Below are 72,089 nucleotides of genomic sequence, written 5' to 3'. Positions count from 1 at the left end.
AGGGGTAAATAAACCTTGAGTACACAATGTACTCGCAAGACTTACCCGACTAGTGGGAATAATTTCCTGACTCCAAAGGATATGCTAAGCTTTATGGTTTGTTGGGTTTCCCTTTTGCGAAAAGCATTACTAGTAGTGAATCCTTATGTATGTTTCTTATTAGCAGTCATGATTAGCTCATTATCTAACCATTCTATGTAAGCACCTGTTCTACTTTCAAGCAAGAGTTGAGCAATCAAATCTATTTCACCATCTTTCATCTTTTAATTCTTACTACGGTGCTAGATCATAGACAAGTCGTACTGTATCACATGGTGATTCACAAACTAATGTATCCTAGCTTGGTACCTCGAAACACATGCCCCGCTTGTACCCCAGACACAAGCAAGACCAACTCACCACTCTCCTATCAAGGGGTCCAAGTCCCCGCCCAAACTTGGACTCCAAGCCCCCACTCCTGAGTCCCAGACTCGGTGTGGTGCTTAGACCTCCATCATCTTCGCCTCCAATCAGTCAGTCTAGAAAGAGCTGGAACCCACGATAAGAGAGCAACAAGCCTTCTCGCTCCCATAAGCAAGTATGTGCTCAGGATAATAAGTCTGTGACCTGACTACCATCCACAGCAACGGACGACCCTTAACCGACACGGACAGGGAAAACAGTGTAACCAAGCTATGCCTCATTGGCCGCGGGACAACCTATTACACCCACCAATACCCGTACCATATCCTTTCACCATTTTATCATGAGAGTAATAATAATAATCATCTATTGTAACGGCAGGTTACTCATGCTACCAATAGCCTAAGCATAGCAGCTTCTCGACCTATGCTAGTAGGACTCATAGGTAGGTTTATCTATGCATGTAGTTTCAATATTAATCCTGTAACATAAATGCACATCACATATATATTTAGTGATTATTCAAAATAAAGGGTTATGTATCGGGGTTTGCCTTGGGCAGACGGATTGTCAGCTAAGTCAGTCAATGATGGCTCTAGGACCTCCTCCTCGTACTCCTCGATCACCTTCTCGTACTCCTACTCTCCGGCGGTCATGAACTCCACCAACTCGTTCTCTACATGCATGCAACGATGATGCAACACTTAGTATTTTGGCAACCGCAACTCTAAAAATAAGAATACACATGCTAAGCTACTAAGCTAGCTCTAATGACTAAGATACTAAGCAAATCATTACCTCTACCAAATAGATTCCAAGCTCACCCTACAAGTGCTTAATTTTTATAAACCAATATCATGCCATTATTCCTTTAGCCTTAATGGGTATTTAGCTACCAAATTAAGTAGTCTATTCTAGGGCCACAAAAATTACAGTGAGCACATAATAATACAATGAACCTACTGTAAAAATTTCATCAACAAAACTATTACCAAGTTGCCACAAAAATTCCTACAAATATTAACCTAATAATGTTAAACACTCTCAAATGATTTAATAAGCCTTAGCATCAACTCAGACCTACATAATCTAGTCATACCATCAGATAGACAACATTTTAGGAACTCAACAAAATTTATTTCACAATTTTTGGACACATATGCGAATTGATATTCATTTTCAAAGTTCAGCTCAAAAATTAAAACATAAAGCTATTTCTAATTCCTTAAGAAAAGGAAAAACAAATTCACCAGTGCGGTCCACAACCATGCGGACTCGGCCCACTTGTGCGCACCGCGCGCGCAGGCGTGGCCCACGCACACACGCTAGCCCGCGGCGGGAGACAACCCACACGCTGTTGCTTTTGCAGAGACGCCCCTGCACTACCTAGTATTCGCACGACGCTGTTTGCACTATTCCTATATACAACAACTTTGCAAGAACACCCTCGCAATCTCCCTCCTTTACAACGATATGGTCCTCGACCATCCCCGCGCGTGCCAGCATGATGAGCGGTGGCACTAGCGCTTGCGCCGGCCTCACGAGACCCACGTTGACCTATCTACGAGGGCGACGCTCACCTAGGGTTTGACGTGAAGCGATGGGTGGCGGCTGCACAAACTAAGACACAGTAGAAGGGCCTCTCCACGACGGCGGGCACCCTGCGACAATGACGACGGCATCCCGATGAGCCATAGTATTAACAAGGTAGTAGGGATAGCATGTGAGCAACATGGACTCACCACTGACCTAGCGGAGGTGATGGTTCGGCCAGAGATGCCCCGAGCAAGCCTGACCGTGTGCACGCGGCGAGCTCGATGATGAACCGCATCGACACGGATGTGCCAACAATGAGGAGGCAATGGTAGAGGTGTGGCTTAGGTACGCACGACGAGGAGGGGTTCTAGGCTGGGCTAGTGGTGCAGCTAATTTGGCTCGAGACGTTGAGGAGGGGGCTAGCCACGGTAAGGGCGGTGATGGGTCTTAACAGTGCGATGGCGGGGCAAAGCTCCAAGTTGGAGCTTGGCCTTACACAGTTCAAGTCTGGGTGGGGGCGGACAGCGAGAAGACGTGAGAGCGCAGGCGCAGGCACGTGGAGTTGATGGGGGATGGCTTCTCGCATGTAGGCGGACTGGCACGGCTCGGCGGCGGCAACAAAGAAGAGGACAGGGGAGGGGCGGGAGACGGTGGGGATGTAGTCAGGGCTCGGCCTGTGCTTGCATGGTAGGATGCGGTTGACATGACCAAAGCAACCATGGCCGACACTAGCCGATGACACGCGCTCGAGGTTAGCATGGCCCGCACACCGCAGTGCCATAAACGGCATGGCGACGTCGGTTTGGCCTCGTGCGTGCAGCGTCTAGGCGGGCCAGTGGCGCAGCACAGTGCAATGATGTGACGGCAGTGGTAGCGGCATTGTTGTGGCATGGCATGGAGGGCAGCAGCAATGCGCGGCAATGGCAACAGGCAGGGGCAATGTGACATGGCGAGTCGAACAGCCACGGCTCCTCGCGGCGGTAGCCTGAGGCGGCCAGTGATGTGGCCAGAGCGTGGGTAGCTCCAGCCGGCCAGCACATGGCCACACGTGTGCTTGCGCGCACTGAGCGCCATGATGTCAAGGCCGCTCGGCATGGTGATCGCGTCCAGCCAGGAAAAACAGCCCAAGAACATGCTGTGCATGGATTTTAAAGCGTTCAAAACAACTACACAATTGATCCAATCCCCAAACCACCTTCACTACTCTAAAGAGGGCACCTTAGGCTATCACCAAGAGCTAAAGAACAACACCACTCCTAAACTTAATTAAGGGCAATAATATATCGATGATGATTGGTTTATACTGAGCCAATGATTACAATTGACAAGGAGAGAAAGTTCATCAGTAATTAAGGATGAAACTTGCCGGTGTTGCCAGATAGTTCCAAAAGTATGGCTATGAGAGCCGATATGGAAGGAAATCGACTAAATAGCCGATCCCAGTATACTCATGAGAATAAGTCAGTTAGAGCTCATGGGGTCGTGTGAAGAAGAATCGGTTATCATTCAGAATAAATATCATTTAAGCAAACATTAATCAATGGCAATAAGATATCGATGATGATTGGTTTATACTGAGCCAATGATTACAAGTAACCGAACTCCTATTTATGTAAAGAAACAATTCAACACCACTCAACCATCTAATAAAGATAAATCTAATGAACATGTCAGATCTCATCTATCGCCACGACCAATGGGGCATGAGGCAGAATCATGCAGGCCGTAGAAACAACAATAGACTCGACGACCCTAACTCATTACTAATATCAGTGGGGCATGAGGTAGAATCATGCAGGCCATAATACAATAACAAGATCATGGGGCTAACACATCTTTCAACTTATCTCTACTTCAACGATCTCATGATGTAAACTATTTGTGAAAGCATTCGATATCGGCTAAACAGCTAATTCAGGCATAGCGCACAGTTAAGGTCATGCCTTCTCAGGAACGAATCTACCAACTAACGATCCCCACTCCACAGTGCCAATAGTGGGCTGAGAGGCAGAATCCCATAGGCCGTGATGACGGGCCATGGAACGGTTCTCGCTAACCAATAGATCTATTCAAGATCGAACATGCCTTAACCGCACACTATGCACGATTAAGATTGATATAAAACAGCCAATAAAAATATAACTCATCATTTAAGATGTAGATTAGATTAGTTTAAGATTAGCAAACGATGGGTTAAATAAGATATAAGGCTGATCCAGATCAATCTCAATAGGGTAGAGTGATATTGCTGTAATTAGATAAACAATGAAAGCAATAAGCAATATCGGTAACTTAATGAATCTACCAAACACTACCATTCAAAGATAGAGCCGATAACTTGACCTTAATCTAATTCAAGCAGTGGGGTGTGAGGCAGAATCACACATGCCATACTTGAATTAGGCAAGAGTCGATAACTAGCTTATACTAGAGCCGCAGTGGGGATCGACCGGATCGATGCAGCCATACAAATAGAGGTATAAACCATGACAGTACTTACAACAAGTAGTGGAGGTCAACTGGATCGATACAGCCATACTTGCTGAAGAACTCGCCAAGATCTACTCTACTCCTACTCCTAAGGGGTGGCCAGAGCCGAAAAAAGTAATTGACTTGTATTTGATTGATTGGTTGTTTCTTCCAATAGCCAGGGTTTGGTATTTATACCCGGAGCCTAAACATGAATCCTATTTGAGCACGATTTGTTATAGACTTTGGCATAAAAAATGAAAATATTCCTAATTTAAGATAACTTAGACTCTAATCTTTCCCTTTTTGTAGAGTCCAACATGTTTTCGTCCTGGCGTTGATCGTAGCCTTGTCGTTATCTGCTGGCGCTGTCCGAAGAAAGCCGATTCCAAGATTTCGCGTCTGAATCAGCTGTTTCTAATCCGCCCGCAACTGATCCCTTGATGATATGATCCCAGGAGCTTCTGGGTCTCTATGACTCTCCTTTCAAATTTTGGTGTAACCACATGCCCCCCAATTTTGGGACAAAAGAAATTTTGTTCCAAAATTACCATGTCCGTGCTCCTGATAGGCTCGTAGTCATGGGTAAGGAATTTTGGGGTCTACTATTCATCGTCATCCATATCAAACCATGAGCCCATGCTTCAAAACTTTTTTAGAGCATTATTGCTCCATGGGCGTTTGGACTCATCCTTCTAACCGGCTATAAAATGGCTATCCGACCCTGGTCAGAGCAAATTCAACAATTTAGCCATGTTTTGCTTTTATCTGCTTCCTCAGGTGTCTCCTATTCCACTGGATCCTCCATGGTTTATCCCTTTACTATGCGGATCTTGAGCGGTTAGAAGAATTCTTGTGCATGGGGTAATTGTGTCACTTATTCTAGCGTTTCGTTGAGCAAGAAGACCAGCCATCGCGGTTAGAAGAATTCTTGTGATATCACCTGAGTCTTCTCTCCACGCTCACAAAGCTGTTTTAGTGTTTTGTGAAGGCTAGAATATGTGGACATCTTCCCCTTGTTTGTTCCATCAAATGCCTATCGGGAAAGCCACAAGCTTCTTTCCAGTGGTTTCCTAGTCACCGAGGAATTAGCTGGGTATCTGTTAGGTAGGCGGCTCTTCCCTTTCTCTTACACAATCTTATCAATGGGCCAATGTGACTTGGTTCACGATGACCCTTGGCCTTATGGGGATCCGGACTCCCTTCAATCCAAAGAGGCCTTGGTGGGTAGATCTCTAGTCAATGTAGATTCTTTGTATCCGTCCCACGATGCTTCGTAGTTTGGGGAAACGATAAGTTCGAATTTGTTACCCTTCCATCATCCGTCTCCTGAACTTCCAGAGTGCCGTTCCACTTCCATTTCTGATTCCAAACTCACACCCCTGGCGAAATCTATCTTTTCGCCTTCCTGGGCTATATAAACGGGTCTCGGCAGTTGATCTAAGGATAACTCACTTTCCCCAAACCTTCTACACCCTTAGCATAGTTCCTGCTTTCCCGTAGGTCAGAGATCATGGAGAATAGCAAGAGGTTTCCTGAGAAGGTCTTCATCGGATCTGCATCATCGCATCAGCGCCTTCATCGTCAGGAGGGTATATCCCGCGATGCCTCCGCTGCCTCGGGGAATAGGACCAACTCCGTTCGGCCTTCAAGGCCTTCCTTGTCAATGACTTGCTGCCAGCCCCCTTGCCATCACATGAGGCGGATTGATAATGATGATCTGCTTGCCTCCATTGATCGACATGGCTAGAGTCTCGCTGAGTGTCTATCCCTCGCAGAATCGGCCTTGGCCATGGTTCGATGTCGATCACCACCTGTGGTCGATTCAGTGGAGGATAGGTTGGCTAAGGCTGAGGCCAGAATTGTGGGTGAGATACCTATCGTAACCTCTGTTTCTTTTCAATTTTGTCTCTGAGACTCTAATCACCTCCCCTTTGAATCTTTTAGATCTATCTGCTCAACTGGAGAGCCTTCGATCAGCTGCGGATCATGCGGTGGGATTTGTCAATGCCAGGGGTGCCGTTTTGGTGGTTTGTTTGCATGACATTCTGAATCGTGTCAGGGAGGTTGCTCTCCATGGCGTCCGTCATGGCACTGCCACGGCGTTGGCTGCCGCCTAAGTCCATTCGGGCCAAAATCTTTAGCTTCTTCCCCATGGTTTTCCAGACGCAGCATACCCTGGGGAGCAGGAGCGCTTGGTCAAGGATTTCATGAGTGCTGCCAATTCTGTAGCTTCCAATACCTTGGCCGATGACATAGTAGGCAGGGTTTTCCTCGGCCCGTAGTTTGTAATAGGTGACATTTAGCAGATAATTTTCCTGTCTTGGCACTATGCGCATTACTTTTGCTGATGCTTGCTTTTTCAGCTAAAGAGCCAATTTGATATAGCCGATCCAGGCCCTTCGGTTTAACCAAGTCTAAAAACACGACTTTTATTAAGAGAACCCTTCGATTTCCTGCCTTTTAGTTGCTCAGTGCTATATTTCCATCGACACTAGTGAAGTGGTGCTTCGCCTTCCATTAATTGTTGTTGCCTTTTACACGTCCCGAGGCGTCCGCCTCTTCGCTTCATGTCTTCAAATACCAACCGAGGGCTTCGGCTTCAAATGCCTCTCTATCTGCAACCGTTCCTTCGCTTCCTTCCATCTGCCAAAACCTTGCAGTGGTTCCACTCCTCTTTTCTATAGATTCACTCATTCCTCATGGCCAGTGAAGGTAATCAAGGCAAGCGTGCGGCAGAGGAAATCCTAGCGGAAGACATGCCGATGAACCAACATTCCTGGCGCATAAGGTAAGATTAGCAACCCTTGTTCACGATGATGGTCTGCTCTGACTTGCCTATAAGCTCATTGTGAATGACAGCCTTCACTCCTTTTCCAGGACTGACAATCCCACTGACGCTGCATCTTCTGTGTTGGCTTCATCATTGGGTTCTTCCAACTCATATGACGGTGATGATGCCCGGCGCTTCTTCCGAGAATGGAGGGCGGCCGAGGACTGCTATTCCAAGGCGATTTTGAACAATGGTCAGCTAGAGATTCGTTTGGGAGTCCTCCAGGCTGCTCTTAATGCAGCGGAGGAGACCAATGCCGTTCGAGCGTGGCTGGCTGAGTCTGACACCGTGGTAGTAGGTAAGATGAGCTTCATGAATGTTTTCAGCCTGGTTTCCGTTGCCTTTGCCTTGATATTCTTCTACAATTGCCAGCTCAAACGGTGCAACTAGAATCTCTTCAATCGGCGACGAATGCGGCCGTGGACGTCATCAATGCAAGGGGGTCCCCCATTGACGTTCGTCTCCAAGACATTCCAGCCCGCATCTAAGAGATTGCTCTCCATGGCGTTCATCATGGCACGGTGGTGGCACTAACTACGGCACAGGTCCAAACCGGGCATGATCTCCATACCATGGAGGTTGGCTTCCCGGCCGACGATGGCCCTGAGGGACATGAAGATCTGATAGAAGATTTCACCACAGCGGCAGAGGCCATCATGGACATTACACCCGCTCAAGATGTGGTGAACAAGGTCTTCGATTAGTTTGCATTTAGGATAAACCAATGAATGTAGACTCCTGTCCCTTTATGATTATGTTTCAATGCAATGCCTTCGTGTATGACTGTGAATGTTTCTATCTTTTGTTTTTTGCTCTATAGGCGATACATATCGTATTGGCTTTTATTGCCTTTGAAGATTTTCATTTTTGAACTAGAGGCGATACCCTTACGGTACCGGCTATTAGAGCCGAGAATGAATCAGCTATCGAATGTTGCTCAGACGCCAGGATAACATCCAGTAGAATTTTCAATATAAAAGGTCAGACGAGTAATCAACCCAGGTCAAGCGTCCTATTAAGTGAAATAGAACTTCTCTTAAGAAATCCATTAACTCTGAATCGCACTTACACTTTAACTCAGCCTTCACATACGTCGGCCTAAACCCATCTCCAAGACTTAATACTCATTTTCCTTTGATCCAACGACCGACGTGAAGTTGTGACTTATCTACTAAAACAAACTCTCAGAGCCGATCGCTTGCATCAATTGTTGGCTTTCATTGCTGATTTTAATGAAGCCTCCTTCCCATGTCTTGCAAGAAAAACACTCGAAATCTCCTAGTTCCCAAAAGACTGGATCGGCTGTCATGATGCTTATGGACTCATCAGCACGAACTAGTTTGACATCATCTCCATGCCATTGAATCAAACACTGATGCATGGTCGATGGTATGCAGCAATTCGCATGAATCCAATCATGATCGAGGAGTAAACTGTATGATCCTTTTCCATCGATAACGAAGAATGTGGTGAGCAGAGTTTTACTCCCGATTGTCAGTTTGATGGTTATTGCCCCCCCTGGGTCTTAGACGTGTTACCTCCGAAGTCTCTGAGCATCATGTCGGTTTCCAATAGATCTTCTGGTCCTTTGCCAAGCTTATGAAAAGTAGTATAAGGCATAAGATTGACAGATGCACCTCCATCCACCAACATCTTGTTCATTGGCTTCCCATCAACAAAACCTTTCATATACAATGCCTTCAAGTGCCGATGTTTGACTGGTCTGTCAAATATCGCTTGCTGCATGACTGTCAACTTGGCAACCATCTCTTCATACTCCGATTCATCGAAATCCGAATAAACTTCTTGATTTGCCAGAGCTCTGAACTCTGATGGCAATAGAAAAGCCATTTGGATATTAGCCGATGGTTGCCTCTTATCAGCTATCTGCTTGGTACGCCAGACTTGAGTTTTACCGGATACTCGAACCTGTTCCAACTCTTTATTCCTTAGGCGCTGCACCCTTCTCTTTTGGCTTCTCGTCAAATCTCCTGGGCACCACTGGCCTTCCTGCCACGTGTATATTCTTTCAGCGCCTTCCTCTTCATGATCAGCCCAGTTCTGTCCAATGACTCTTTTTCCCAATCGATCATGAACACTTTTGTTTTTTAAGTGTCGATCCATGTTGTTATAATGATATGCATCTTGAGCATGGATAGACCGGCGGTTGGTTCGAGATTGCCTATACTCCCGATATTGATTGCTATATTCTGAATAGTCGTGTCTGGTAGGCAACTTCAAACCTTCATTCCAGCAATGTCTAAAGAAGGGACAATTCCAATGTAATTCAGCTTGTTCCCTTTCATACTTCTCTTCTTCTAATTGATGCTAGTATGCTTGATCTTTTAACCAATGCTGATAATCCTTTTCCTTCTGCCGCTGCCGTTTATTCAACAGAATCCAAGATGTGACCCGTGGCTTTAATGTCGCTGCTTTCGACGTCTTCCCCTGCTCGTATCGGCTCTTTTGTTTGGCATGGCGTTTTCTAATCTCTCTGTACTCATCAGCTGATATTTGCATCTTTGGATCAACTGTTCTAGCTTCTTTTGATTTGGTCGATGTTAGAACCATAGTTTTTTCTTTGAACAGCCCAGCATCAACCATGTTCTGATCTCTTAGGAAAGGATTATCATCGACTTTCGTCTTCTGATGTGTATCGAATTTGAGCCTCCCTTGCTGAATACCTCTCTGTATATGCTGCCTGAAGATCCTGCATTCATTAGTGGAATGAGAAGTAGCGTTATGGAATTTGCAGAACTTCTTGTTCTTCAATTGATCAGGGGGCAACATGACATGACCATCGGGCAACTTGATCTGCCCCTTCTCAAGCAAGAAATCGAAGAGCTTGTCTGATTTGGTAACATCAAAGTCATAACTCTCCTCAACTCCTCTTCCCCAAGGATTTGGCACCATCACTGTCTTCTTGCCCCAATTCCATTCAGCTACAGCAACCTCTTCTTCTTCATCTTCATAGCCATCATTGACTGAATATGGATCGTAAGCTTCGGCCATTGAGGTACTCTTCTAGAATCGGGTATCTCTGCGTATGCTCTGGAATTGGCTATTAAGTGCTACCACTCATTGAGCCAATTGACCCAAGTTGTCAAATTCCTGTCCCAGCAGTTTCTCTTTCCACATCAGCAGCATTCCTTGGATGGCTAAAGTAGCTAACTGATCATCGGCCAAGCTCAACGAGAAACATAGATTCTTAGTCTCTCAGAATCTCTGAAGAAACTTAGTGCCCGATTCATTAGTCCTCTGTCTCATGGTTGTCAAATCGGTTATTTTCTTCTCTCTAGTCCTAGTGTAGAAATATGTATAAAACTTCTTCTCTAGGTCAGCCCAATTGGCAATGGAGTTGACTGGTAGTGATGAGAACCAAGTGAAGGTCGGCCCTGACAGGGACAAGGAGAAGAAATGAACTTGATGGGCATCCTCAACTGACGCTTTGCCCAATTATGTAAGATACCGACTAACATGTTCTATTGTGCTTGTACCGTCTTGACCAGTGAACTTGGTGAATTCCGGAAGCCTATAATTTGTAGGAAGAGCGACCAAATCATACCACTCTGGATTTGGCGTTTGTACGAAAAGGTCAGCCCTTTTGGCTTTAGGCCAAACTGATTCTTCATCATCTCGGTCACCTTCAGCAGCAACTCGTCAGCTTGCACATTTGGATTTCTCGATACTTGCTGACCCATTGTGGATTGAAATCCCGCATGCCTTGATATCCTGGATTTGGTATCATGTGGAGGGTGTTATAATCTGTGCCATAATGATAGCCTTGTGGAATCTCAATCTGTTGGGTCCTTTGCTGGTTTGCTGCTTGAAGTCTCTGATTATTGATATAAGGATCTATATCTCTACGGATCTTCTAAATGGATGGTGCTATCTTCTGAGCCGACGATGGTATATGGCCTGATGTGCCAAAATTGATCATCTGGTTCTGACTTTTCCCCACCGGCTGTTGCACATGCTGTATTGACGGTCCAGAATTGTATTGTATCTGATTCGTAGTATCATCTGGAGTTTGTTCAGACGAACCTTGAAGTGCATGGACTTCACCATTACCAGCTGATGCTGCTTCTTGATGGCTGGTGCCGACTTGATTAGTCCCTTGGGTCAATGGATCTGGAATGTTGTAACAAGTCGATCCAACCTGACTAACTAGAATTCCATGAATCGCCTTTTTCATGGCGTTGTGAAATGCGTCAACGAAAGCTTCATTACGGCTTGATAGGGCATCATGAACAGATTTGTCTATGGCTTCCGTAAAGAAATGCCTTTCTTCAGCTTCGACTATATCTGTCTGTCCGTGTAGTAGAACTCTTGGTAGTGGATTTTTTTGAATAATTGTGCTATCATGTGTTTTGGTGTAGGACAGCAAACACTTCTTCCAAAATTCTTCCATAGCTTTGTTGATGGTATCCCTATCTTCATCAGGTAGGTCTTCATAATGTACCATAAGGATGTTGTCATTGTTGTGAACCGCCATGATGATTGTGGTGTCCCACTGGGCGTGCCAGAAATGTGTGTCGACATAGAATTTCGTCCCGTGCCGAGGACACACGCAGCAAGCCAGAAGGGTCCGCTCAATGGAGCAGATCTACCTAGCTTCAACGTAGGGGTGGTCGATCCTGCGTAATCCTCCCGAGGCGTGATAGTCAATTTGACCCTACAATTAACAAGGAGAGAAAGTTCATTAGTAATTAAGGGCGGAACTTGCCGGTGTTGCCAGACAGTTCCGAAAGTACGGCTATGAGAGCTGATATGGAAGGAAATCGGCTAAATAGCCGATCCCAGTATATTCATGAGAATAAGTCAGTTAGATCTCATGGGGTCGTGTGAAGAAGAATCGGTTATCATTCAGAATAAATATCATTTAAGCAAACATTAATCAATGGCAATAAGATATCGATGATGATTGGTTTATACTGAGCCAATGATTACAAGTAACCGAACTTCTATTTATGTAAAGAAATAATTCAACACCGCTCAACCATCTAATAAAGATAAATCTAATGAACATGTTAGATCTCATCTATCGCCATGACCAGTGGGGCATGAGGCAGAATCATGCAGGCCGTAGAAACAACAATAGACTCGACGACCCTAACTCATTACTAATATCAGTGGGGCATGAGGCAGAATCATGCAGGCCGTAATACAATAACAAGATCATGGGGCTAACACATCTTTCAACTTATCTCTACTTCAATGATCTTGTGATGTGAACTGTTCATGAAAGCATTCGATATCGGCTAAACAGCTGATTCAAGAATAGCGCATAGTTAAGGTCATGCCTTCTCAGGAATGGATCTATCAACTAATGATCCCCACTCCACGGTGCCAACAGTGGGGTGAGAGGCAAAATCCCACAGGCCGTGATGACGGGCCATGGAACGGTTCTCGCTAACCAATAGATCTACTCAAGATCGAACATGCCTTAACCGCACGCTATGCATGATTAAGATTGATATAAAACAACCAATAAAAACATAACTCATCGTTTAAGATGTAGATTAGATCAGTTTAAGATTAGCAAACGATGGGTTAAATAAGATATAAGGCTGATCCAGATCAATCTCAATTGGGCAGAGTGATATTGCTGTAATTAGATAAACAATGAAAGCAATAAGCAATATCGGTAACTTAATGAATCTACCAAAGACTGCCATTCAAAGGTAGAGACGATAACTTGACCTTGATCTAATTCAAGCAGTGGGGTGTGAGGCAGAATCACACAGACCATACTTGAATTAGGCAAGAGTCGATAACTAGCTTATACCAGAGCCGCAGTGGGGGTCGACCGGATCGATGCAGCCATACGAACAGAGGTATAAACCATGATGGTACTTATAACAAGCAGTGGAGGTCGATCGGATCGATGCAGCCATACTTGCTGAAGAACTCGCCGAGATCTACTCCTACTCCTAAGGGGTGGCCGGAGCCAAAAAAAGTAATTGACTTGTATTTGATTGATTGGTTGTTTCTTACAATAGCCGGAGTTTGGTATTTATACCCGGAGCCTAAACATGAATCCTATTTAAGCACGATTTATTACAGACTTTGGCATAAAAATGAAAATATTCCTAATTTAAGATAACTTAGACTCTGATCTTTCCCTTTTTGTAGAGTCCAACATGTTTTCGTCCTGGCGTTGATCGTAGCCTTGTCATTATCTGCTGGCGCTGTCTGAAGAAAGCCGATTCCTAGATTTCACGTCTGAATCAGCTATTTCTAATCCGCCCGCAACTGATCCCTTGATGATACGATCCTAGGAGCTTCTGGGTCTCTGTGACTCTCCTTCCAAATTTTGGTGTAAACATGCACACTTGTCAAATCTAGCACTAGGTAGCTCCTAAGTAGCCCTAAGATCAATTGGAGAAAACTTCATTCACATATAATTTCGAGTTGGAAGTGAATGGAGGGTCAAATGTTGACCGGACACTGGTTTCGGTGTGACCGGACGCTGGTAGTAGAGTCTGGTCAATTCACTTGATCAAGGTGAAGTCGTCTGGTTGCGACCGGACGCTAAGTGACATGTGACCGGACGCTGGGTGCTAGAGTCCGGTCAACTCCAGAGAGGGAGAATCCTGATCGGACGCGTCCGGTCAATGCTAACCGGACGCTTGTCAGGTTCCATCTACTGACCGGACGCTGAGCAGCGAAGTGACCGGACTCTAGGTTCTAGAGTCCGGTCAACATCAGTAAGGTTTTAGAGAGCAGTTTTCGTGACTGGACGCGTCCGGTCAGTGATGACCGGACGCTGGTCAGAGTCCGATCACAACTTAATGGCTCTATGGCTGGAAGAACTGTCTGGAGCATCCGGTCACCTTGACCGGAGCGTCCGGTCACCTCGTAGAGTGGTGTTTCCACCTCCTAATGGTTTGTTTTGAATGAGGGGTATAAATACTTCCTCTATTCATCCAAGGGAGGTCTGTTTCCCATTTCAATAGATAAGAAACACCCTTGAGAGTGCTTAGGAGAGCAAGAGCCTAGTGAGGTGATTGAGATTTGAGAATCTAAGATTAAGGCCTCATTAGTGCAAGGAGAGTAGCAAGTGTGCATCCACCATTCTCATTAGGCTTGTTGTGGTCAAGTGAGAGTTCTTACTTGTTACTCTTGGTGATCGCCATCACCTAGATGGCTTGGTGGTGATTGGGAGTTTGGTGATCATCCGGCGGAGCTTGTGGATGACCCAACTCAAGTTGTGAGCGGTTGTGGGTGATTCACCATGATGGAGTGTCGAAGAATCAATATGTAGAGAGCACTTGATCCTTGCGTGGATCAAGGGGGAGCTACACCCTTGCATGGGTGCTCTAACGAGGACTAGTGGGGAGTGGCGACTCTCCGATAACTCAGCAAAATATCACCGTGTTCCTTCTCCTCTCTTTACTTTAAGCATTTACATTTGAGCAATTCAATTCTTGTCTTTATATTCCTAGAATTGCCATGCTAGAGTAGGATTGTAACTTAGGGTGCTAAACTTTTGAGTGGTAGATCAATAGCTTCACATTCTAGGCACAAGGGGTGAAGTGGGCTAAGTGTAGGGTTTAATTATTGCAAAAAATTTTAGAATTAGCTCAATTCACCCCCCTCTTAGGCATCTTGATCCTTTCAGGTACTATCTATAATTTGTCGGCTTATGTGTGTGACTGATCTCTGGGCACACATAAAATTATGCATCACATTTTATCCTTAAAATCGGGTGTGACAAAGCAAAAGCTAGAACACAGGGCTTCCCAATCTCCCTGTCTACTCCATATGGTGAGATTGTACCAACGTTTAGCTTTTCCCATCAAAGAGAAAGAAAAAATCTTCCATCGTAAGGTTTCGTCTGACATGCCCGCAATGAGTAGGCATGCATAGGTCTGCTCAAACTTATTTAGGTGGGAATAGGGGTTTTCATCATCTTTGCCTAAAAAGGGTTGATCCTGAACCATATTGATTAAACACAGGTGCAGCTCATAGCCAGATGTTAGGATAGGCTTTCATGACTCTTTGGGCTGTAGACTTGCGCTCGTGGGTGCACCATATTGGTAGATAGGGGTGGATTCTAGATCTATGGTAAAAAGGAAAAGAAAAGATAAAAGAATAATGATACAAGGATAAGCTAGGTTCGAAGTTCACTTAGCAACCGTTTCCTCGACAACGGCGCTAGAAATGCTTATTGGTATAAATTAATGCACACAGAATAATCCACAAGCGCACGGATAATATACCGATGTAGCACTTCACCGGTAGTACCCAGTTTTATATCGAACTCGAGAAAACGTATGTGAGAATAACCAAATCTAACTTAACCCAACTTCATAATCAATGCTAGATAATAGGATCTTAGAGGAGATTGCTAAGGTCTTCTAGTTCTAACTTCGGTAAGCTTTGTCTTCTATTGTTCAATTCTAGAGATATTACTAGAGAAAACACATGCAAAGTATGTTTCCTATAGCAACAAAGTCCTATTAGGCCTACTAACGAAAGGTGGACTACAAAGGATTCAACGAGACTATAAGAGTCACCCTCGCGAGCTACCACCGATCCGAAAAATAGGGCACATCCACGAGTAACCGAATCTAAGCACCACGCTTAACTATGAATACTACTTTAACCTAGGAGCTATAGGGATTAAAGTACTCAAAGGAGAGTCGCAAACCTAAAGAATAATATGAACAAGATGCTTACTTGAATTAGAAGTCGATTACCAGAGAAATCTCAGAAGCAAGATCAAGAAGAACTTGATTCCACCAGGGTACAAGACATAGAGAGAGCATCGATAGGCCGAGACTCCTCCCTCTCACTCTCACTATCTCTAATATAAGACTAGATCCTATTGAGGACTAATCTTCGCTTGATTGTTAGCCCTGATCTTGGTGGACATATGAATTAGGGTTTCTGGCTTCTCAGCTCTCAGGATCAAATGCCAATATATATGCCCTGGAGGGGGGTGTAGGCTGGTATATATAGGCCAGAGCATCAATCTTGAGCCCTCGAATCAATCCGACGTGAATAAACGGTGGAGATGCAATCCTTAAGGCGGTGGAGAATCGACGTAACAATGGAGAGGCTGATAGGGGGCCCACAGGCCGGCCGGCCCCACATGTTAGGGGCAGGGCTACGCTTCGGTGATTCGCCTTCTGGGGTCTTCTAGAGTCTTCCCACGTTGATTACATGACAGAATTCCATGATTTCTTTTTACGAATAGGTCCTCCTTGATGTTTTTTGATTAAATCCTGCTGAAAGCACATATTCACCAAAACTCGTGGAATTTGTCAATTTAAATCCCTAAGTCTACATTAGTGATCCTTTTTAGCCATTTATACAAGTTATATTGATGGTTTATGATGAGTGTTAACTACCGTCAGCACCCCTGCAAACCATTTTTTTTGTTGAGGGCAGCCATAGGCTCGATGTAGTTGGAGGTTGAGAAGCCCCTGATCGAATCATGGATGAACACTTAATCGTTGTCATGCTATACAGTAGTTGGGAGGGAAAAACAGAAAGAAAAAACACATAACCTTAAACCATTCTCCAGTCGGGCCGCGCCGCTATGGTCTGGTCGTGCCGGGGCTCCCGTGTTGGATCGACACAACCTCGGGCCGCTAGAGCCAAGAAGAGGAAGGGGCTGAGAGCATCGTGAATCCTAGGCGGCAAGGGTGGGGCGCAGGTGGTGGCGCTAAGGTTTGGCGATGCTAGGGCTCCCGTGCTGGCGTGGGACAGGGTTGGGACGCCGGAGCCTGGAAGAGGGAGTTGTAGAGGTTACGGCGTGCGGACCACGGTGCGAGTCGAAACCGGCGATGGCGAAGCAACAGCTTGGTGGCGCCGGCGGCGTCACGACCACCAGCGGCGGCGTCACGACCACAGAGAGGAGGGGGCCGACGGCCCCCAAAAGTGTAGCCTCGTCAGGAGCAGTGCTGGAGGCGGGAGGAGGCGGCTAACGACGGCTGAAGTTGCGGCGCCGAAGGGGACCGGGGTGGCGTGGCTGTGCGTGCTCTGCTGCGATGCGGTTTCTGGGAGGGGTCATTCTTTTTTTCGTGGGGGAGGGCGTGCGCGATGTGAGTGGAAGCCTAGAAGGTTCGAGTGGAGGGTGGCGGTGAGCATAACGGACGGGCACGATGAAGCGCTGATTTGATTGGACGGACACAGTTAAGAGGTGACGTGGAAGAAGTAGCTGTTAGATTTGGTATATAGCGTTAAGGAAATATGGTAGATTGGTATTTACCTAGAAAATCACATATTTTTATATAATTTGTATTTGATATATATAGGGCCTGTTTTGCACAGCTCACAACAGCTTCATGAGTGTTGTGAGCTGTTTTATTTGTTAAACACTCATTTTAAAAACAACTTTACCCATGAAACTGTTTTTTCTCCCTCTCTCATAAAGACATGAGTTGAGATAAAACTGAAAAAAGTAGCTTCTCCCAGCTCTCTCCCTCATTTCTCTCTCTCATCTATACATGAAGCTGTTTTGCTAAACAATTTTTCCAAAACAGCTCAGCTTCACATGTAAAGTTATTCGTGAAGCTGTTTAAAAAAAAACAGCCTTACTGATAGGGATGAAAACGGATCGGATACGGACAGATCTCAACCCCTCTAAACAAATTCAGTTTCAAATACGGTCGAAAAATATCCGTACCGTTTTCATCCCTACCTACTGACGAAGCTCAGACGTGCCGAACACTCTCGTAATTTGTTTCCTCTCAACTTCGTTAACGAGCCAGGACAGCCGCTAGGGGAGTCGGGGTGGCCGGGCGGTGCCTCCTGCCTTAGGATGAAAATGGATCGGATACGGCGGATTCGGATTCGAATACGGATAGTGTTAATTATGTCGGATATGATACGATTGGATATCGACATCGTAAATATGCGATTTGAGTATTCGGATACGGATACGGTATCGAATGTTGGATATCCGGACTCGAATACGGACAGATCTCAACCCCTCTAAACGAATTTGGTTTCGAATACGGTCCGAAAATACCCGTACCGTTTTCATCCCGGACTCCGGCCTCTGCCCCTGATTTTTTTTTTGAAAACCTCCTCCGCCCCTGATTTCCTCCAGGACCCCTTGCCCTTGGCCCTTGATGATTTGACGGCTGATTAGCCTGAATCTGAGAAGTACGTACGCCTTTCAGGCTCAGTGCTGGCGTGCTGCTAGTCAGAACCCTCCGCCTCCCCGTACCTCCAACAGCTCCAGGGTCCCAGTGCTCTCGGCCCCCCATGGCGGCGCCGGAACCGGAGGCCAAGCTGGAAGACGTAACCCCATCTCTCTCCCGCGAGCCGCTACCGGAGTCTGAATCCGACACCCCTGCCTCCACTGGCCGCGAGCCGCTACCGGAGTCTGAATCCGACGCCCCTGCCTCAACTGGCAGCCAGGAGCTAAAGCCGTGGGAGCAGCACGCCGCGGTGATCAACCTCCCGCGCTACGACTACCGCGCATCAGGGTCCCTCCTCCTCCGCTCGCACTCCGGCTTCCTCATCACCTGCCCCATCAGTGCGTTCCCTCTCCAATTATAGAGATTATTTACTCATTGAAGCTTCTGTTGTTGGATTTATTCGTGGATTAATGTCTTGTGAGGTCTTTTTTATTTTTTTGGCTACAACTGCAATTAGTAGAATTTAGTTGTGGACAATGGATGCCCCAAACTAGCTTCTGTCTTTATTTTAGCGATTGTGTTCGAGTTCCTATGATCGGGGATACATATTGTAAAGACTTAAGCTTTGGTCTATCATACAAAAGCGTTGAACTACGATATTAGACGAATTTTGACATGCTCGCAGTGAAATTTCCATTCTGCACTAGTAAGATCCATACTGGTGGGAGTGGTGGGCATAATCAATAAGCATAATAACATACATTGGCCAGTGAGCATTCCCATGATTTCAGGTATATCAATTTATTACCCCAAGAGTTGATACTGTTAAGTAATCGAATTCACAAGTGTCGTCAAAATAATTTTAGTTGGTGGGTCACCTATAACTTCTGTTCAGTGAACTTAGCTCTGTGCTCTTGGTTATTGCATGCTTGCAGCACAATCTCAAATAAAAAGTGCAATGCGAGTAGATGAGAATTCTACAGGGAAAATTTTAATGTATCATTCACTTGCAGTACCATTTATGAAATTTTGACTACTAAAGAAGAGTTTGATTCAGTATTGATGGCATGTAGGCATTGTTACGAACTTGATGTGCTTTTCATTTTCTTACAGAGCGTGAGAAAAGTGCAACCAGGGAAGCCATTTCCATTCTTGAGGAGGTCATCGCTCATCATGTTGCTCCATAGTATTTAATTGTCTTTCCCAGTAGATTATTCTAGTGCATGAATTCTATCTTAGAGAATGTCGCTATTTCAGTCTGTGTTTTTATTTTGCAATATACCAAAATTATGTTGCATTTCATTCACTATTTGATAAACGCTCTCAAACCTACATGTAGAGGAAGTTTTATATTTTCCCACCTAATAGTACTTAACTGTTCCATCCTCTGTTCATATGACTTTCTCATGCTATGCTTGAGTGTGTAGGCTTTTTTTTTTGAGTTGCACTGTTTGCAACTTCATTCTGTAGTCTTTTCTCCAACGACTGAATAGCTTAGCTATGACTATTAGCACCAGCAGTTTAAGGGACATTTGCAAATTCAGTTTTACATCTTTTGTTTGAAACTCTTTTCAACTCTAGCTTCCACACAGTCCATGTTAAAATATACTGATGTGAAAGCTTCATTTTGTTTTTTGTTCAGTACATTGGTCATGCAAATTGCTGTGTTTCCGAACACACAGAACCATGTGATGTGGAAAATGCAGTGAAGAAAAGAAAACTGTGCTCGGAGGCATCAGGAAGTTTAGAAGAGGCAGTAATGAATGGGAATAGTAATAGTGTTTCAGAATCAATTGGTTAGTATAGGTTATCTGATTGTATCCTTATACTTAGTTACTTATAGCTATTATAGATCCAGAAAGGCTTTCCATATGTTATTTTCTGATCTTGTGCACTTCTTGGCGCCATGGTAGGAGGCACTGTAAACTCAAGCTCACCCCAGTCCAAGATGAATGACAACGTTGACAGGGCTTCAAATCTCTCACTGGTTAAGCTACCAAGAAGTGGCTTGCTCTTCTTTAAATTTCCTAGTGGAGGCCTTCATGTTGTTGAGATGCTTACAGAAATACTTCATTCACTCAGATCTGGGAAACTCAAATCTCCACAGTAAGGTTCCAACTTCATTGTAAGAACTCATCTTCTGAAGTGCTGACATTAGAAGTTGAGATGCTGCTGCTGCCATTTAGAAATGTCTAAATGACCAGTACTATGCATTATCTAAGTTTTCTGGAACTGAAAAAATAGCCCATGACACTTCGTCTACAGTACTTTAATGAAAAAGTTGCCAGCCTTGGTTCAGTATTCATTCTGCATTTTTTTTCTTTTCTTAGTGATTCTACACAGCATGCTGTTCTTGCCTATCTTTTTCTGCTTATTGGCTGAATGAGACTAGTGTTGAATGGTGTCCTAGAAACGCCCTGGCTAAATAAGATGTCGATTTGGGGCTAAACATGCCATTATTTATGTTGCTAGATTTTCATTCTAGCAGTTTGATTTGTGCAACCTGTGTTACGACTCTTCTTTTCAATAAAGTCGAACAGCAATATGATTTTCTTTCTTCCGACCAAGTTGCATATGTAAAATACAGGGACACCGCTGATTATAAGCTACTCCTACTTCATACAGTTAAAGGCTTAAAGATTTGGTGTTTAGAGTCAGTTTCAGAATCAATCTAAGGTTCTCCTTGGATTGTTAGGTTGTTACATCGTCTAAATTAAACTCTGAATTGACAGATGGTGCCACCGCATATTTCCTATTCAAGAAACTTGCATTCTATCAGAAGAAGACCTGCATGCCACTGTGTCAAAGTTATTCCTTGACTTCTCGAGGAGCAAGACTAACAAGGACAAGCCTATAAAGGTAGAAATTGCGTCATTTATCTTTGTTTAACCATTTTGTTAATGTGTAATGGAGTCAAATTCATACTATTTTCTACTGCAATGTATTATGCAGCATTTGTATAGATATCCTTGCTATCGGGTCTCATACAATGATTCATGTATTGTTCAAGTTGTCTCCTACATTTTAATGCCAGGCTCTACTAGCACTTGCTCTATTACCTTCATTATTATGCATCAAAATTACTGCATTCTTTTGTTAATGATCGAAATTTCACTTTTGCACTTAAAGAGCATCACTAGCTGTAGTACACTCTGCACTGTCTCATGAAAACATTTTATACTGAATAAGTTTGGACATATTTTACAGTTTGCGGTTGCCTATAATAGAAGGGGCATCGATGAGACAGAGAAGAACAGTAATGAAGTTTCAAATCAGCAGGCTTTGATGGACAGGGAGCAATGTTTCAAAGTGGTAGCTGCTGCTGTCAAATCCGTTGCTGAGAACTCAGTGGTTGATCTTAGATCTCCTGAGGTAACCTTGACCGACAATTGTAACGGCTTGCATAGTTACTCGATGCTGGTTGGATGACAAACAACATCATACTTGTTAAGATCCAAATTGGAAAACAACAAAGTTTTGAATGCTGACTAGTGAATCTAAGGTCTTATTTTCCATGCCATCATGATGAAAACTGCTATAAGTTTGGTCAGGTGTTGACATCTGACATACTGCAGCTGCAGCATGTTTACTTTCTGTTTCTGGGCATATGTCAGAGAGTCAGAAGACCCTTTCAGATTTCTCTAGCAGCTACTAATCTAACTGTTTGTTCATTGAAGTTACCAAACTTAAGACTAACCCGCAAATTTTATTATATCTACTTGAAAATATGTACTTGTATTCCTCCGGTTTGCTTATAGTAGTTTGAAATATTTCACCTACTGTTCTTTCCAATCTGCAATATACATTAGACGATAACTAGACTTTAAGATTTATGTTCCTTCCGTATTGATAGGAATAGAGACTTTAATGAAAAAAAATGTCCTCCAACATCTTCTTTAATTAGATCTCCAAATATTGCTGTCCTCTATTCCTGATTTGTTGCTAGTCAAAGATGGCGGAGCTGGCTATCTAGAATGTGCACAAGATATAGAGAAACCATTGCAGGGTTGAAAGAGAGCAATTTTTATTCAAGTCGTTCTCCAAATAAGGATAAAGAGTGAGTTTAAGAAGGATTCTTGGAGATGCTCTTACCTTAACTTATATGGGGTGACTAGGACTTTGGGATAATTTATGGGCTATGTCAAGTTTGCTTTTGCATTAATTCTCATTAATTTTTTCTAGCTTTATGGTTTGGTAAAGTGAATGACATGTTCCTAATGTCCAGGTTGCGGTACTCATTGAGATGCTCCCGGTTTCCGGGGTACCTCTTGGATCTTCGTTGGCTGGGGTGTCCGTTCTCCCAGCCGAAGTCATCTCAACCAAACCTCGCCTTTGTGTCAGGTCTTTGGTGCTTGATGCAAAAGCAACAAAAAAGAAGTGAAATCCTGTGGCTGTGGCGCCTCTCGCCAACCAGAGTAGCTGTAATGGGAAACTGTGGATGCAGTTTTTCACCTGCCTATTTGTACTAGAGTGCTATCACCTTAAGGTTTGTTTTTTATCAGGACGTGAAACCATGATCAAGGCGAGCTTTTAACAAGCATAGAAGACACTGGCATGCCTTCGACAAATGTATAATCCTTTGCGCCCCCCCCCCCCCCCCCCCCCCCCCACAAGTAGTCGTCTGTCTGCCTTTGGGGAGGTCAATTTGTGTTTCGTAGCAGTATAGCAGGGAGTTCATCCAGTTCTTGCCTTCTTGGAGGCTAGCTTCTCGTCCTTTTTACCAGCGTGCCGAAATGTCAAAACTGGCCGGCCATGATGGTTTCGCCACTGTTTGTTTCAGAACTTTGTCCATCGTGTCCAGCCACAAAGCATGATGCATGTTGCTGAAGAAACCAGCCTCTGCGACGGCATTTGTTCCGGCCACCGTGCTTTTCCCCTGTAATCTACTGTGCCGCTCATCATGGTAATAATTTGTACTTGAGGCGAGATGCCGTCAGTTTTCAGGCTTTTGGGGAAGTGGTAAATGGCCGTGTGATTTTGACAAAAGGATTGATGCCGTTTCCTTTTACCCAGCATCAAAGGCGAACACGGAAACTGACGAGTGTATTTTTGGACGAGACGCAGGATGGGATTTGTCAATCCTTGAGGCAGCAGATCAGTGGTCTGCATCAAACTAGCTTTGCTCCTGGCGCTTAGGCTTTTGACAAACACCAGCTCAAATGGAGTAGACATGGACAACACACGCACGCATATGAGATGACTGATGTTTTAATCATTCTGTTTCTTTCGTTTCAGCGGGGAGGGTGAGAAGGACATCATGCATACTTGCGTAGTCACGGCTCATGAGTACATTGCTTGTATAGTTGTACATACGCAGGCCTGAATTAGTCATCTCTTCTGTTGAATCTATGCTGAGACATATATCTGATACGAAAATTACAAAGAGGCATGCAACATGACCAGACATTGTGCATTAGGTAACCTCAATTTACCCCTAAATTCTTGGTGTACTTTCTGAAAGAACATTGACACATAATCCTTGATTTGAATGCTTGCAAGAAAGTAGAAACATTTTAAGGACATGGAGAATCTCCTTTGTTCAGGAAATCCCTGCAGGTACAGGAGCTGCCAGCCAAAGTAAGGGGCAGAATGGGAGGAAGAGTAAGGACAGGCTGACAGCCGCACTGTATTCCTAATAGGGCACCTACATTTCACCTACATGGATCACTGAAAGTGTCCTAAGACCCTGTTTGGATCGGGGCCGTTAATTATTAGCTGCTAGCATGAGCAAGCCAGCTAATAGCTTTTTATTAGCGGTGTTATTAACTCAAAGCGTCGTTTGGGTCCTTCGGCTAATAGTCAGTAGTATTTAGCCTATGAAAGTCAATTGCTAGCTTTTTATTAGCTAGGTAGTTCATTTTAAGCTATTAGTTGGGCTATTAACTAGGACATCTTGGATCTACTTATGCTAATTTTAGTTGCGAGCACCTTCAAGAGTATTTCTAAAATTTACTCTCTAAATCATTATGGAGAGAGTCGTTTGTGTAAAAATTGTTTTCTATATCTTTGTACCTTCTATAGCTTTTCTATATATTGTGTGCACTCTAGAGAGTCATTCTTGCTCTCTATCTTTGGCTAGCGAGAAATACAAAATATAAGATGTCTATGTTTGGCGATCCAATTATATTTGAGGGTCTTTTTTTCACCAAAATCTCTATTCCTATAGATTAGGAAGGATATAGAGTCTCTTAGAGTTGCTCTAACCATTAGCAGCTAGGATACAAACACCTCCCAAGTTTGTGGGAGGATCTGTCTTAAACAAGGTCCACTTTGGTGGTCATTTCCAGCTGACAGTTTTTCCTTTACCACTAACATAAAACGGAACATGTGGACTGTCATTCCTCAGATCTTCATCAACACACTTAGTTCTAGACAACCAGTTATGTTAAATAAAAGCGGGGCCAAAAGACTGACAACTAATCACCGCAAACCTGTGGCATGCACGCTACCATTGATATCCAAACGGAACTACATCGGCATGCAATGCATCATGGAACATTGATGTACAAAATTCAGCACGGTGATTAAGCTATGATCCACATATGGACAGGGAAAGGTCCAAGTTAACTCTCTGCCTGGCGAATATGCAGCTGCCTGACGGCCCTGAGCATGCACTCAAGCTGGTCGACGACACCGGCGGGAGAACGCAGCCGCCTTCTTCCCTGGACCAGGAGACAGCGGCCACAGCTTTTGGGTCAATGGAGGAGGCTGGCGGTCGCGACGGTGAACGTCTCCTGGCCGCTTCGTCTCTAGTCGCAGCAGTGCCACACAAGAAGCGTCCGTTTTCGCACATGATCTCCTTGGAATATAGCTGCCTCACCACAGGGCTGAGACGATTCGCTATGGGCCTGCCACTCTGTAGAATAAAACACAGCAGCAGTCAGAAGGACCAAGTCGTTCAATTTGTTAAGTAAATAGAAAACAAAATGTACTGTCTTTTTTTTGTTTCTTATTTATTTACTGCAATTGAATGCAACTAGTTCGTATTTGAATTTGGTCCTGCTTGATTGAGACCGTTTCTTTGCAGTGAAGCACTGAAGCTGCAAGGATCAACAGTTATCGACAAGGAACTATAGTGTGCTCGTGTGCTTCATGATAATTCAGAAGCAAACGGCCGGTACGCTGGCCTTTGCATCTCCCCTTTTCTCGTCGGCCGGAGCAAAGCACCAGAGAAGCTTTAATGGGCTTGTTCTTTCTGAATCTGCATCTGCATCTGTACTGCACGTCTGCAACATCGCCCGTCATCATGGCAACGCTGCTTGTGCATGCAGCTGCAAGGGGTTGGAGTGGAACGGGAACAGATCGAGTGCTGCAAAAGCCCCTTCTTTTGGCATATCATTGTCGACGTGTTCGAAGCAAATGCCTGAGGGCTCAGGTTCTCAAGAGCCATTTCTGGCACTCCTCTGCTACTACTAGCAACAGGCAACAGCACCCACTCATGCATTGCTGCATCACCGGCTTTATTTACCTCCATTTTCTGGCTCGCCTATTTCAAGCCAAGAATTCTTCTCAAGAGCAACAGCTGAGGCTAATGAAAACTACTAGCTTAGGGATGTACGTATGCTGTATGCATAATGCATTTCAGCTAACGTGAGTCCTGATACTGAACACGATGACCATGTTGCAGAAGCACGTACGTACTCCATTATAATTATAAAGCAAGGCATGCAGATGAGACGATTTGAGAGACATGTGAAGAGAAAGATCAGCGTGCAAAAGCAGTTAAGACAAGAGAGAGATATCTTCTTTTGATAACCCTCTTTTCCCCCCAATGCTTCTTTTCAGTAGCTTTTCTTTTTTATTTCTTTTTACCTGCCGTACCTTGAAGGGCTCCTCGGTTCCTCGCACCCAAAATCCCAGCTCTCGCAGGGTGGAAGCGGCTGTGGCAGCACGAGCGGCATCCCTCTGCCACTGCCATCCGCCGAGGCCCTCGGTTATCCTCCTGCTGCTGCCCATGGGAATCGCTCGCGTGTAATCATCGCCGCAGCGCCGGGTGATGCCAGGAGCCCCCATGTCACTGTTCCCCTGCATGCTTTCGTGCGTGGCCGTGGCTGCAGCTTCTGACCCTGCCTCTGCCCTGTTCATCCAAGCAGGCAAAAGATGGCATGGCAAAGGTGTTTGCGTGTGCCAAAGGTTAGGGATTTTTATCATTCTGTTGGAATGGTAGAGATGAATAAAAGCGGCAGCAGAGAGGTGGAAAAACCTTTTCATGGGTGGGCAGATGAATTCCTTGGGGCCTCCCTCATCAATGGTGAATGAGTGCTTCAGATGTCCTAGCCGTGGTTGCACATCTAATGGTAACATGAAAAAAAGAAGAGGTAAGAAATAAAGTTGGTTTGGCTTTCCATTAACAGCATTCATGTGCAGAATTAGCTAGGGCACTACAAAGTGGTTTGGCTTTCCGGTTCCCATTAGCACCACACATGTGCAAGTGCAAGTGCAAGACAACAGAACATATGCATGCATGGCACGTGCCGAGCAATCCTGCAATTACTGATTGCTGTTTACTAGTAGTATCAGGATGGTCTATGTTTAGCTAAGGATCTTAATCCCAAATCCCAAGAAAGAGGCTCCATCACCGGGAAAAACTAAGAAGATTGCTCTAATAAAGAAATTGAGCAGGGAGTAAGACTGTAAGAGGAACAAATAAAGACAAAGGCAGTATCTCTCACCTCTCTTTCTAATGTCATGTCCTGAACTTCTGTACATCTGTTATACCGAGAGCAAAAGGAACCGAGTTAGCATAACGCAAATGCACATTAGTTCTTAGCCATATGTAACAAGAGCTCCTGATCATGATTGTATTCAATTCGTGCGTATCATCATGATATATCGTACTACTGAGTTAGCATGAGAAGAAACTAACTAACCTGAAGGTGGCTCTTGACATGAGCAATGGTAAGCCCTCTGACATCCATGAGCTGAAGAATTAGCTTAGGAGTAGCTTCTGTAGGCAGTCAGCATCGATCACCAAGAGCGCACATGAACGAGGCCATTTTGGCGAGGAAAGAGAGAGAGAGAGAGAGAGAGAGAGAGAGAGAGAGAGAGACAGAGAGAGAGAGGTCTCATATCAGAACGCATCCACACCATAAATGAAGAACACCAAAACAAAGACATGTATCGTGTATGTATGCATGCTATCGAGAGAGCACAGACAGAAGTGAACGTACTGTCCTGGCCACCGAGGCAGTCGACGGCTCGGACGAAGTTGCGATGGAGCTCGCTGGTCCACCTGAGCCTGGGCACCTTGGACCTGTTGTACCGCCTCGTCGCCGCCCCGTTCCTACCACCGCCGGCGCTACCCATCTTCCTCACGCTCGGCTGCTGGCAGCGCCTTCGACCTGCTTCTTCCTTATCAGTCGCCTCGCCTCTCTCCCGTGGTGCCACCGTGTGGTAGCGCGCTGGCGGCCAGCCTCGGTCGCTGCTAGATAGCTCCTGTTCTCCACTGCATCGCTCTCCTCCCGGGCTTGCGGCCGGCCGGGTTGCTTGTCTATATATCGTTGGGCGTTCAGGGCGTGTCTACCCTCTAGACTGTAGATTACAAGAGGACCAGCGGCTAGCGGAGCAGGCGGTCCATCGGCCCCCAAGTGAATACTGAATAGTGATCCCACGCGTCACGAGAGAGAGCCATCATTAGCAGGATTCATTGAGTTTCAGGGGTATCGCAGAAGAGTAAGGTACAGTGGACAGTGGTGTTGCAAGCTAAGCTAGCAATGCCACCTACCTAGTTGCAACATTGATTACTCGTTGTATGACAATGGTACCTACGTAGTACTCCTACAAGCAAGTAGGACGACGACGAACTCGAATCCTGTCGTGTCTCGTTCGAAACAAACGGCACGCTGCAGGGTCTTTTACTCGATTCCGTCGCAGCCTTTTCTCAGCTCAGTGTACATGCCGCTATGGCGCTATCACAGTCACAGGTCACAGGCGGCACGTTCCTCCTGCACATTCTTTGGCTAGCTTTGCCAAGCTACTACTGTCTACATATCCATTTTCAGCTGCAGCCAAGGGAGAAAAACAAGAGGCGCGGTGGTGAGCAACAGCCCAACAGAGCTGGAACGGATAGCTGTGCGCCAGACCGCCAGTGCAATAGGCAATGGCAGGGCGAGCATCCAGCCGAGCAGAGGCACCCACGCATCCTACACCTCTACAGCAGAGGCACCCACTCGCATGAAAAGTGTACACGCCGCATTCGGCAAAAAGAAGACATATGGAGATGCCTTCTAGGCGTCAGGTCAGGTGTTGTTCATGTCATAGCCTAAATGCCTAATGGTAGCTCCAAGCCTCCAAGTTTTCGAAAATCCTGTTGTTTATAACGCAGGTCTAGAGCAACAAACGGCTTATCTTTTTTTTTTTCAGAAAAAAAGTCTAGAGAGATGGGAGGACACAAGGCCCTCTCTCCGGGAGGCTCGAGCGGCGACCAAATTTTGCTACCACTGGGTTCCTCATTTGAGATCGAGACCAAAATAAGAGCTTGTTTAGTTGGTGTCCTGGGAAGCCTGACCCTAACAACAATATGTCTGACTTACAGGCAGGGGACTTTCTTTGAGCCAGTGGCGGATCCAGCAATCAAAACTTGTGGGGCCAACTAGTAGGAGCTGTGGGGCCAAGCCATATATGCTTCAATGGGGTCTATTTGCTGCATCAAAACCTATGGGGGCCAGGTGGCCCCACAGGTTGAACGTGCATCCGCCACTACGTTCAGCACTCATTGGAGATTGTTGAGGAGCTCTAGAGGAATATTGTGAGGGGCTTTTGTGCTCGTTTTTCGTCGGAAAGACAAAGAGCAATTGGATACCGAGGCTTGTTGGGGTACCTTGTGATTGAGTCACGTCATACAAAAGCGCTCATGTCGAAGATGACCTTGAGGGGTCATTGAGCTTGTAGAGGGACGACAATCCTTGGACTGATCGACTTCAAGAGGGCCGAAAAGCCACAAAACCACATACATATATCTTTGTGTGTCCATTTATGTGATTTGATCGCTCTCTACTTGTGCTTTTTATGTGTGCCTTTCAATTCCTAGAAGTAGAGATAGTAGGACTGGTCATCCTAGGGGCCTTGTTCGGCTGGTCTATAAGCCGCTTGTGCTGATTTGTACGACTGATTTGTTGGGAGAGAAAAATACTGTACCATGGCTGATAAGCTGGCTTATATAAGCAGCCGGACACAGCCAGGGTTTTTGCCTAATTAGCTATACAGTTCCTAAGTTGCTTCACTTGATATCTAGGATTGTGTAGCTGATCACCCCAGGTGTCGAGTTCATAAACCCGGGGTCCCTCATGGACCTGCTTCCCAACAAAAAGCTTGGCCTAGCAGACGACGTTGCAAATGACGCGCAACTCCTGGGCCGGCCCAAATACCTAACGATAGGCCAGAAGGGCAACCCAGTCTCCGACCAGAAGGCCTGGCCAAGGAGGAACGACGCTCGCTTTCGACTCCGACCCCACCTCTCCGATCGGAAGGCCTGGCCAAGGAGTAACGATGCTCGCTTCCGACCCCGGCCCGCCTCTCCGACCAGAAGGCCTGGCCAAGGAGGAACGACGCTCGCTTCTAACTCCGACCCGCCTCTCCGACCAGAAGGCCACCGAACCTCTGCTTACAACTCTTCTCCAACCAGCGCAGTCGGAGACGACTAGGAAATGACCGAATGGGGACGCCCGCTCGGTAAGGACCCAAAGAATCAGGCGGAGCAAGTAAGATAGGGCTCTCAAGTCAACCGCAATACCGAGGGCCGTACCCTGCACACCTGCAGGGCAGTACTGTCAGGCCATATCAGAAGGGTGCTCTACAACCTTCCAGACATATCAGAATACAAACAGTGTTGTGGGCGCCAACATTTGACCTACAGTATGGTAGGCGCCGACATTTGCCATACTAGAAGAACACGATGGAACCAACCACATGCATCCAGCCATCAACAGTGTTCTGGGCGCCGACAAACTGCCTACCAACGGCGTGGGCAACAAGACTTCCACATGCATCCACGTTGCCTACCAACAAGACTACCCAACGACCGTTATGTAACCGGTTCCCCTATGGCCTCGCATCCCCCATGGACGCGTACACACGAGAGCTCCAAAAGATACTGATGCCGCCCCCTCTCACATCCAAATTCGTGGGGATGGTGGGCTATGCTCCCGCCTCTTTCCACGACCTCATGGATGACGATGTTGAGAGCGACGGCTCTAGCGTCGATGACATCATGGTGGCCAGCCACCCTCTGTCCTGGGAGTGCGCTATGGCGGACGCCCCAGGACAGCCGCCGGTGGTAGCGAAGTCTCTACAGACCCACACCCCTCTAGATCCTCATGCGGAGGCCCTTGCGTGTGCATAGGAGCATAGTGAGGAGCCATGACAAAGGTGGCAGAACCAGCCACCACCTGCGTCGGTGCGCTCGGCACACCACGTTGCACCCCGTGCGCGTAACCCGGCGAGCGGCGCTCGGGGTCGCACCCGCCAGGTTTAGTGCAACATCATCGACGGGGGGAACGATCCCCACAGTTTGCTCGAGCTGGCTAGAACATCGCCGCGGCAGCGATGCTTCTGCGTGGCCTTCCTGAGCCTATGGACCCATAGGAGCAGGCGGTCCACCGAAACCTCCAGGCCCTGGTGGAGACCGCCGCCATTCAACAGGCGGAAACCTCCATGTCGCACCACCGACTCGTGGCCTCTCTCCCCACCAGAGGAGTGGGGATGCACCAGATGATTCGCTCTATTCGCTCACCACTACGGCCGTCGGGCGTGGAATAGGAGGGCGCAGCTACGCCACGGCCTGACCTGGCACCCGCTTCACACTGGCCACCTATGCACAAACGCCTCGGGCCGAACTGAGATGCTCACAGCGTCATCAACAATTGGCGTTAGGCCCGGCATGATGATGACATCCATCAAGCGGCGGTGAGAGCAAGCGGCATGGGTCCTGGCCAGACCATCGAGGGGAGCAGTGAAACACACCCTAGGCATGGTCGCTGACCTGACGACCGAAGTCCCAGCCTGGATGGCCTGGGACCATGGGCCTTTGGCCAAAGCATCCAGAGAGCGCCGTTCCCACAGCGCTTCCGACCGCCTACCAACGTCGCCAAATATACCAAGGAGACGAATCCTGGTATATGGCTCAAAGACTTTTGGCTTGCCTACCGAGCCGGAGGAGTGGATGATGACCACTTCATCATTCAGTACCTCCTCATCTGTGTGGGGGAGCATGTTCGAGCATGGCTCAAATTCCTCCCGCATGACAGCATCCGTGACTGGGCGGACCTCAAGCGGGTCTTCGGTGGGAATTTCCAGGGGACGTATGTTCGCCCTAGGAATTCCTAGGACCTCAAGAGCTGCCAGTAGGAGCCCAACGAGTTCCTATAGGATTACATCCATAGATTCTTAAAATGATGCAACTCCCTCTCCGGGACAACCTGCGAGTCCCTGATCCACAAGCTTGGCTACCTGAAGCCCCGTACCATCCACGACCTACTCGACATCGCCACGAACTACACCTTCGGTGAGGAGGCGGTCGAAGCAGTCTTCAACGGAGGCTAGGACAAGGGCAAGGCCAAGCACGAGGACCAAGAAGAGGGGCCCTCCACGCAGAGGGGCAAAAAGAACAAGAAGGATTGGTGCCGACCAGCCAACTTCGCGTTGGTCGCCGTAGCTGATCGCGTGGGCAAGTAGCCCCAATAGGGCCTGCCTGACCACTTCGACAAGCTCATGGAGAGCCTATGCACGAACCATGCCTACCCTGTCAAGAACCTCTACAAGAACTATGAGCTCCTCAAGCGCTTTCTGCAATAGGCCAACGAACCAAAAGAGGGAAAGGGCAAGGAGCCAGCAGCTAAGAAAGGAGGCATGACGGGCAAGGATGGGGATGGCTTCCCCAATCCCATCTACTCCAAGCGCCAGCACAAAGTGCGCTATAGAGAAACATGCATCGCTGAAGCGACCGTCCCCTCCTTCCTTAGCAGGTCAGAATCTCCGATCACTTTTGATCAGAGGGACCATCCTTCCCACATCGTCAGACCAGGTCGCTACCCGCTCATCATCAACCCCGTTGTCTGTAAGAAGCGCCTCACCAAGGTGCTGATGGACAGAGGCAGCGGCCTCAACATCCTCTATGTCAACACCCTCGACGCCATGCGCATCCCTCGTTCAAAGCTCCACCTAGTGAGCTCTCCCTTTCACAGCGTGATCCCAGGGACACAGGCATACCCGCTCGGGCAGATCGACCTGCCCGTCACATTTGGCGACCAAGCCAACTTCCACTCGTAGGTCCTCACCTTCGAAGTAGTGGACTTCCCAGGGTCCTACCACGCCATCTAGGGGTGGCTGTAAGCAAAATGGACCTTAGGCCCATTTACTTTGGATTTTGGTGTTTGATGACCAACACAACAAAATTGGACTAATGAATTTGCAAGTGATTGTTTTGTAGTTCAATAGGGTGCAAGACATGACTTGGACAAAGGTGACGTGATGATCCAATGATCAACACCTTAAGCAAGACCCTAGAAGCATAAGAGAAGACTCAAGATATCAAGCAAAGTCCAAGCATGAAGATAGGAACCAAGCCAGATGCAAGATCGCGAAGATACGAGCTCACATAAATGACCAAACGCTGGACCGAATCCTGGAAGGTGATCGACTAGACACTCCGATCAGTGACTCGGCTACAGTAGGCGTCAGCAGCAGTGACCGAATGCTGGACCAGACACTGGTGGCAAATCGATCGGATGCAGGGCAGCAGCACCGATCGAGTATAGAGAGGTTCTAGAGCGGTGAAATTGCGACCAGACGCGTCCAGTGGCAAGTGACCGGACGCTGGCAGCGTCTGATTAGTTGATCGCAGCTCTAACGGTTGAGACGACCAGACGCGTTTGGTCAGGACGACAGCAGCGTCCGGTTAGTAGCAGAAAAGCAGGATTTCATCCCCAACGGCTACTTTCTCAATGGGGCTTATAAATACAACCCCCAACCGGCCAAATGAGGTGTGTGGATCTGAGGAAACATATCAAGGGTGTTGACACACTATTTTAGTGATCTCCACTTGCATAGTGCTTAGTGATTCAATAGGTGATTAGTGTAGGCGCTTTGCGAAGTGCTTAGGTTGATTAGACCACTGCTTATGCGCTTGCTCTAGGTTTAGGCCTAGTGTTTAGTGAGGTTTGCATACCTCTTATCACTCGGTGCTTGCGTGTAGCATTGTTGTACATCAGAGGGGCTTATAGTCTTGCGAGATCACACCAACCGCAGTTGTGGTGTGGCCACCACCGTGTACCGGAGGGAACAAGGCCCGCGGCGTTTCGATCAGAAGCTTGATAGTGAAGACAGCGGAGAGCATTCGAGAGAGGCTTGCTGGAAGGCACGTCGGAGACCCACTTGCGCGTGGGGAAGGCCCGAGGCTATCCATGGAGTTATCCGACTGGGAGCTTGGCCCTTGTGAGGGATTCCTTGCGAGGGGCTCCAATGAGGACTAGGGGGAAGCTTGCGTGCTTCTCGATACCTCGGTAAAAATACCGAAGTCATCGACGGGAATTTGCATATCTCTACCTTTCTCTTTAGCTTCCACATTTACATTGATTGTATTACTCCTTTTGCAGTAGAGATAGCAACACACTAGCAAAATCATAGTTGCACATCTAGATAGTTTATCTATTGCATAGGTTTTGCTAGGGTTAGAAAAAGAGGCCATAGTTTAGAGTTAGTTTTTAAAGTTGCCTAATTCACCCCCCCTCTTAGGCATCATGGTCCCCTACAAGTGGTATCAGAGCCGGTTGGCTCAATTTGGACCTTTGGCTTAACCGTTGTTGAGCCGACGTTATTTAGAGTGGTTGGGATGGATACCTCTAGGCCTCCACACTTTGACGGCACTAACTTCCCCTATTATAAAGCTAGAATGGCTTGCCATCTTGCGGCGGTTGATTTGGGTGTTTGGAGAGTCACTCGTGACGGGATGAAACCCATTAAGAATCCCGATAAACCCACGAAGAGTAAAGAAAAGGAAATTCATTTCAATGCTAGAGCTAAAAATTGCTTGTTTGAATCATTTAGTATGGATGTGTTTAACCAAGTGTTCACTTTAAATACGGCACATGAAATTTGGTTAAAACTTCAAGAGCTCCATGATGGCACATCTAATGTCCGTGAGCAAAAATATTGTCTAGCTAAACAAAATTATGATTCCTTTATAATGAATGATGATGATCTTGTTCGTGATATGTATTCTCATTTGAATCTAATTATCAATGAGCTCAATTCAATCGGATTAACAAAGCTAGATGATGCGAACATTATGAGGAAGATCATCTCCATGCTACCACAAAAGAAATATGTAAGCATCATCACCATCCTTCACAATATGGAGAACTTGAGCACCATGACCCCTGACATAGTCATTGGCAAGATAGTGGCATTTGAAATGTCATGTAAGATGGGTCAAGACGAAGCCTCTTCATTGAGCAAAGGCAAAGCTCTCGCATGTAGCGAGAAAAACAAGATGAAGGACAAGCAAGTTGAGACAAGCTCAAGCTCAAGCTCCTCAAGTGAAGATGAAGAAGAAGATGAGGACGATGATGATGATGAAGATTCAAGTGAAGATGATCAATCTTCCTCCTCCACCTCCGACCTTGATGAAGAATCAATCAAACTAATCAACAAGGTGGAGAAGATGACCCAAAGGCTTAATGTCAAGGGTGTGTCCATCGAAATCCAAGATCTCATTTTCACCAATCAAAGAAATGAGCAAAGAAAGAGAGGAAGCTGTGGATGCGGTGAGTTAGGGCACTTTGTGGAAGTTTGTCCAAACAAGCCCACACCAAAGACTTAAAAGAAGGCATGCAAGAACCAAGCCCTCACATCAATAAGGTCATGGGTTGATTCTTCAAGTGAAGAAGAACACTATCACAAGAGGCGAGGGCGCAAGCACTCATCATCAAGCTCTTCTCGTATGTGCCTTATGGCACGAGGTAATGAAAGCTCATCCTCTAGTGAGAGTGATAGTGATGATGAAATGCCTTCTTATGATGAAATTGTGCAACAAAATCTTAATTATGCTAAAGTTTGCACTAGTCAACAAAAGAAGCTCGAAAAATTAAAAGAAAAGCTAGATAGTTCACAAGAAACATACAAAACTTTGCTTGAACAATATGAGAACTTTGCTAATCTCAATGTTGAACTATCTACTAAAATTGAGCAACTTAAGGCTAGTGCAACAACAAATGCATGCACAATCAATGATGAGCAACTTGTAAAGAAAATGAAAAATTAAAAGAAAAGTTAGCTAGCTCACAAGATGCTTATAAAAGTTTGCTTGATAAAATGGAAACCATGTGCAAACATTGTGATGAGCTAACTAATAAAGTTGCTAATCTTGAAGCTATTAGTACAACCCCCACCAAGGCATCTAAAAAGAAAAGTTCTATCTTTAACATGTCTAAAAAGGATGCCTCTACTTCTTGTAATGATTTATGTTTAGACTCATATTTGTGCAACCAAGTTTGTGTTGAGAAAGTTGTTGTAGATACATGCACACAAGAGATTGCAAAGGAGAATGAGCAACTCAAGCAAGAAGTAGCTCGCCTCACCAAGGACTTGACTCAAGAGAAAGGCAAGGCGAAGTAAGCCCAACTTCATCAAGATAACACCGTCAAGGGAGTGAAGAAGCTTGATGAAGGACAAACCGTGGTTTGCTACGTGTGCCACAAGGAAGGTCACAAGTCCTTTGAGTGCAAGGTGAAGAATGGGGGAGGAGTGAAGAAGAAAGAGAAAAAGCAAACTAGTGAGCTCTCCAACACCTACACCAACAAGGTGGACAAGAAGGCCTCCACACCTTATTTCTTGAGGAAGAAGAAAAATAACAAGGTGGTGGCCATCAAGGTGAACAAGCAAGCTAGCAATGGGGTCAAACTCTTTTGGGTGCCAAAGGAGATCATTTCCAATTTGAAGAGCACCAAGAAGGTTTGGATCCCGAAAGAGAAGTGAGAAGTCCAATGGACTTTGGGGAATTTGGAGACTTGGAAAAGTATGGATGCATTTCATGAGGTGCATCATGATGGACAAAATCATTGCCAAGTGGGTTAGTGAATACTATGGACCCAAATTCCCCTTCCCATGTTAGGTAACTAGATTCAATTTACTTCAAGTGGTACTAGACTTAATTTCCTACAAGTGGCATCTTTAAGCATCTAGTTACTCTTCATGCCTTCGTTTGCATTTGCATGCTTATATCTTTTGTCATGCATACACTAGGTATATCTTATGGTAGGCTTGCTCGGTTTCATTCTTAACCCCTGGAGCAAACCTACATGGTTTTAAAATTGTTTAGGAGCACGGCACATAGCTTGTCTTACAATTGTTCATCTAATATGTGCCAAAGTCCAAATTGTAGGTAATTTATCCCAAATATCGCCTTCGAAAATGACTCTCACATTCATATGATGTCATCTTTCAAGTGGTATTTTTTATTCTAAAATCAATGTGCATGTTTCCTACAAGTATTCCATACTTGTGTGCATAAATTTAGGGGGAGGTTACTCTACAAGTTGGATGCTTTGAGACTAACACCTTTTCAAGCTGATCATGCCTGTAGTAGTCTGATTGCAAGGAAAATAGAGTCCCCGGAGTTAAGCATCATACTTCAAATATCCACCACCTATTGCAAGTGATAGAAATCAAATTGGTTTCCACATGTGGTATTTCTAAACCAATATCATCATATTGATTTCATTTTGATATTTATATGCTTTCTCCATGCATTATATAGATTAAATTCCCTTAAGCAATAATTTGCCAATTATGCATATGCTTTTCCTTCTACCATATGTATGCATATTTTTAGGGGGAGCTTAATCTATATAATGTGAGAGTCAAATTTTGTGACCTATTCCACTTTACACACAAAGGTTCACAAAGTTTGACCCTCCCTTGTGCTACTAATGTCTTCCTTTTCGGTGTATGATTCTAAAGGGAGAGAATTTAGAGGACCAAAAGCAAGCATTAATTTGTAGGACCAAAAGCTAGATCATAATAATTTATAAGTGGTAATGGTCTATAAGTGGTAATGGTCTGAGAAAGGGAGGATAGTGGATTATGGATTAGCCTATGTAATAAGGATAATTTGTAGGAAGCAAGGCTTACATCCATAATACCACATGGGGACATTTGGAAGGGCAAGTTAAGTTTTTATGTAGTATCTTTTAGTCTTACAAGTAGTATCTTTTAGCATCATATAACCTTGCCCCTTGCATTGCATACTAGCAAGTAGGTAGTTTTCAAATTTCAAAATTCTATTATTTGCTTGCTTTGGTCGTGTTGTCATCAATCACAAAAAGGGGGATATTGTAAGGAAAATGGACCCTAGGCCCATTTACTTTGGATTTTGGTGTTTGATGACCAACACAACCAAATTGGACTAATGAATTTGCAAGTGATTGTTTTGTAGTTTAATAGGGTGCAAGACATGACTTGGACGAAGGCGACGTGATGATCCGATGATCAACACCTTAAGCAAAACCCTAGAAGCACAAGAGAAGGCTCAAGATATCAAGCAAAATCCAAGCATGAAGATAGGAACCAAGCTGGATGCAAGATCGCAAAGATACGAGCTCACAGAAATGACCGGACGCTGGACCGGACGCTGGAACGTGATCGACCAGATGCTCTGATTAGTGACTCGGCTACAGCAGGCATCAGCAGCAGTGACCGGATGTTGGAACGGAAGCTAGTGGCAAATCGACCGGACATAGGGTAGCAGCGTCCGATCGAGTACAAAGAGGTTCTAGAGTAGCGAAATTGTGACCGGAGGCGTCCGGTGGCAAGTGACCGGACGCTGGCAGTGTCCGATCTGTTGATCACGGCTCTAACGGTTAGGACAACCGGACACGTCCGGTTAGGACGACAGCAGCATCCGGTCAGTAGCAGAAAAGCAGGATTTTGTCTCCAATGGCTACTTTCTCAGTGGGGCTTATAAATACAACCCCCAACTAGCCAAATGAGGTGTGTGGAGCTAAGGAAACATATCAAGGGTGTTGATACATCATTTTAGTGATCTCCACTTGCATAGTGCTTAGTGATTCATTAGGTGATTAGCGTAGGTGCTTTGCGAAGTGCTTAGGTTGATTAGACCACTGCTTATGCACTTGCTCTAGATTTAGGCCTAGTGTTTAGTGAGGTTTGCATACCTCTTATCACTCGGTGCTTGCGCGCACCATTGTTGTACATCAGAGGGGCTTGTAGTCTTGCGAGATCACACCAACCATGGTTGTGGTGTGGCTGCCATCGTGTATTAGAGGGAACAAGGCCTGCGGTGTTTTGGCCAGAAGCTTGATAGTGAAAACGGCGGGGAGCATCCAAAAGGCACATCGGAGACCCACTTGCACGTGGGGAAAGCCCGAGGCTATCCATGGAGTTACCTGACTAGGAGCTTGGCCCTTGCGAGGGACTCCAACGAGGACTAGGGAGAAGCTTGCGTGCTTCTCGATACCTCAGTAAAAATACCGGAGTCGTCCACGGGAGTTTGCATATCTCTACCTTGCCCTTTAGCTTCCACATTTACATTGATTGTATTACTCCTTCTGTGGTAGAGATAACAACACACTAGCAAAATCGTAGTTGCACATCTAGATAGTTTATCTGTTGCATAGGTTTTGCTAGGGTTAGAAAAAGAGGCCACAATTTAGAGTTAGTTTTTTAAGTTGCCTAATTCAACCCTCTCTTAGGCGTCATGGTCCCCTACAGTGGCCATGCTACACCAGGTTCATGGTGATCCCCAACTATATCTACCTCAAGCTGAAGATGCCAGGACCAAACGACGTCATCACCGTGGGTATCACCTTTTTGCACGCCTACACGTGCGACCATGAGCATTTCGAGCTTGCCACTGCCATCATCAACTCATCTGAGCTCCCGTGGCTCGGGGAGTTGTTGACCCCAGCAGTCTCAGACTACAACAAGCCAACCTCCTCGACTGCCTTCTACCCACTCGAGAAAACTAAGGCGATGGGGATCGACCCCACTGACCCTACCAAGACATTGCGGATCGTGACCCAGCTCCTGGCCAAATAGGAATGCGAGCTCGCCAACTTTCTACGCGCCAAATGCGATGTCTTCGCATGGAAACCTTCCGACATGCTAGGCATACAACGGGAGGTCGCTGAGCATGCACTACGCCTCATCCTGGGCTAGAAGCCCACCAAGCAACGCCTGCGTCGCTTTAACGATGAGAGGCACAGGGCCATAGGCGAGGAGGTCAACAAACTCCTAGCTGCCGGATTCATCAAAGAGGTATACCACTTTGACTGGCTCGTCAATCCTATTCTTGTTAAAAAGAAGATCGGGAAATAGAGAATGTGCATTGATTATACTGGCCTCAACAAGGCACGTCCGAAGGACCATTTTCCTTTACCACGCATAGACTAGATAGTCGACTCCACCTCAGAATGTGAAATCCTCTCCTTTCTAGATGCCTACTCAGGCTATCACAAGATCGCGATGAAAGAGTCCGACCAGCTCACGACCTCATTCATCACTCCGTATGGTTCGTACTGTTACATAACCATGCATTTTGGTCTGAAGAACGCTAGCGCCACCTATCAACGGTGCATGCAGTAATGCTTCACCGATCAAATCGACCCACTCGATCAGCCTGACCAAGTCTAGTGGCCAAAACCATCGCTATCTATGTTGATGACATAGTGGTCAAAATGGCTCAAGCTTGTGACCTGATCGCAAACTTGGCCACAACATTCACGAACCTCCGAAGGTTCAACATCAAATTGAACCCCAAAAAATGTGTTTTTGGGGTTTCGAAGGGGAAGTTGCTTGGATACACCGTGTCCGAACGTGGCATCGAGGCCAACCCCAAAAAAATCATGGCCATCTCCAACATGGGCCCCGTACGCAACGTCAAGGACGTACAGAGGCTCACCGGCTCTTTGGCCACCCTGAGCCAATTCATCTCCCGGCTCAGCGAACGGGGGATGCCTCTCTACAAGCTTCTCAAAAAGATAGACATTTTTGTCTAGACTAAGGAAGCACAACAGGCTTTGGAGAGCCTCAAAGCATCACTAATGTCGGCCCCAATCCTCGTCACTCCCGAACGAGGAGAACCCCTCCTCCTCTATGTCGTGGCAAGCAACCACGTGGTGAGCGCTGCCCTAGTCGTCAAAAGGGAGGAGCCGGGACACCACCTTAAGGTCCAACGACCCATATACTTCATTGGGGAGGTACTCACCGACAACAAGGTTTGGTACCCCTTGGTGCAAAAACTCCTATACGCCGTGTTGATGGCGACCCAGAAGCTCCTGCACTACTTTACCGACCACGATGTCTCGGTCGTCACTTCATACCCACTCGGCGACATCATCCGCAACCGCGACGCCGTGGGATGAATCTCCAAGTGGGCACTTGAGCTAATGGGCCATGACATTATGTATATCCCCCGTACCGCTATTAAGTCTCAGACTCTCATGGACTTTGTCGCCAAATGGACGGAGGTCCAGCTCCCGACCCTAGACGTCACCCACGAGTACTAGACGATGTACTTCGATGGGTCTGTAATGGCATCCAGCTCGGGGGCTAGAGTGGTTCTGATCTCCCCAGATGGGAGTAGGCTCTGCTACGCAATCTGCCTCCACTTTTTGGCCTCAAACAACACCATAGAATACGAGGCCCTCATCAATGGACTACACATCGCCATCGAGCTCCGCGCTACGTGACTCTACGTTCACGGTGACTCAGAGTTGGTTGTCGACCAAGTCATGAAGGAGTCCTCCTGCAAAAGCCCCCTCATGACAGCATACTACCAAGAGGTGCGCAAGCTCGAGGACAAATTCTAGGGGATCGAGCTAGACCATGTCCCCCCAAAGGACAACGATGCCGCTGATTTTCTCACAAAATTGGCTGTCAGGCGGGTTTCATCTCCGGATAGGGTCTTCATCAACGACCTTCATGAACCATTTGCCCGCATCCTAGAAGGTTTGATCTAGACACACCCCGATGCTGACCTAATGCTCAGGGGCTCTGACCCCAATACCTCTATGACGACGTCAGCCGTCGACATCGCCATGTTGGCACTCGATCAAGCTGACTGGCGAGCGCCGCTACTCGCCTACCTCCTCAAGGAGATTCTCCCTCCTGAAAGGACTGAAGCACAATGGATCTCTTGATGCCCCAAGACATTCATCATGTTTGGCTATGAACTCTACAAACGAAGTCTGTCAGGAGTACTCATGAAGTGTGTCCCTACCGACCAAGGCAAGCAGCTCCTCCTCGAGGTCCATGCCAGAATCTACGGACATCACGCAGCCCCAAGGTCACTAGTAAGAAAAGCCTTTTGCCATGGTTTTTACTAGCCCACCACACTACGAGGTGTAGAGGAGGTCATCCGCAGGTGTGAGGGATGCCAATTCTATGCTCGGCAAACGCACTTGCTGACATAGGAGCTTCAAACCATCCCCATCACCTGGTCGTTCGTGGTCTAGGGCCTCAACATGGTAGGACCCCTCAAAAAGGGCTCAGGTAGCTTCACTCACCTATTCGTAGCGGTCGACAAATTCACCAAGTGGATAGAGGCCAAGGCCATCACCAACATTCGCTCGGAAGAGGCGGTCTAATTCTTCCTCGACGTCATCTACCGGTTCGGCGTTCCTAACTGTATCATCACTGACCATGGAACTAACTTCATCGAGAAGAAGTTCCTGGACTTCAGTGATGGATACGGCATCAGAATCGACTAGGCCTCAGTCAGACATCCATGTACTAACGGTCAGGTCAAGTGGGCTAATGGCATGGTCCTCCAAGGACTCAAGCCATGCATCTTCGACTGACTCAACAAGTACACCAGGTGATGGGTTGTAGAGGTCCCAACGATCCTCTAGAGCCTGAGAACAACCTCGAACCGATCCACAGGGTTCACACCCTTCTTCCTGGCCTAAGGAGCTAAAGTAGTGCTGCCCTCCGACCTCGACCACGGCACCTCGAGAGTGAAGGCCTTCAACCACGACCGAGCCATGGAGGCTCAGCAAGACGCATTCGACCTGCTCAAGGAGGCCTACGAGACGACTGTCATCCACTCTGCTCGCTACCAGCAAACTCTTCATAGGTACCACGAAAGGAAAATCAGAGGGAGGACCCTCGAGGTTGGAGACCTCGTACTTCGAAGGACCCAATCGACCAAGGAGAAACACAAACTCTCTCCACCATGGGAAGGACCCTATACGGTGACCGAGGTGATCCAATCAAATGCCTACCAACTGAAGGATGACAATGGTGATGTTCTCATGAACACTTGGAACATCGAACAGTTACGTCGTTTCTTCCCCTAAAATTCAGTCTTACCATTTTCTTTCATTCAATGTTCGCTCCTACAAAGCAGCCTGGCCCGAACACTTTTGGCCCGGGTCGCTCAGGGGCTCCACGAGGGTGTGATACCACCTCTCTTTTTTATATCATATAAGTAAATACTTTTTACTTGAATGAAAGGGTAGTCCATTCCTTTAATTACCCTACGTAACTTATGCTTTAAACATTCTGACCGATCACACCCTGCCATGACCTACGGTTATGAGCAGCTGAGCCTCATGGGCCACGCCTAGGTTCTTAAGGTTGCAGCCTATGGTTCAAATAGGCTGGTGCGAAAAAGAAAGAATAAGAAACAAAGCTATGCTAGGGTAAAAATAAGGAACGGATGGGACAAGCTTCCCCGAACGAAGTGATTCATCACAAAACAAAAATTGATGTATTCATCAATACAACTATTTGCACGGGGGCTCCCCCACAAACTTATCCCTTACCTATATTGACTATTTTTCTACTCTAAATACTACTATGGCTAAATGGCGGCATCGGCTACAGGCTCGACCGGTGAAGATAAGGGCTGCTCGGTCTCTGATGGGACGACATTCGGCTCGGTTGGAGGCGGGATGACATTTGCTTCTGACTCAGGCTCGACTCCATTTGTAGGCTGGGCAATGTCTTCCTAGTGCGCACCTTCAGCCGTGCTCGCACGGCGAGCCTCATCACCCATTGCGTGGACACTTGCTCTGCCACCAACTGTGTGTGCGGCAGCAAGCTTTCCCCGAGCGCATGGACGACGTCCGTGCTCCAGTCGTCGGCATACCCGCTGTAGATGGCAGTGAAGTTTAGGTCCGGGTGGTGCATCGCCATCGAAGTCAGCATCCCCGACGTCCTGTAGAACATCCTGTTGGAGATAAGTGCCTGAACTTCATCCGGGACCTCCGCTAGTCAGATGGCGAGCGTACTGGTGCTCGACGCCGACCCGAACACCTCCGAGACGATGACATGGGCGACATTGCGGATCTAGTCAAGCTCCTCCTCGAGAGCATGTCACTCTTCATGGGACTTGGCCAGCGACTTCGTGCTCTGACCAATCGTCGCCTTGGCCATCTCTAGGTCCCGCTCTAGAGAAACAACCCTTCCGCCTAGTTCTGGAAGAAGGATGACAAGTTTAGAAGCGAAGGAAAGGAAAAACCAAGACATCAACCAAAAGTGGAACAGGTACTTACCGAGGTGGGTGTTCTCAAGGATAGAGAGTCCTTCCTCCTACCGAGTCACCTGCTCGCGCAACCGAGCGTTCGACTCCTCCGTCCCAAGCACCTAGCCTTGGAGCGTGAGGACTTCCTGGTCGACCTCTAACCGGGCCTTCCGCTCCAACTCCAGAGCCTCTAGGGACTCATAGAGCACCACCTTGGTCTCCGCAAGTTACTTCTGGAGCATCGCCTCGGTCTTCACCTGGTGGACCTTCGCCGCGTCAAGTCCCCGCTCAGCGACGTGTTGATGCAAAAGTGGATCTGCAAACACAAAGGGCTAATACCCGAATCGATATCCAAAGCGTGCCAGTCGATTTGACCTGTTAATCGACAAGGATGAAGATACGAGCACTTTGGCCCTGACAACAGTGATACGCCCGGAAGTCACGGCCAAGAGGTACTCACGCGGAACTCGAGAATCGCCGAAGGTCGCACTGAAGCGATGCAGCTCGCCGAATCAATGAGAACTCGTAAAAAGGAAAAAATATGCAAATTGACGAAGTCACCGAAAAGTAAGTAGATGCAAATAGGAGTAAAAATTGGTTTTGATATTGATTGATTCCTTTATTACATTGCCCCTCAATCTATATTTATACCCTGATCTAAAGAGACATAACCAAATACGACTAGGACACCAAGTCCATATCTAAGGAAATACGTGACTCTTACATGAATCATACTCTAACAAATATAGAAAAGGAAATCAACTCCTATCTATTTCCTTGTCCGCCTCAATTACGATGGAATTCTCACCGACCTCCTTTCCATCGGCATACTTCCTGTTTCATCGGCAGTAGTTTTCAAGCCTTCCTTCATCGGCATCGACAATAACATCTCCAACCTTATCGGCAACGCCCGAGTCTAAATCAACCTTTCCATCGATCACCACCATTCATCGGCAACCATCTTTACAAGCTGATTTTCATCAGCTGTCAGCGTAGACAGTAACTTTCCTCCTGCCGATTAGCCCACTCTGATCATTTTGACACGTGCAAAAAACGGTGTCAACACATGCCCCCCAATTTCGGAGTATAAAACCATTAATGCTCCGAAATTTATTCCAGATGACGTTTGCCTTCGCCCAATTACCGTAACTCATCCTCCAAGCCAAAACTTGATCTGTTATCAAATCTAATCAAATCTAGTCCTGATTCACGCACCTCAGTAAATATCGCACAATTTCCAACCACTCTTGCCCTGATCATGGTTAAGATACCAAAACAATAATCCATCGGTAAGATCCTAACATAATAATGCCGCCATTTTCAGAATTAAAATATCCTGTACCGAGATCTCTTCCAAGTCATGATTACTTGCCATCAAATCATCTGTACAATCCCTTGATTATCGTGCGAACAGTTACCATATCCATCTGAACCACCTCGACCCACATGCGCGCGGCATAAAGATAAGTCCAGAATACCCCTACTCCAAGCGGCTTATAAATAGATTTCTCCGAAACGCTCGTCTTCTACCCTCAAACTCCAATCTCTGGCATTCTCTCTTTCCGGCGGCGACTCCGATGAACAACTGCGCGACCTCAACCAACAAGAACTTTTCTCTAGCGCCAACCTCGAGTCTCCAGCTCGTGCCCCCATCTACCTCAAGATAATGGCAATCAACTTCGACGTCCCTGTGGTTCGTTCCACTTCCGTTACTTTTTACCTTGATTCCTCTGGTCTTTGCGAGTTCATACAGTTGGTAATTTTTTCTCTTTTTCTTTGTTCTTCGGATCCCCTAAACTTAGGAACTTCGCAACAAATTAGTTATTCCAACCGATCAGCCGCATTTCCAATGCCTAGGACCAATGGGCAACCCAGATCCAACTGATCTGATTAATGCAGAGGTTAACAGAATCCCTTTTAGAGCCCAAAATTTCTCTCTGAATTTATGGAAAGATACATTCCGATCTTGGCCCAAAACCACCAAAGGGTGGAAAGATTGGTACTTGAGGGTCAATAGGTCGATGCAAGTACACTGGGCAGAACGGAAGCTAGACCAATGCATTAGGCTATCCATTGCCGATATGCAAAAGAACGAGTCAATGATGATTGCAGCTGCTTACTTCTGGTCAGACACAACAAACACTTTTATGTTTGGACATGGCCCAGCTACTCCCACACTTACCGATGTCTACATGCTCACTGGCTTGGACATTTCAACTGCCGATGAAGGCTCCATCTATGGCAGAAAATCTGAATATAGGGTGAATACCCGCAACATCGGCGGTTGGACGGGATATATTCAAGAATGCTAGAGGACCAGGACAGTTAACCAGAAGGAACATGCCACATTCTTGAATATGTGGTTAGAAAAATTTATCTTCTGTGGTCGATCAGTAGGACCAACCAACGCCTTCCTCCCCGCGGCTGAACTCTTGGCCAATGGTGTAAGGTTCCCTCTTAGCCGATACCTTCTGAGCTCCACTTATCATCTTCTTCATCAAGTGTCTCAGAAACTTTTGCTTGGCGAACCCATCGGCAACTTAGGAGGCCCGTGGTGGTTTATCAACATGTGGCTGAATGCCCATATGCACAAACGTTTGCAATGGGACTTCTTTGCCCAACAATTCCCACGAGAAATTGCTGAAGACCACGTGCTTGGGGATGAGGAATCGGCAACACGCTTACCCCTCAATTTTGGTGAAGCCATAATTGTCCTCCCTGGAACAGAGGCCAATGAAGACCAGATCGGTAGATTCTTCCAAAGCTTCTACAATGGTCTCTCTCGTGATCATAGGGCCTGGGTACCTTATATTGACGAAGAAAACAGATTCCCCCTTCTTTTCAACTTTGCCGATGACACTCTGAATCAAGATAATGAACTCATGATGGCCATCATTACTCCCAGGGCAATCCTAGTAAACACATTCGGTAGCGGGAAAAACACCAATACCACGTTTGAATTTTACAATCCATCGGCAGTATCCCGTCAATTGGCTTTTGGGCAACTGCCAATCAAACTTTGTTTTGCTGATGTGATTAAACCCAGAGAAACAATCACCTGCGGAACAGATTGGAGCAGGGTAGTGCGACTCTCCCCCGATGCCGATACTACAGATGTCGATATATCCATCTGGATGCTAGCATCTTTCATCTCTGAATCATATAAGCAATGGTGGTGAGAGTGGAGGGAACAACTGTTTGCAACATCTGCTCACACATATCGGCACATGATTGACCCTGAATACGCCATTCCCGATGACGCAGTAAGTTTCTTTTTATTCCCTTCTGCTTTTTCCTTTCATATATCAGTAACTAACTTTCTCGTGACAGGTTAACAACCCAGCACCATCTATGAGCAAAAGTGGGAAACCCTTCGATCTTTGGCCTGTTTCCCCGATATCATCGATCGGCCACAACGCCCCCACCTTAGCTGCTTTGACTCACCAGAAGACCCGTACCAAGACCATCACCTCCAAGTCCAAATTGGCTACAGCTAGGGCCACTCCATTGGCTGCTGCTACAACCCTGATCAAGGCATTCAAGGTAACAACCCTGTTTATTTCTACTCATGCCGATCACAAACTGTATTAACATTAATCATCAGGGTGTAAGAGCCGCTACTGGATCGTCATCGGCAATTCCTCCGACATCAAGCACCACTACCTCTGACAAACCTTCAGACGTATTCCTTTGATTTTACATTTTATCTGTTAAATATCATACCTTACACTTGTTTTGCAACAACAAATGGGTACATCGGCAAGCGTACCAGATGTTCAAGCTCCACAACCAACAAGTGCCAATGCCCCCCCAGCCAACCGTTGCTGAGGCCCAAGCAAAGCGCAAAGCCTTAACAGATGCCGAGGCACAGCCAAAACAACAGAAGTCCATGCCGATCCCCACATCTGCCCCAACGTCTGCAAGCCGGCCAGAATCAGTCGATGCAACTGAGCAAGCAGTTAATCCTCCTATACAGGACATACCATCGGTCATCATACCCCAAGGGCCAACCACCGATGAGGCCACAGAGGATCTCCCATCGGCAAGTTCAGCCAATCCTCCACACGGCATACTCCAGGCTGCTTCCTCCAGCCAAGTACAGGAAATTGCCTTGAAACAGGTAAGCCGATTGACCTAGTCGATTTATAATATTCATACTTATCCTTAACTGACCTCTTTTTCTTTTTCTTAGGAACAAGACTCCCCAAACAGCCTATTTTCCTTTGCCATTGACGTTTCTGACGATGATGGAGAGGAAACAAGTTCTTCCCTTGTACTGGGAACAATATCGGCAGAAATTAAGTCCAAGTTGGAAGCTCTCCTGGACTTGTTACAGCAGGATACCGCCCAACTGGTAGATGACTTGGACCCCGCAAAGGCAATTTTCAAAACAATCCGTGGCCAGGTCCCTGCCGATGTTGAAGAAGCACTCTTCCCAGCAGCCCATTTAGAAAGCCGCCAACTGCAATATCAACGGGCTGCTCAACGCATTGCCGATAGAGCAGCTCAGGCTCAACTCAAAGAAGAGATGCTACAACTGAAACAGATTGCCGATGAGAAGCACAAGGGCATCGGCAACTTGCAGACTTCGGGCGCTGAACTTAAGCAGAAAATCTTAGATTTATCGACAAAGAGGATGGCTCTATTGGCTGAATTGAAAGAAGTCGAGGCAGCCTTAACTCATGCCCAACAAGAAGAAAGCCAGCTACCCGATGCCATCAAGGCCCTTCAGCAAGAAAGAGATACCCAGGCTCGCAAAGCCTTGGCCATGAAGAAAAAACTCAAGCCTGTGGAGGGTGCTGCCGATGAAGACATCAAAGAAATGAAGGAAGCTAACCAGATTCGCCTGCGTGCGATATTGGCTATCCAATCCTTGTTAAACTTGTAAATCTTGTCTATTGCATCGGCACTTCATAAGACATTGACATCCTTGTATAATTTTAGCCGATAGGACTGTTATCGGCACTTATACTTTTATGCATCCATCCAGATACTAGGGTAATATTTCTTTAAATATTTTCCATTTAATGCTCTGGGAAACACAACCCCTTCGAGGGTTTCTAGAATATATGCGTTACCAGGAACAGACTGATTTATCCGATATGGACCTTCCCAATTAGGAGACCACTTTCCAAACTTTGAACTTTTAGTCCCAATCGGTAAAATCAATTTCCAGACCAGATCTCCATCGACAAACTCCTTTACCTTCACCTTCTTGTCATACCATCTGGCTACTCTTTTCTTATTTTCTTCGATGCTAACTAAAGCCCTTAACCGATGACCCGCCACATCTTCCAACTCATCCTTCATAAGAGTATCATAATCATCGGCTGTCAGCTGATTTTGAGAACGTATTCGCCTAGAGCCAGTTTTAATTTCCCAAGTCAATACTACGTCGTGTCCATATACTAACTGATAAGGCGTTACTTTGGTTGTACCATGACATGACATCCGATATGACCACAAGGCTTCATTTAATACTATATGCCACCTCTTAGGATTTTCTTTAATTTTGCGCGTAATGAGTTTGATGATCCCTTTGTTAGAAGCCTCAGCCTGACCATTAGCTTGAGCATAATATGGAGAAGAATTTAAAACTTTAATTCCCATACCTACAACAAACTCATCAAATTCTCCCGATGTAAACATAGTACCCTGATCGGTAGTGATAGTTTGAGGAATACCAAATCGGTAAACAATATGCTCTTTCACAAAATCGATCATATTAGCCGATGTCACCTTTTTTAAAGGAATTGCCTCAACCCATTTTGTGAAATAATTGGTAGCAACCAGAATAAATTTATGTCCTTTGCTCGATGGCGGATAAATCTGACCGATGAGATCGATAGCCCATCCCCGGAACGACCAAGGTTTAATTATAGGGTTCATAGCCGATGCAGGCGCTCTTTGAATATTACCAAACTTTTGACACCCCTGACATCCTTTAAAATATTTAAAACAATCTTCAAGAATAGTCGGCCAATAGTATCCATTCCTTCTGATCATCCACTTCATCTTGAAAGCCGATTGATGCGCTCCACACACTCCTTCATGAATTTCACCCATCAAACTTTTCGATTCATCACTGCTAACACATCTGAGTAAAACTCCATCTATAGTTCAATAATATAATTCATCATCGAGGAGCACATACTTGGTAGCTTGGAACCTTATACGTCTTTCAACCTTTTTATATGGATCCTTTAAATAATCGACAATCTCCTTTCTCCAGTCATCGGTATCGACTACCGATGTTAGCACTTCCTGAATAGGCTGATACCCTGAAGCATGCTAAGCTAGTCCATTAGCCTCCTCATTATGCAGTCGAGAAATATGTTCAAGACGAAAATCTATAAACCCTTTCAACAATTGCAAACATCTTTCATAATACGAAATTAAAACTTCACTTCGGCATTCATAAATCCCAGCCAATTGATTTATAACTAGCATAGAATCACCAAAGATTTCAACAGCATCGGCACATATCTCCTTCAGCAATTCTAATCCTTTTATCAAGGCTTGGTATTCAGCCTGATTGTTTGTCGATGTAGCAACAATCGACAATGAAAACTCATACTTCCTTCCTTGAGGTGAAATCAACACAATGCCGATACCTGCTCCTTCACCACATGTGGACCCATCGAAGAAAAGTGTCCAAGGAGCAACCTCCAGAGAGTCCACTATATTACAATGCTGAGTGACAAAATCAGCCATAACTTGCCCCTTAACTGCCTTAGTCGATTCGTAACGTAGTTCAAATTCTAATAATGCTAAAATCCACTTGCCGATTCTACCACTTAATATCGGCATCGACAGCATATACTTGACTACGTCGTCTTTGCATATGACCGTACATTCGACAGATAACAAATAATGTCTTAATTTGATACAAGAAAAGTATAAACACAGACATAATTTTTCGATAGCCGAATACCTTGTCTCAGCATCCACTAATCTTCTGCTCAAATAATAAATAACACGTTCTTTCCCTTCAAATTCTTGAATAAGAGCTGAACCGATAACGGTGTCATCAGTTGACAAATACAACCTGAAAGGTTTTCCATGTTGAGGTGGAACTAGCACTGGAGGATTTGTTAAATATTTCTTGATTTCATCTAGGGCTAACTGCTGCTCAGCTCTCCATACAAATTCCTGATCGGCTTTCAATTTAAGTAATGGACTGAAAGCCTTGATCTTACCCGACAGATTAGATATGAATCTTCTAATGAAATTAATCTTACCGATCAAAGATTGCAATTCAGTTTTATTGGCAGGAGCAACTACCTTGTTAATTGCATCAATAGACTTCCTACTGATTTCGATGCCCCGCTGATGCACCATAAAACCCAAGAATTGACCTGCCGATACACCAAATGCACATTTATTAGGATTCATCTTCAATCCATGCTTCCTTGTGCACTCCAGTATCTTTCGTAGATCAGCTAGATGTTTTGTGATATCTCCAGACTTAATCACTACATCATCAATGTAGATCTCCACTAATGTGCTGATGTATTCATGAAAAATAAAGTTCATAGCTCTTTGATAAGTAGCGCCGGCATTTTTCAAACCAAACGTCATGACTATCCACTCAAACAACCCTACATGACCTGGACATCTGAAAGCAGTCTTGGGAATATCTTCTTCAGCCATGAATATTTGATTGTAACCTGCATTACCATCCATGAAGCTGATAATTTGATGTCCGGCTGCAGCATCAATCAACAAATCAGCAATCGGCATTGGATAGCCATCCATCAGTGTGGCTTTGTTGAGATTCCTAAAATCAATACAAACACGAAGTTTTCCATTTTTCTTATAAACAGGAACCACATTAGAGATCCACTCTGCATATCAACACTGCCGAATAAACTTTGCCTCAATTAATTTAGTTATTTCGGCCTTAATGTCAGGAAGTATATTAGGGTTGCATCGGCGCGCTGGCTGCTGATGTGGCTGAAATCCAGATTTGATAGGTAACCGATGTTCAACTATCGATCGGTCTAATCCAGGCATCTCAGTATAATCCCAAGCAAAACAATCTTTATACTCTTTTAACAAATCAGTTATTTGCTGCTTACACTTGGAATCTAACTTAGCACTAATAAAAGTAGGTCTTGGCCCATCGCCATCTCCAATATCTACTTCTACTAAATCATCTGCCGATGTGAACCCTTGACCTAATTTTCCATCATCGGCAAACCTATCCATTAAAACTCTTCTTCAGAACCGAGTGCTTGGATCGGTGGAATTTCATAATCAGCAACTCTAAGGAACTCTTTTTCCCAAACTTCTCCTGATATGCATTTAGTTCGCTCATAAGTATCTGATTCTGCCGATGCGATGATATAAGAAGAATCACCAGGGACAAACTCAATCTTATCCCCAATCCACTGTACGAGGCATTGATGCATTGTAGAAGGAACACAATAATTAGCATGAATCCAATCCCTCCCTAGAAGCAGATTATATGCACCCTTGCCATTAATAACAAAGAACGTCGTCGGCAAGGTTTTGCTGCCGATGGTCAATTCAACGCATACTACCCCTTTAGCCGGTGACACATTGCCTTCAAAAACCTTCAGCATCATATCGGTTTTGGTCAAGTCTTGATCTCCCTTACCAAGTCTCCGATACATCACATAAGGCATAATATTAATCGCAGCCCCTCCATCGATAAGTATCTTAGATACAGGCTGCCCATCAACTCTGCCTTTCACAAACAAAGCCTTAATATGCTGTCTCTCGTCATCAGTAGGTTTCTCAAAAATAGCCATCATTGGATCTAGTGTCAACTGAGCTACTTGATCAGAGAGAACAACTTCTTCCTCATTACTAGATAGTGCCAAAAACTCCATCGGTAACATGAATACCATATTAACATCTACCGATGGACCCTTATTTTTGTGTTTTACCTGCCACTGCTGATGACCAGACCTCTCATTGGAGGAATTTTCCTCTCGGTATAAATCCTCCTGATGCTCACGTTGCATCCTCCTTTTCTGTGTCTTTGTCAGACCCTCCGGGCACCATCGAGGAAACTTGGTTTTCCAAACCGGCTGATAACAGGTCCCAGTTGATTCTACATGGCATATATTAGGGCCCCTGTAGAATATTTCTTCATCGGGAACTCTTGCGTTTGCCATCTCCTCAAGCTCCTCCTGATTCCTTGGAAAATATCCAGCGCGTTTACCAAGCCTCTCATGTACACTAAGTCTGCCCCCCCAGCCGATCATGCACTGATGCTCTGCCTCTGATCGGCTCATTGATAAATAAACCCTGATAGTCAGGTTGAAACCTCCTTTCTGACCGATTGACCCCATAATAACCATTGCACTCAGGGCAATTTTCAACAGTTGGCAATTTAATACCTTCTTCCTAGCAATGGATGAAAAACGGGCACCTCCAATGATCTTTATGTCGATACCATTCTTCCCGACGTCTCTCTTCTTGCTGTTGTCGATATCGGTCCTTACGCTGACGCCAACCCTCCTACTGCCTTCGATGGGTAATCACAATGCCAGGTCAAGGAGGGTTTTTGGAACTACTGCTTTCTCCCAGCAAACCCTTACTTTTTGCATCATCGGTAGTTATCCGATGTTGGGGATCCACTAATGCATTTTTCTTAGCAGCCTCTGACGTCAATACCTTGGTCTTCCCTTTGGCCTCCAACATATTTGCTGGAAAAGGGTGTTGATCAATTTTCATCGGCTTCTGGGCCTTGGAAGTACCAAACTTAATTCTCCCAGATTCAATAGCTGATTGTAACTGTTGCCTGAACACCTTGCACTCATTTGTACTGTGTGAAGTTGCATTGTGCCATTTGCAGTACAAGATCTTCTTCAACTCTTCTGCCGATGGGATCACATGATTAGGTGACAGCTTAATTTGGCCCTCTTGAAGCAGAAGATCAAATATCTTGTCGGCCTTGGTGATATCAAAGGTAAACTTTTCTGGCTCTTTCTGACCAAAGGGACAAGATATCGGCTTTTTATTCTTAACCCACTCAGCTAAGCCGATAACTGGTTCTTCATCAGAATCAGAATCTCCTACTTCTTCAACAAATGATACTTTTTTACTCCAATTCTTTTTAGGTTCAAAAACCCTAGTATCTTGATCAGAGATCCTTTGCACAAGATGACTAAGGCTTTCAAACTCCTGAGAAGCATATCTGTCTTTAAGATGTGGCAATAACCCTTGGAAAGCCAGATCGGCAAGCTGCCGATCATCTAGCACCAGGCTATAGCACTTATTTTTTACATCTCGTAGCCTTTGCACAAAGCTTTCTACCGATTCATCATTACGCTGTCTCAATTTTACTAAATCGGTAAGCTTCTTTTCATGGATTCCAGCAAAGAAATACTTATGAAATTGTTTTTCTAGATCAGCCCAAGTAATAATAGAATTTGGTGGTAATGAAATGAACCATGTAAATGTCGATCCAGACAAAGATGATGAAAATAATCAAACTCTTAATTCATCTCTGCTAGCTGCCTCTCCACATTGAATAATGAAGCGATTGACGTGTTCCATTGTTGATGTATCATCTTGCCTAGAGAATTTAGTGAAATCTGGTACCTTGTACCGATTTGGGAGAGGAATTAAATCATATGCAGGAGGGTATGGAGTCCGATAAGAATAAGTATTGACCTTGGGCTTTATCCCAAACTGATCCTTCATAATTTCTGCTATCTTATCGGTCCAAAAAGCATCAGCCTCCTGCTGATGAACTGGTTGAATTTCTACAGGAGGTACCTGCTGATATCCCTCCACATATCTTTGTGGCCCACGATCTCCAGCAATCGGCATATTTGCCGTTACTTGTGGTCCATTAACCTGCTAGAAAGGATTCATCGGCTGAGCTGCCGATGCTTGATTCTAGAAACCAGCTTGCATATGACCTTGTTGAATCCCTGCAACCTGCTGATTTTGCTGAACTGTATATTGAACAGGTAACTGTCCTGACCAACCATTATTAGAACTCATCGGTACAAAACTTACCGATGGCTAGTAATTTGTTGACATTGTTGGATAATTATAACCAGCTTGAGGCATGAACTGAACCCCAGTTTGACTCATAGCAGGGGCTTTCTGCTGCATCGGCAGTAAGCTTGCCAATGGACTTGAATTGGGTGTTTGAACCAAAGGCATCTGGAAACCTCCTGGAGTTGGTTGCACAGTAGTTGCTGTGGCATATTGAGGCACTTGAGCCATCGGCGAAACAGCCGATGGTATAGGAGCTTTTCCTACTGCATCAAACACTTGAGGTAACCCAGGATTGAAAGCAGATGACTCCGGAGGCATACCATATCCCCACCAATTAGCAGGAATCTGGCTATTCTGAGACATAGGGCCTGACATAGCTGATGCCGATAGATCTGTATTAAGCTGAACTCGTCCTCCTAGTAGTACCAGATCTGATTGTATCGGTGTAGATTGAATATTAGGTAAGCCTGCCGATACTGGAGGAGAAGTAACTTCTGTACCCACAACAGCCAAGGGAGCCGATGGAGTATTGACAGATGCCGGCTCTGGTTGGTGATAGGTAGGACCAACGTAATGTGGTGACACTTGTCCTTCTTTGAGAGTTCAAACCACAGCATTATGAATAGTATTAGACAGCACATTAGAATGATTAATCAAAGCATGATTTACTGCAGAATTAACCATTTCTTGAAGTTTACCAGGATTGGAGTCAAAGGTAACCTGCCGAGGCAACGGCAAATCTTGCTTCTGGATGACTTGTCCACTCTTGTTCATGCTAAATGATCTCAGACAAAGCTGCCTGTATTCTTCTATAGCCTTTTCCATGGCCTGCCTCTGCTCTTCCTTAAGATCTTCTTCTGATACCGCGATAATGTTCCCTGAATCGATCTCGGGATTGAACATATTGATCGGATTGATTTGTCCCACCGGGCGTGCCAAAAGATGTGTTGATGCAAAAGTGGATCTGCAAACACAAAGGGCTAATACCCGAATCGATATCCAAAGCGTGCCAGTCGATTTGACCTGTTAATCGACAAGGATGAAGATACGAGCACTTTGGTCCTGACAACAGCGATACGCCCGAAAGTCATGGCCAAGAGGTACTCACGCGGAACTCAAGAATCGCCGAAGGTCACACTGAAGCGATGCAGCTCGCCGAATCAATGAGAACTCATAAAAAGGAAAAAATATGCAAATTGACGAAGTCGCCGAAAAGTAAGTAGATGCAAATAGGAGTAAAAATTAGTTTTGATATTGATTGATTCCTTTATTACATTGCCCCTCAATCTATATTTATACCCTGATCTAAAGAGACATAACCAAATACGACTAGGACACCAAGTCCATATCTAAGGAAACACGTGACTCTTACATGAATCATACTCTAACAAATATAGAAAAGGAAATCAACTCCTATCTATTTCCTTGTCCGCCTCAATTACGATGGAATTCTCACCGACCTCCTTTCCATCGGCATACTTCCTGTTTCATCGGCAGTAGTTTTCAAGCCTTCCTTCATCGGCATCGACAATAACATCTCCAACCTTATCGGCAACGCCCGAGTCTAAATCAACCTTTCCATTGATCACCACCATTCATCGGCAACCATCTTTATAAGCTGATTTTCATCGGCTGTCAGCGTAGACAGTAACTTTCCTCCTGCTGATTAGCCCACTCTGATCATTTTGACACGTGCAAAAAATGGTGTCAACATGGCGGTCGCCTGCTCCACCACGAGCGGTTCCGCCGCTCGTGCTTCTGTCGCCTTGGCCGCCCAGTTTTGAGACTCACAGCGGGCAAACTCCAGCTAGCTCTCGAGCTCGATGACCCACCGTGACATCATAGCCTCCCGAGCATGCTCCTCCTAGAGGAAAAGAGACTTGCAGCTTGATATCTCCTCCAGACCCTACAAAATGAGAAGCAAGCATGCTGAGGCTACATGTGAAAGACCAAGGAGTAAAGGACGAACATAGAAAACTTACCTCTACAACATGGGGTTGGTCGACCGTAACCGCCTAATGGATGACCTTGACCTACCCCAAGGCCTCCATGAGCCATGTGTCCCTCTCTTCAATTACAGAACACCCAATCTCAATGATCATATGACGATCGGACGCTGTAGCTCAAAGTGACCGAACGCTGAACCCCCAGCGTCCGGTCATTTCCAGTAAGCATCTAGAGACGACTTTTCACAACCGGACGCGTCCGGTCATGCTCGACCAGACACACCTAGCGTTCGGTCACTCGGTGACTCCTCTGTGCACGACCATGTCAGTGTGACCGGACGCAGCCAGCCAGCGTCCGGTCGTTTCAGCGCTAGCGTCCGGTCGACGACCGACGCTGCGCTTCTTCTGCTGCTACTGATCAGACGCGCCGGTCCTTCAGAGACCAGCGTCCGGTCACTTATAGTGACCTCTGTCTTTTCTGTCTAGGGTGTTGGTGGCACCGTTGGACTATCCGCACTCTACCGGTGAAGTTCCTAACCCTTGCTCAAATGTGCCGACCACCAAGTGTATCACCTTGTGCACATGTGTTAGCATATTTTCACAAACATTTTCAAGGGTGTTAACACTCTACTAGATCCTAAATGCATATGCAATGAGTTAGAGCAACTAGTGGCACTTTGATAACCGCATTCTGATACGAGTTTCACCCCTCTTAATAGTACGGCTATCAAACCTAAATGTGATCACACTCTCTAAGTGTCTTGATCACCAAAACAAAATAGCTCCTACCATTTATTCCTTTGCCTCGAGCCTTTTGTTTTTCTCTTTCTTCTTTTCAAGTCCAAGCACTTGATCATCACCATGGCATCACCATCATCATGTCATGATCTTCATTTGCTTCACCACTTGGAATGTGCTACCTATGTCATGATCACTTGATAAACTAGGTTAGCACTTAGGATTTCATCAATTCACCAAAACCAAACTAGAGCTTTTAGAAGGTCGCACCGCTGCCACCCTGCTCTCCCCGCCGCTCATCATGACGCACTGCAAGCTGGGTCTCCACTCCTCCCACATGGGAGGTGGGGTGATACTCAGTCCCATCAGTATCTAGCCACTGTCAGAAAGTTTTAGGTCAGTCACGCTCAAAAAAACTCAAACTATGAAATCGAAAAGAAATAAAGAATGCATACAAAGGACGTAAGTGGTAGGGCTCTAAAGCCCTGACCTGCTGGCAATGGGCCTACTGGATGAACGCTGCTCGTAGGTTGTGAGCCACGCCCCCTCACTTCAACCGAGGGGGAGTTGACTCGGCTAGCTCCCAATCGGCCCGTGAGTCACCACGACCGCCAGCCCGAGGCGCGCCCACCAGAGTAGCTGGCGGGATGTCCTCCCGTTGTGGGTCACACGCACGTATAGACCCCGAAGACGCGGGGGTGCAAGCCTACTCCTCCAACCGCCTGGACTACCTCTGAAGGGCATGGCGACCGTATCCGCTTCGCCACACACTCGCCGATGCCGTCCAAGCTCACGGTGCGCTTCCTTAGCGCGGGAGCATCACCGCGTCTCTCTGCCTCCTGCCCACTACCAGCGAGCATGGTCGTAGGCTCACGATGCTCCACTAAAGTCATGATGATGCTCTAGCTACCCTCATCCTTAGAAGAGCTCACGTCGCCACCCACCTCTGTGGGGTCCTCGACGTCGCTCTAATTCTCGCTGGCCCGCACCCGCCGAGCGATCTCCATCTCCTTCCCGTGCTTCCTCTGAGCCTTCTTAGCTCTCTTCTTCTTCACGATTGCCGCCTCCTTTAGGGTAGCTTGTCAAGCCACGCCCTCTAGCCCCTTCGAAAGATGCGGCTAGGATTTATAACCAGTGGGTCCCTGCGAAACAGACGACTTGAAGTCAAATTATAGGAGAGCAAGATCGAAAGGGACATGTGTTTACACCAGAATTTGGAAGAAGGATCTTAGAAGCTCGAGAGCTCCCAAGATCATGACAGCAAGGGATCAGTTGCATGCTGATCTAAACTAGCTTATTCGGATGCAACACTAGAATCGGCTTTCTTTAGATAGCGCCAGCAGATAACGACAGAGGCTATGATCGGCGCTGGGACGAGACATGCTGGACTCTACAAAAAGGAAAAGATTAGAGTCCAAGTTATCTTAAATTAGGAATGTTTTCATTATGCCAAAGATTGTATTAAGTCATACTCGAGTAGGGTTCGTTGTTAGACTCCGAGTATAAATACCAAACCCCGGCTATTGTAAAAGATCATCAACCAATCAAATACAAAGTCAATTACTTTTTTCAGCTCCGGCCTTAGGAGTAGGAGTAGAGTAGATCTCGGTGAGTTTTTCAGCAAGTATGGCTGCATCGATCCGATCGACCTCCACTGCTTGTCTATAAGTACCGTCATGGTTTATACCTCTGTTCGTATGGCTGCATCGATCCAGTCGACCCCCACTGTGACTCTGGTATAGGCTAGTTATCGACTCTTGTCTAATTCAAGTATGGCCTGTGTGATTCTACCTCACACCCCACTGCTTGAATTAGATCAAGGTCAAGTTATTGGCTCTACCTTAGCATGGCAGTCTTTGGTAGATTCATTAAGTTACCGATATTGCTTATTGCTTTCATTGTTTGTCTAATTACAGCAATATCATTCTGCCCGATTGAGATTGATCTGGATTGGCCTTACATCTTGTTTAACTCATCGTTTGCTAATTTAAAGTTGATCTAATCTATATCTTAAGCAATGAGTTATGTTTTATTAGATGTTTTGCGTCAATCTTAATCATGCATAGCATGCAGTTAAGGCATGTCCGATCTTGAGTAGATCTATTAGCTAATGAAAACCATTCCATGGCCCGTCATCACGGCCTACGGGATTCTGCCTCTCACCCCACTGTTGGCACCGTGAAGCGAGGATCGTTAGTTGGTAGACCCATTCCTGAGAAGGCATGACCTTAACTGTGCGCTATGCCTGAATCGGCTGTTTAGCCGATATCGAATGCTTTCATGAACAATTCGCATTACGAGATTGTTGAAGTAGAGATAAGTTGAAAGATATGTTAGCCCCATGATCTTGTTATTGTATTACGGCCTGCATGATTCTGCCTCATGCCCCACTGATATTAGTAATGAGTTAGGGTCGTCGAGTCTATTGTTGTTTCTACGGCCAGCATGATTCTGCCTCATGCCCCACTGATCATGATGATAGATGAGATCTAACATGTTCATTGGATTTATCTTTATTAAATGGTTAAGTGATGTTGAATTGTTTCTTTATATAAAAAGGAGTTTGGTTACTTATAATCATTGGCTCAGTACAAACCTATCACCGCTGGTACCTTATTGCCATTGATTAATATTTGCTTAAATAACATTTATCTTGAATGATAACCGATTCTTCTTATACAACCCCATGAGCTTTAACCGATTCATTCTTGTAAATATGCTGAGATCGACTATTTAGTCGATCTTCTCTTATATCGGCTCTCAGAGCCGCACATTCGGAACTATCTGGCAATACCGGCATGTTCCACCCTTAATTATTGATGAACTTTCTCTCCTTGTCAATTGCAGGGTCAAATTGACTGGCATGTCTTGGGAGGATTGCGTAGGATCGACCACCCTTGCACTGAAGCTAGGCGGCTCTGCTCCATCGAGCGGACCCTTCCGGCTTGCTACGTGTGTCCTCGGCACAGAGACAAAAATTTTGTGTCGACACACATTTCTGGCATGCCTAGTGGGACACCACAATCGTCATGGCGGTTCACAATAACAACAGCATCCTTGTGGTACATTATGAAGACCTACCTGATGAAGATAAGGATACCATCAACAAAGCTACAGAAGAATTTTAGAAGAAGTGTTTGCTGTCCTACACCAAAACGTGTGACAGCACAATTATTTAGAAATTTCCACTACCAAGAGTTCTACTACATGGGCAGACAGATATGGTCGAAGCTGAAGACAAGCGTTTCTTTACGGAAGTCATAGACAAGTCTGTTTGTGATGCCATATCAAGCCGCAATGAAGCTTTCATTGACTCATTTTACAACGCCATGAAAGAGGCGATTCATGGAATTCCAGTTGATCAGGTTGGATCGGCTTATTATAATATTCCAGATCCGTCGACTCAAGGGACTAATCAAGTCAGTACCAACCATCAAGAAGCAGCACTAGTTGGTAATGGTGATGTCCAGACACTTCAAGGTTCATCTGAACAAACTTTAGGTACTACTACAAATTAGATACATTACAATCCTAGACCGTTAATACAACATGTGCAACAACCGGCGGGGGAAAGTCAAAACCAGATGATCAATTTTGGCACATCAAGCCACATACCATCATCGGCTCAGAAGATAGCACCATCAGTTCAAAGGATCCATAGAGATATATATCCTTATGTCTATAATCAGAGACTTCAAGCAGCAAGCCAGCAGAGGACCCAACAGATTGAGATTCCACAAGGCTATCACTATGGCACGGATTATAACACCCTCCACATGATACCAAATCCAGGATAACAAGGCACGCAGGATTTCAATCCACAGATGGGTCAGCAAGTACCGAGAAATCTAAATCCGCAAGCTGACAAGTTGCTACTCAAGGTGACCGAGATGATGAAGAGTCAGTTCGGTCTGAAGCCAAAAGGAATGACTTTTTCGTACAAACTCCCATATCCAGAATGGTATGATTTGGTCGCTCTTCCTATAAATTATAGCCTCCCAGAATTCACCAAGTTCACTAGTCAAGATGGTACAAGCTCAATAGAACATGTCAGTCGGTATCTTACACAATTGGGTGAAGCATCAGTTGAGGATGCCCATCGAGTTCATTTCTTCTCCTTGTCCCTATCAGGGCCGGCCTTCACTTGGTTCTCATCACTACCAGTCAACTCCATTGCCAATTGGGCTGACCTAGAGAAGAAATTTCATACATATCTTTACACTAGGACTAGAGAGAAGAAAATAACTGATTTAACAACCATGAGATAGAGGACTAATGAATTGGGCACTGAGTTTCTTTAGAGATTCTGAGAGACTAAGAATCTGTGTTTCTCATTGAGCTTGGCCAATGATCAGCTAGCTGCTCTAGCCGTCCAAGGAATGCTGCCAATGTGGAAAGAAAAGCTGCTAGGGCAAGAGTTTGACAACTTGGGATAATTGGCTCAATGGGTGACAGCGCTCAATAGCCAATTCCAGAGTATGCGTAGAGATACCCGATTCTAGAAGAGCACCACAGTAGCCGATGCTTATGATCCATACTCAATTGAAGATGGCTATGAAGATGAAGAAGAGGAGGTTGCTGCAGCCGAATGGAATTGGGGCAAGAAGACAGTAATGGTGCCAAATCCTTAGGGAAGAAGAGTCGAGGAGAGCTATGACTTTGATGTCACAAAATCGGACAAGCTCTTTGACTTCTTACTTGAGAAGGGCCATATGCAATTGCCGGACAATCATGTTATGTTACCCCCTGAATAGTTGAAGAATAAGAAGTTCTGCAAGTTCCATAATGCTACTTCTCATTCCACTAATGAGTGCAGAATTTTCCAGCAGCACATACAGAGGGCTATTCAACAAGAGAGGCTCAAGTTCGATACGCCTCAAAAGATGAAAGTTGATGATAATCCTTTCCCAGGAGATCAAAATATGGTTGATGTTGGGATATTCAAAGGAAAGACTAAAGTCCTAACATCAGCCAGATCGAGAGAAACTAGAACAGTTGATCCCAAGATGCAAATATCGACTGATGAATACAAAGAGATTAGAAAACATCGTGATCAGCAGAAGAGCCGATATGAGCAGGGGGAAATGTCAAAGGATGGAGCAACGAAGCCGCGAGTCATGTTTCGGATCCTATTGAATAAGTGGCGGCGGTAGAAAGAAAAAGATTATCAGCGATGGCTAGAGGATCAAGAATACCAGCATCAATTGGAAGAAGAAAGGTATGAAAGGAAGCAAGCTGGATCGCACTGGAATTGTCCTTTCTTCAGATACTGCTGGAACGAAGGTTTAAAATTGCCTACCAGACATGACTGTCCAGAATGCAGCAATCAATATTGGGAGTTTAGGCAGTCTCAAATCAACCACCGGTCTATCCATGCCCAGGATGCATATCAATATAATAACATGGATCGGTGCTTAAAAAATAAAAGTATTCATGATTGGCTAGGAAAAAGAGTTGTTGACCAAGACTGGGTTGATCATGAAGAAGGAAGAAACCAGAGGGAACATGTCTGGCAGGAGGGCCAATGGTGCCCTAGAGGATTAACAAGAAGCCAGAAAAGAAGGGTGCAGTGCCTAAGGAATAAAGAGATGGAACAGGCTCAACCATCCGGCAAAACTCAAGTGTGGCGTACCAAGCAAACAGCCGATATAAAGCAACCATCGGCTAATGTCCAAATGGCTTTTCTGTTGCCAACAGAATTCAGAGCTCTGATAGATCAGGAAGTTTATTTAGACTTCGATGAATTAGAGTATGAAGAGACAATTGCCAAGTTAATGGTTGTGCAGCAAGCAATATTTGATAAGCCAGTCAAGCATCGGCACTTAAAGGCTTTATATATGAAAGGTTTTGTTGATGGGAAGCCGATGAACAAGATGTTGGTGGACGGAGGTGCTTCTGTCAATCTTATGCCTTACACTACTTTTTGTAAACTTAGCAAGGGACCAGGAGATCTGTTTGAGACCGATATGATGCTTAGGGACTTTGGAGGAAATACATCCAAGACCCAGGGGGCAATAAATGTCAAGTTGATAATCAGGAATAAAACTCTGCTCACCACGTTCTTTGTCATCGATGGAAAAGGCTCGTACAGTTTGCTCTTCGGTCATGACTGGATTCACACAAACTATTGTGTGCCATCGACCATGCATCAGTGTGTGATTCAATGGCATGGAGATGATGTCAAGGTGGTTCACGCTGATGAGTCTATGAGTATTGCGACAGCTGACCCAGTATTTTGGGAGCTAGGAGACTTCGAATGCCTTTCTGGCAAAACATGGGAAGGAGGCTTCATCAGGATTAATAATGAAGGCCAACAGTCAGTTCAAGCAATCGGCTCTGAGAGTTTGTTTTGATCAATAGTCGTGGCGTTGCGTCGGTCATTGAGTTAAGGAAAAATAAGCATTGAGTCTTGGAGATGGATTTACGCCGACGCACATGAATGCTGAGTTAAAGTGTAAGTGCGATTCATAGTTAATGTATTTCTTAAGAGAAGTTCTGTTTCACTTAATAAGATGCTTGACTTGGATTGATCAATCGTTTGATCTTTTGGAATGAAAAATGCATGAAGAAATGTTATCCTAACATCTGGGTCTGATAGCCGATTCGTTCTTGGCTCTAATAGCTGATACCAGGAGTTTTGCCTCTAGTTCAAAAAGTGAAAATCTTCAAAGACAGCGAAAGCCGATACGATATGTATCGCCTATAGAGCAAAAATAAAAAGAAACATTCACAGTTATGCACGAGGACATTGCAATGAGGCGCATTTATGAAAGAGAAGTCTTTGTTCATTGGTTCCCCTAAGTACAAACTAATCAAAGACCTTGTTCACCACATCCTGAGTGGATGTGATGTCTACTACGGCCTCCGCTGCCATGTTGAATTCTTCAAGCAGGTCCTCGTGCTCCTCAGGGCCGTTGCCTACTGGGAAACCAGTCTCCATAGAGTGGAGCTCGTACCCCATCCAAACCTATGCCACGGTTAGCGCCACTGATGCGCCGTGGTGAACGCCATGGAGGGCAATTTCCTGAACATGGGCCGAGATGTCTTGAAGACGAGCATTGACAGAGGAACCCTGAGCATTGACGGCATCCATGGCCACGCTCGTCGCCAGTTGGAGAGACTCCAACTGTGCCATCAGGGCTGGTGATCATAGAAGAAGAAGAGCTATCAAGATAAAAATAGCCGAGATCAAAATAATATGTTCCTGAGGCTCATCGTACCTGCCACCACGACATCCGATTTAGTCAGCCGCGCTCGAGCGGCGTTAGCCTCTTCCTCGGCCGCATGAAGAGCGGCCTGGGAAACCCCGAGGTGGATCTCCAGTTGGCCGGTCTCCCAGGTCACCTCGGAGTAACGGTTCTGGGCCATCCTCCACTCATGAAGGTAGCATAGGCGTCATTGCCGTTGTAGGAATCGAAGGAGTTCGATGATGAGGCCAGCATAGAAGATGCGGCGTCAAAAGGCCCACCGACCCTGGGAAGGGGACGGAGACTGTCATTCACAACAAACCTGTAGGCGAGTCAGAATTGTTCATCATCATAAACAAGAAATGTCAATCTCACCTCATGCACCGGAGACGCTGGTTCATTGGCATATTCTCTTCCAGGATTTCCTCCACAGCACGTTTGCCTTGGTGGTCTTCGCCGGCCATGAAGAGTGATTGGATCTACGAAAGGGAGAAGAAAGAAGCACTACAGGGTTTTCAGCGGGTGGAGAAGAGCAAAGGAATAGTTATAGATGGAGATGTGTTCGAGGCAGAAGCCATTGGCTGATATTTGAAGACATGAAGCGAAGGGACGGATGCCTCGGAATGCACAAAAGGCAACCACAATTAATAGGAGGCGAAGCGCCACTTCACCAATATCGAAGAGAATACAACATCAGATGACCGAGGATAGAAGATCGAAGGGCTCTGTTAAATGAAAGCCACGTTTCTAGACTTAATTAAATTAAGATTAGGAGTCTGGGATCGGCTGTATCGAATCGGCTCTTTGGCCAAAACAAAAATGCAATTGAACAATAGGGAATACGGTCGATTCTACACAAGTTGATGATCTCGAGGCTGATTCAGATAGCTCAACCTGTTCTGACCTTAACCAGCAGTTCCCGTTTCTCTTGTTGGATGACATCAGGTATCTTAGCCAGACTGGACTTGTGACAATCAATGGCAGTAAGATTCTGGAAAAGACTTGGCATGGACTACGTTTGAGAGCCAAGAGTAGAGGAGCCGAACAATTTACCAACCGAAGACTACAAGAATTTTGTAGTGGACAACTTAGAAGATTTGAATTACTTTCGGTTGCACGCTCTCAAAAACTTTAAAGCCGATAAACTAAGGATTGAGGGCCAAAATTAAGCAATTTTCTGAAGGAGACTTAGTCTGGAAAATAAAATCACCGATCAAGTCAGGGGGCAGCAGATTCGGCGAAAAAGTCACCCAACTGGGAAGGACCTTATCGGATCAAATGTTATGCGCCTGGTAATACTTGTATTCTAAAAATACTGAGAAGGGAAATGATTCGACAAAGCAATCAAATTGGGAATATTTGAAGGAATATTACCCTAACATTTGGATTTATGCTTGGCAACCAATTTTCTCAGCTAGCCGATACCAGAAGGGTATCACTTCTAGTGCAAAAATAAACCCAGGAGGGTAAAAGACCAGCACAATGTGTATCGCCCAAAGTGAACGCGAATGAGGTATGAAGCACAGAGCAAAGGAGAATCACTCAAGGCAAAGAAATTGTTTGCCAAATGTCGCCTATTACAAACTACAGGCCAGGAAAAACTTTGCTTACTATATCATTGGCCAGGGTATTGAAAGCTACAGAATTGGCGACACTCATAAAATCCTCAACCAAGCGCTCATGCTCCCTAGGGTATGCTACGTCTAGAAAGCCATAGGGAAGAAGCTAAAGATTATGACCCGAATGGGCTTGGGCAGCAGCCAACGCCATGGCGGCTCCATGACGAACTCCATCAAGGGCGACCTCCCTGACATGATTTAGGATGTCGTGCAAGCGAACCACTGGAACGGCGCCCCTAGCATTGATAAATCCCACTGCATGATCCATAGCTGATCGAAGACTCTCCAGTTGGGTGGATAGATCTAAAAGATTCAAAGGGGAGATGATCGGAGCCTTGAAGATGAAACTGAAAGAGAGAAGAGGATATGACATGTATCTTAGCCATAATCCTGGCTTCGGCCTTGGCCAACCTATCCTCCACTGAATCGACCCCGGGAGGTGATCGACATCTAGCCATGGCTAGGGCCGATTCTATGAGGGAGAGGCATTTAGCGAGGCTCTAGCCATGCCGATCGATGGAGGCAAGCAGATCGATGTCGTCAAACTGCCTCCTCTAACAACAAAGGAACTGGCGACGAGCGATCGACGAAGAGGGCCCCAAAGGCCAAACAGAATCAGCCCTATTCCCCAAGGCAGTGAGGGCATCACGAGATGCACCCTCTTGATGATGGATGCGCTAGTACGATGATATAGATCCATCGAGGCCCTCCACAGCAGGCATCTTGCTGTTCTCCATAATCTCAAACCTACGGAAGAGCAGGAACTGTATAAGGATGTAGAAGGTTTGAGGCAAAGCGGGTTGTTGTTAGATCCACAACCATAGCCCGTATATATAGCCCTGGGATGCGGAAAGATAGATTTCGCTAAAGATATGAATAAGAAACAGAGGTGGAATGGCACTCCAGGAATTCAGGGGATGGATAACGAAGAGATAACGGACTTGAATTTATTACTTCCCCAAATTACAAAATATCATGGGGTGGATACATTGACCAGGGATTAACTCACCAGAACTTCTTTGGATTGAAGGGAGTCCAAATTTCCACAAGGCCAAAATTTATTGTGAACCAAGTCACATCGGCCCATCAATAAAGTTATATCAGAGAGAAAGAAAGGTCGCCCACCTGCCATATGCTCAACAGATTTCTCAATAGATTGAGGAACTATGGGGAAAAAGCCTGAGGCTTTCTCGGTGGGCGTTTGGAGGAATAACAAGGGGAAGGTGATCAAACATTCTAGCCTTCGCAAACACTAGAACATCTTTGTGAGCATGAAGAGAAGACTCAGGTGATATCACAAGGATTCTTCTAACCACAATGACTGGTCTTCTTGCTCAACGAGGCGCTAGGATAAGTAACGCAATCACCCTATGCACAAGAATTCTTCTAGACGCTCAAGATCTTCATAACAAGAGGGCAGACCATGGAGAGTCTGGCGGAACTAGAGGCACTCGAGAGAGTAGATGAAAACAAAGCATGGCTGAATTGTTGAGTAGCTCTCGCCAGAGTCAGATGGGCGTTTTATAACTGGCCCGGGAATATAAATCTAAAGGCCCATGAGGCTCTGTAAAAGTTTCTAAAGCATGGGCTCATGAACTGACATAGGCGGCGACAGACAGTAGACCCCTGATCAAGATTCTTTATCCATGACAGCGGGCCTATCGGGAACACTGGCATGGTAATTTTGGAATAAAATTTCTTTTATCCCAAAATTGGGGGGCATGTGTTTACACCGGAATTTGGAAGGATCTCAAAAGCTCAAGAGCTCCCAAGATCATGACAGCAAGGGATCAGTTGTGTGCAGATCAAAACCAGCTGATTCAGATGCAACACTAGAATCGGCTTTCTTCAGATAGCGCCAGCAGATAACGACAGAGGCTATGATCGGCGCTGGGATGAGACATGCTGGACTCTACAAAAAGGAAAAGATTAGAGTCTAAGTTATCTTAAATTAGGAATGTTTTTATTATGCCAAAGATTGTATTGAGTCGTACTCGAGTAGGGTTCGTTGTTAGACTCTGGGTATAAATACCAAACCCCGGCTATTGTAAAAGATCACCAACCAATCAAATACAAAGTCAATTACTTTTTTTGGCTCCGGCCACCCCTTAGGAGTAGGAGTAGAGTAGATCTTGGCAAGTTCTTTAGCAAGTACGGCTGCATCGATTCGGTCAACCTCCACTGCTTGTCTGTAAGTACCGTCATGGTTTATACCTCTGTTCGTATGGCTGCATCGATCCGGTCGACCCCCACTGCAACTCTAGTATAGGCTAGTTATCAACTCTTGTCTAATTCAAGTATGGCCTGTGTGATTCTGTCTCACACCCCACTGCTTGAATTAGATCAAGGTCAAGTTATCGGCTCTACCTTAGCATGGCAGTCTTTGGTAGATTCATTAAGTTACCGATATTGCTTATTGCTTTCATTGTTTATCTAATTACAACAATATCATTTTGCTCGATTGAGATTGATCTGGATCGGCCTTACATCTTGTTTAACTCATCGTTTGCTAATTTAAAGCTGATCTAATCTACATCTTAAGCGATGAGTTATGTTTTATTGGCTGTTTTACGACAATCTTAATCGTGCATAGCGTGCAGTTAAGGCATGTTTGATCTTGAGTAGATCTATTAGCTAATGAAAACCGTTCCATGGCCCGTCATCATGGCCTATGGGATTCTGCCTCTCACCCCAGTATTGGCACCGTGAAGCAGGGATCGTTAGTTGGTAGACCCGTTCCTGAGAAGGCATGACCTTAATTGTGCGCTATGCCTAAATCGGCTGTTTAGCCGATATCGAATGCTTTCATGAATAGTTCGTATTACGAGATCATTGAAGTAGAGATAAGTTGAAAGATATGTTAGCCCCATGATCTTGTTATTGTATTATGGCCTACATGATTCTGCCTCATGCCCCACTGATATTAGTAATGAGTTAGGGTCATCGAGTCTATTTTTGTTTCTACGGCCTGCATGATTCTGCCTCATGCCCCACTGGTCATGATGATAGATGAGATCTAACATGTTCATTGGATTTATCTTTATTAAATGGTTAAGTGATGTTGAATTGTTTCTTTATATAAAAAAGAGTTCAGTTACTTATAATCATTGGCTCAGTACAAATCGATCACCGCTAATACCTTATTGCCATTGATTAATATTTGCTTAAATAACATTTATCTTGAATGATAACCGATTCTTCTTATACAACCCCATGAGCTTTAACCGATTCATTCTTGTAAATATGTTGGGATCGACTATTTAGTCGATCTCCTCTCATATCGGCTCTCAGAGCCGCACATTCGGAACTGTCTGGCAACACCGGCATGTTCTGCCCTTAATTATTGATGAGCTTTCTCTCCTTGTCAATTGCAGGGTCAAATTGACTAGCATGTCTCGAGAGGATTGTGCAGGATCGACCACCCTTGCGCTGAAGCTAGGCAGATCAGCTCCATCAAGCGGACCCTTCTGGCTTGCTGCGTGTGTCCTCGGCACAGAGATGAAAATTTTGTGTCGACAACATGGAATAAGGAGAGGAGAACATACCAGATTGGGTAGCTTCTCAGCATGGAGAGGTCCGGGCTTTCCTTCGATGGTCTCTCGGGCCTTCAGTTGCAGCACCCGATCGAGTCGGCTCTAGACTTCGTCCTTCGCTGACTCCTCCGACGACGTGCGGTCGGGGTCCGTCGGGCCAGAGTACAGCCACATCGGCCACGTCCTTTCTGCCAGCAGGGCGACCCAATGGTGGAAGAAGGTGTGGAACACCCTGAAAGGATCAAGATGCCCAAGAGGGGGGGTGAATTGGGCTAATTCTAAATTTTCTTGCAATAATCAAATCCTACGGATAGCCCAATTAACCCCTTGTGCCTATAAAAGTGTTTCTATCAAACTAACGCACAACAGACTTGCAACCTATGTTCCAAACTTACTCTAGCTTGGCAATTCTATGAATGTAAAGACAAGTATTGAATTGCTCAAAGTAAATACTCAAAGTAAATGCTCAAAGTAAATAGAGAGAGAGGAACACAGCGATATTTTGCCGAGGTATCGGAGAGTTGCCACTCCACACTAGTCCTCGTTGGAGCAACCACGCAAGGGTGTAGCTCCCCCTTGATCCGCGCAAGGATCAAGTGCTCTCTACGGGTTGATTCTTTGACACTTCATCGCGGCGAATCACCCAAAGCCGCTCACAACTTGAGTTGGGTCACCCACAAGCTCCGTCGGGTGATCACCAAGCTCCCAATCACCACCAAACCGTCTAGGTGATGGCAATCACCAAGAGTAACAAGCACGAACTCTCACTTGACCACTCGAAGCCTAATGAGAAGATGGATGCACACTTTGCTACTCTTGATTCACTAATGAGGCTACTCTCTTGGATTCTCAAATCTCAATCACCTCACTAGGACCTTGCTCTTCTTGGCACTCACAAATGTGTTTCTCAGCTGTTGGAATAAGCAAAAGTGACTCCACACACGAGTGGAGCTTCTATTTATAAGGCAGCCTGAAAAACGAACCGTTATGAGCTTCTGCGGGGTGACCGGATGCTCCGGTTAGTTCAACCCGCGAACCAATGAAAATGTGTTGACCGGACGCTGGCAGGGTCCGGTCATCACTGACCGGACGCGTCCGGTCGCATTAAACCCTTACTGGAACCTTACTGTACTTGACCAGACGCTGAACCCCTAGGGTCAGGTCAGTACTGACCGGACATGTCCGGTCACAAATTCCCTTCTCTAGAACCGTACTGGAGTTGACCGGACGCTGCCTCTCAGTGTCCAGTCACTTGACTTCTCCAGCGTCCGGTCGCACCGAACACAGACTGCTTGATCAAATGAACTGACCGGACCCTGTGGCCAGCGTCCGGTCGCACCGAGGCCAGCGTCCAGTCAGCATTTGACCCTCCATTCACTTCCAACTCTCAATCATATGTGAATGAAGTTTGCTCCAAAGGATCTTAGGCATTCGTAGGAGCTACCTAGAGCTAGTTTTAACAAGTGTGCACCACACCTAACTCACTAGACTTATCTAGGTCAAGCTACCCATCCATACCCCCCTTAATAGTATGGCCAAAGGAAAAACAAAGTCCTAAACTACTCTAAGTGTCTCTCCAACTCCAATCGACACTTAGAACTAGTCATCCTTAACCTTGTCGTCCATCCTTTGAAAACTGAAATGATTTCCATCGTAGGGGCATGACAACCTTGATTGCCCAATTGATCTCCATTACCATGACCTAACTTAATTGCCTCTGCAAAACACACATTAGTCATAGTAATCTTGTATTGTCATTAATCACCGAAACCCAACTAGGGGCCTAGATGCTTTCAATCTCCCCCTTTTTGGTGATTGATGACAATACCACCTCAAGTATGTGAAAGAGTGAGGTTTTTAACAGGCTTGGTTCATATAAGCTTTTGTCGATAAGAACAAAAGTGTTAGTCAAGCTTATGTGACCTAAGCCAACACAATGTACTCAAAGGATATGAATTAAGCATGAGTACGAGTAACAAAGCTCATTTGCATTGGAGTATAAACGCGGAAGCAAAGACAAATGAGCATAACACAAGTGATATGACATATAAATAATGTAAAGTAGGGAGCACACATGTCATATATCACAATCACGTAGATATCACTATCACATAGATATAATAATATGCATGAAAGTAACACACGGATGCATAATAGTAATAGTGTATCACACAGATAAAACTCCAAATGTATATAATAAGCTAATACTAGATAACTACCTCCCCCTAAAAGTCACTCCCCCTGAGTCTACATACTCAAAC

General features: G+C 45.6%; 2 protein-coding genes across 3 annotated transcripts; one reads left to right on the top strand and one right to left on the bottom strand.

The window, feature by feature from the left end:
- The first annotated feature begins 18,336 nt into the window (after window positions 1-18,336).
- On the top strand, window positions 18,337-22,883 carry LOC136464096 (uncharacterized). The gene is made up of 7 exons (XM_066463054.1): window positions 18,337-18,737; window positions 19,453-19,499; window positions 19,982-20,135; window positions 20,253-20,445; window positions 21,072-21,198; window positions 21,547-21,711; window positions 22,565-22,883. Exons 1-7 carry the CDS (start codon window positions 18,464-18,466, stop codon window positions 22,718-22,720), a joined length of 1,116 nt encoding a protein of 371 aa, XP_066319151.1. The 5' UTR covers window positions 18,337-18,463; the 3' UTR covers window positions 22,721-22,883.
- A 1,985-nt stretch (window positions 22,884-24,868) lies between these two features.
- LOC136464095 (myb family transcription factor MOF1-like) lies at window positions 24,869-27,749 on the bottom strand. 2 transcript variants are annotated; one of them, XM_066463052.1, is made up of 6 exons: window positions 27,510-27,749; window positions 27,210-27,286; window positions 27,012-27,048; window positions 26,543-26,630; window positions 26,152-26,416; window positions 24,869-25,195 (listed from the first exon to the last, which is right to left on the bottom strand). In XM_066463052.1, the coding sequence occupies exons 1-6, from the start codon at window positions 27,643-27,645 to the stop codon at window positions 24,869-24,871; spliced, it is 930 nt and encodes a 309-aa protein (XP_066319149.1). In that variant the 5' UTR covers window positions 27,646-27,749. The 2 variants fall into 2 exon arrangements, with proteins under 2 accessions (XP_066319149.1, XP_066319150.1); XM_066463053.1 differs by having other exon boundaries at window positions 26,161-26,416.
- Window positions 27,750-72,089: the final 44,340 nt, after the last annotated feature.

Source organism: Miscanthus floridulus, chromosome 7 (genome assembly GCF_019320115.1).
Source record: "Miscanthus floridulus cultivar M001 chromosome 7, ASM1932011v1, whole genome shotgun sequence".
Taxonomy (NCBI): domain Eukaryota; kingdom Viridiplantae; phylum Streptophyta; class Magnoliopsida; order Poales; family Poaceae; genus Miscanthus; species Miscanthus floridulus.
The sequence above is the reverse complement of the archived record's forward strand: the minus strand, read 5'-3'. Positions and strand labels throughout refer to the sequence as shown.

Excerpts from the sequence above, each read along its gene's own strand:
- LOC136464096 (XM_066463054.1), top strand. The coding sequence starts at position 18,464 with ATGGCGGCGCCGGAACCGGAGGCCAAGCTGGAAGACGTAACCCCATCT. Across the intron at positions 20,136-20,252 it reads TAGTGTTTCAGAATCAATTG|GAGGCACTGTAAACTCAAGC; the intron begins GTTAGTATAGGT and ends GCGCCATGGTAG. Across the intron at positions 21,712-22,564 it reads TTGATCTTAGATCTCCTGAG|GTTGCGGTACTCATTGAGAT; the intron begins GTAACCTTGACC and ends CCTAATGTCCAG.
- LOC136464095 (XM_066463052.1), bottom strand. The coding sequence starts at position 27,645 with ATGGGTAGCGCCGGCGGTGGTAGGAACGGGGCGGCGACGAGGCGGTAC. Across the intron at positions 27,287-27,509 it reads CTGCCTCGGTGGCCAGGACA|AAGCTACTCCTAAGCTAATT; the intron begins GTACGTTCACTT and ends GACTGCCTACAG. Across the intron at positions 27,049-27,209 it reads ATGTCAAGAGCCACCTTCAG|ATGTACAGAAGTTCAGGACA; the intron begins GTTAGTTAGTTT and ends TCGGTATAACAG.